General features: G+C 40.5%; 3 protein-coding genes across 5 annotated transcripts; 1 reads left to right on the top strand and 2 right to left on the bottom strand.

The window, feature by feature from the left end:
* Positions 1 to 354: 354 nt before the first annotated feature.
* Positions 355 to 7,147, bottom strand: ORC6 (origin recognition complex subunit 6). 3 transcript variants are annotated; one of them, XM_076349231.1, is made up of 8 exons: positions 7,076 to 7,147; positions 6,214 to 6,343; positions 5,221 to 5,384; positions 4,025 to 4,114; positions 2,804 to 2,916; positions 1,450 to 1,524; positions 938 to 1,051; positions 355 to 419 (listed from the first exon to the last, which is right to left on the bottom strand). In XM_076349231.1, exons 1-8 carry the CDS (start codon positions 7,138 to 7,140, stop codon positions 361 to 363), a joined length of 810 nt encoding a protein of 269 aa, XP_076205346.1. In that variant the 5' UTR covers positions 7,141 to 7,147; the 3' UTR covers positions 355 to 360. The 3 variants fall into 3 exon arrangements, with proteins under 3 accessions (XP_076205346.1, XP_076205345.1, XP_076205344.1); XM_076349230.1 differs by having other exon boundaries at positions 355 to 1,051; XM_076349229.1 differs by lacking the exons at positions 355 to 419; positions 938 to 1,051; positions 1,450 to 1,524 and adding an exon at positions 1,531 to 2,363.
* Positions 7,148 to 7,375: 228 nt separating this feature from the next.
* On the top strand, positions 7,376 to 34,372 carry VPS35 (VPS35 retromer complex component). The gene is made up of 17 exons (XM_076349228.1): positions 7,376 to 7,416; positions 14,207 to 14,305; positions 16,332 to 16,428; positions 17,213 to 17,336; positions 18,808 to 18,990; positions 19,310 to 19,523; positions 20,309 to 20,392; positions 20,876 to 20,985; positions 24,014 to 24,110; positions 24,201 to 24,349; positions 24,873 to 25,080; positions 25,613 to 25,768; positions 28,615 to 28,737; positions 29,706 to 29,885; positions 31,071 to 31,310; positions 32,021 to 32,164; positions 33,475 to 34,372. Exons 1-17 carry the CDS (start codon positions 7,414 to 7,416, stop codon positions 33,652 to 33,654), a joined length of 2,391 nt encoding a protein of 796 aa, XP_076205343.1. The 5' UTR covers positions 7,376 to 7,413; the 3' UTR covers positions 33,655 to 34,372.
* Positions 34,373 to 36,929: 2,557 nt separating this feature from the next.
* Positions 36,930 to 40,679, bottom strand: LOC143165638 (histamine H3 receptor-like). The gene is given in 4 exon segments (XM_076349211.1): positions 36,930 to 37,646; positions 37,648 to 37,818; positions 40,178 to 40,344; positions 40,424 to 40,679. Coding segments are annotated over 4 exon segments (1,311 nt in total).
* Positions 40,680 to 60,948: the final 20,269 nt, after the last annotated feature.

The raw sequence follows: 60,948 nt of genomic DNA, 5'->3' as shown, positions 1-60,948 counted from the left end.
AAGAGAAAGGGACGAAGACTTGGGTTGCTTTTACTATAGTTGCACCAGCCCTGTACTGCTAAAAGTTACGATTTTCCTTCAAACACAAATTGTAGTTCGAGTGGCTGGGATGAAAGTGTAGGATCGCAGAAGTTGCCTCTAAGAACTACAGGGCAGGGCACTCTCTCCTCTTCCCTAAGTTTATGACTGCGAGATGCAAAAAACCTGTATTACCCAGACAAGATCCTTGTCCCCTGGATATCTTCCTCCTTAAAGCACAGACATCTCCTGTATGTCTTTTATTTTGTGTTCTAAGGGTTTTATATATGACAAGTGCCAAGAACCTGATGTCATAATGCAAAGCTTTTCCTTCCAGTATTTTTATTGTTTCTTGGAATATTTGGGACCCCTCACAAGCACAAGAGACTTCAGTCCCATACAGGTCATAAAAATAAGTCAAATTCAGTAACTAAACAATATTTCTTCAACAGTAAAAAAAAAAAAAAAAATTAATAAAGTTATCAGTCTTCATTCCTCTGCTGGTTTTGCAGTTTAACAAGGCACCGTTAGTCCCCTCCCTCTCTTTTCACTGACTACTTCCAGCCAGGGGCCCAAGGGCATATAACTTATAACTTATTTACACTTAACACAGCATTAGAATGTTACCTGCTGCTTGCAGCAAGAGAATGAAGCTATTCTACCACCTAATGCCATAGTTGCTCAGGTACCAGCCTGGCGAGTAGTCAGACAGGCTTCTTGTAAAATCACCTCAATTCTGGTGTCATTTACTAAAAATAACATTCTTAAATACTTAAAAACTAGCTAATAAACAAAATCAGCTGGCTACCAGGCAGCCATCACTCATATGGTACTGGAACTCTTGTTAGAGCAGAGAGTTAAAATTATGAGCAAGCAGCAGTTATATTACTAGGTGGCATTACAGAGACAGTACTCCTACTTGTCTCTTGTGCCTTAGCAGCATTTTCCAGGATTTTCTTTTTCCATTCTTCATAGTCTTGCTTTGTTTCAGTCTTTGTCCGTTTACATGGCATCTCCTCATCATCTTCAGATCCTATGAGAGAAGGAAAGTCCATGACAGGCCATCGTGGACAATATGTTGCTGGGAATAACCATGGCAGTGAGCAAATGTACAGACACAAGCACAGGGTCTGTCACTGTGTTATCTAATCCTGTGGTTTGCTGCTCCCCTCACCTGCCGAACAGTCACCTCTTCACCTTCGTGTCTGAATGGAACAGTTGTCCTGAATTCTACTATGACTAGTCAGTATAAACACCACTGTCCTTCTGCTAGGTTCTCTTTGTCCTTTCATCAGTCAGTGGTTTGCAGAATGGAGTAAGCTGCTGTGAACTGAATATTATGGCATACTACACAACTAAAATATTAAGCAGCAATAAAGCTCAGAACTGCTCTGGTGAGGCGATTTTAGTTCATAGCTAAACACAACTTACCATCTTCCTTCTCACAGTGCTCCAGGTTGGTCTGCAAGCTTTCAGGTGTGTCTGCAGCCAGTGGAACATCTTCTTCTAAAAAAATAAGTAAGTTGCTTTACTTCTGAATGGTGTTTGGGGGCCCAAGGGCGGTGTTCTACATGCAATTCTTTGACAGCAGTGCCACCTTCCAAAAGTATTGTCTCCCAGTCAGAGCAGTTCCCTGGTCCAGACTGATGCTCGAGCTGTACATGCAGAGGTGCCAGCACACTTCAAGGGTTGCACGGACTGGTTGGCCGCTTTAACTAGCGCTGCTGCATTTGTAACCACAATGATCCACCATGTTCATAGCCCAAAAACACACTGCTACCCTTCTGGGTTACTCAGGCAGGATTATCAGTTATTTCTTCCCTTCTATCCCATTTCCACACTTTGTATTATAGGTGCCCACAACATGCAGGGGGCTGTCCCTGTATACAGATGCACACTCTTCCCAGAACTGATCCAGAAACTCCCAGCTGCCTTTAGCTGCTTTAGTGGTGTTTTTTTTGGGTTTTTTATAGGGCACTGCACTATGGTAAGGTCCACGCCTAGGGAGAGAGCAGCAGCTTTTGGTTTGGGTTCTGGCAGCATATTCCAGAAAACTTCACGATACGAAGCATGAAGACAGGGTGAAGCAGGGGTACTGTCAGTGGGAGAGTAAGAATGAGAGCCTGGGAAAGGAAAAAGGAGGTAAGTAGGAAGGAGCAGAGATATAAGGACAGGAAGGCACGTATTGTATTTCAATTTTCCTCCTCCACAAAAAGGAGTGGAGAGAGCTGCAGGTTCAACAACGGATGAGAAAAATTCCTCATGTCTGCCCACTGTATGTGGAGGGATGGTCTCAGGTGATGGCTGAATTACTACCACAAGAGCAAGGCTGAGGCTTGTTAATCCTGCAGCGGGGGAAAGGAAAACACAGAAGTGGGTCAGTCAAAGTAAGAGAGGTAGCAAGATGTTTAGGTTAATTTGTGTCATGTTACCATGTTAACAGGATGCAGAAAGCAAGCAAGAAGGAGGAATCTAAGATAGGTCAGGTAGTATGGGAGAAGCAGGGAATAAATTGCAGCAGCAGAGAATGTAAGGAGCAGTGAGCATTTGAGAAGAGAGGAAAATACTTATTTTTGGCCTTGCCACACGCTAAGCTGTTGCGACTTCCCCAGAAGCAATGACTGTGACTGGGAACTGGGCTGCAGGAAACATGTCGGAATGGATGGGCAGGTTTGGCTGGGACAGCTGAAAGTGATCAGAATGAAACCACTACTGGAAAAGGATGGGGCACTGTGAGGCCAGGTGATGGATATGCTGTCTTACAGGGATAAAGCCAAAAACTTACTGCTGAGTTGCTGGCTCATCTTCTCCAGCTGATTGCACAGCCGGTCAAATATTGCTTTTTTCACCCCAGATGTAGCCAACATTTTAGTTTTGTCCACTTTTAGCTTCAAACACCTACAAGAGAAAGTTGTTATCTCTGTACAAAGCAACGCTCCAGCAACTGTCATTCAGCTGAGGTGACATTTACTGTACCAACACTGCCTGTGAGAATGAGGAAGGCAGGCCCAAGTTTTTGTCCTATCTATCCAATCCTTGTTTCACTCAGAAACAAATTTGCTTAAAAAATAGACCCCTATGCTACTCAGTCAATACAGCTCAGGAATTGAAACTCAGGGTTAGTTCAAGTTACATAAGGAAATTCTATTAGGAAAAGGTACTTTTCAGATTTTCAGTGGGACCCCTGTGTCAAGAGAACATTTGTCAGGAGCTGTGCAACTACACAGCACCTGAATTGCTTCACAAGATTGTTACAAGGCGTAATACTGACAAGGAAGATATTTGCATGCAAGCAGATTTCTTACAAAGAGTTGGCTGAGTCAGGTGCTCCTGACATCTATCTTCCAAGCTGATACAGGCCTACAGCTATTAGATCCACCTCCCAAAGGTTAGAGCACCCTCAGGATGTGATTGTGTAGGGCTTTTCCTTCTTCAGAATGGCTGCTTCTTGGTGCTTAGAAGTAAGCTAGCAGCCATTCTTGCACCTTGAGCAGTATCTCACCAAAAGCCATGCAACTTTTTGCTTTGTGCCCAGCTCAAATCTATCCTGACAATGGAAAAAAAATCTGAAAATGTTACTAAGGGATCATGTTATGCTGGTTAGGCTGGGAGGAAGAAGGGTGAAGTGCAAAACACTAACAGAAGTTTTTCAGCCACTGCCGTGGATACGTCCTAATGGAATTACCCACAGCATCCGATTACACACCAGGGAAGACAGGTTTCATTTATTTTAGGATAAGTAACTCAGGATCCTTTTCTGTATATTTGATACAATACTTCTGCTTTCTCCTGAAGGCAAACGCAGTGTAGGTTTAGAGACTTCACTGTAAGGAAAGGCCTGGTTTGCTACAGCTGTCTCCATTTCCAGGAGTAGGGCAGCAGGATGTGCTAAGCGAGACCCTTCAGACATACTGAACGAATCACCTGCTTACATTGTAAGCGCTATTTCTGTTTGGTGTCTCACTAGGCATTTAAGCCCAAAAAAGGTCCCTCAAGCTATACTCACCTGCATGCAGTGAACAGTGCAGCTGTTATAAAAAGTGGTTTTGAGAAATCAAGGTCCATTTGCTGTGCTTCAGAGAGGCTGGATTCATACCTAAAGAACAACAGTAAGAGTGATAATTGTATAGTGCATTTGCCTCAAATGAAGCTATTGAAATTAATTTGTCACATGGTACTTAGCATTTGAACAGGTCTCCTGTTGGATCATTTGGTCCTTTGCAACCCAGTCAAGCAGAAACAGCTGCTACTGGCTGAGAAGAGCAAAAGAGGCTAGGGAAAAGAAGGGGACTGGAATCATCACCTCTTCTTGAATTAAATGTATTTTAAATTAGGGATCTGGATCAAGGTATGCCAGTAAAATCTATTTCTTGTGCTCCCCATCCACACAGCACTTCTACCTCTACACTACATCTAAAAGTTACAATGAGATGCTTTGCATAAATCCATCCTGTAATAGAGGGTAGAATTACAGTTTCTTCGATTCCTCTAATATGTATATGACACAGATGAAGGCTTAAATATGGAAAATGACATGGGGGATGTGCAGCACTGAAGAATTTAATTTTTTTATTGTCTACCTGTTCCCAGCCTATTTTTTTTTTTTTAGTTTGTATTAAGCACTGACAATACAGCCTTTGTTCACTGACCTAACAGCATTTAAACATGCGCTATCAGGGCGGCAGCACTCCAGAACAGAGCTCTTCAGTGATTGCTCTTGTTAAAGTAGATGTTACAGAGTGCAAAATTTTAGTTAAATCTGTTGAATCTCCATTGAAGTGTTCTACCTATTGTTTTTACAGGTAGAGTAATGCACATTTTAAGAGATCTGCTTCTCCAGAAGGGAGGATTTGTTTTGACTGAGCATTACTTCTGAACTGTGACATGATCAGCAGTTAAATGGAAGACAGTGTGATGCTATGGACAAATACAGGGACTAGGAGTCCTATATTTTTCGCACTATTCCCTGTTGAAGAATTGGGACTTGGACAATGACTTACTGAGCTTCACAGACTAAGTCTTTCTAACATGTATTCTAAAAAGTGGCCTAGATAAATGGCTGGATTGTCAGTGCTAAGAACTCACCTCACCACTCCAGTCAGTGGGAGATACCTGGCCCTTCCAACCATCAAGCTCTTTATATATCTAATGAACAAAGAATCTTGCTAGTGGTTACCACTGTGCTCACAAGAGCTTCCTCACCTCTGTAGTATTTTTGAAGCGGTGTTCACTGCCTCTGTGCAGCAGAATTGCACAGCAAAGTCTCGCATTCCCAGTCTGGGGTTCACCTCTAGCAAACATTCCAAAGACTTCATGGAGCTCTGGTAGGTAGTCTTGTTCAAACCGGAGAGTTTAACAAAATAGCTCTTTCAAGAGGACAAAGACAAACCCCAAGAATTAGCAAGATTCCTTCGCAACATCTTATTCAGGCAACCAAAACAGATTAGGGAGAAACTACACAATACCATAAAATAAAGTTCAATTGCTATATTAAAGAAATTTGGGCAATGAATGATCTAAGTTTTGACTGCACACAGGAAGATTAACCACGTAGGAATGCCACATCTTTTAATGCAGTGTTATTTTTAGACCATTTCATTGGAAGTGAGGTTTGTCTTTTCCATATAATATGACATGGCCCTTTTATCACAAGGTGGTTAAAAACAAAGGTAACCAAGATCTGGGCAACTTGAAGAGATGAGCAATACTTTCATGCTACTCCTCATGGGGTCAGGTCCAATTCTCTTCTGTCTGTGAATGGACAATCATGAACATCTTGTACCAGATGTTATTGTGGCAGCTCAGTGCCATTTAGCTGGCAGGTCTGCAGATGGAAGTTTACAGGTACCACTACAGAGAGGGATTCCTTGGAGCCACTGCTTCCCTCCCACAGTAAAAGGCACAGATCTTAAATTTAACATCCTTGCTGGTAGTTTGTTTGTTACTAAAAGAGCTGAAATTATAGCAAAGCAAGCTCAACTTGTGAAGTGACTATGACACTGATCTCAATTTGCCCTGTTTCAAACTCTGAGTAGCGAAAGCTCCAACACCGTGTCTAGCAGCACACTACTGGGTCTAGGGTAATGTCAGTTATTACTATCCCTTTCCTGCTCCCAACATACACTACACAGAACAACGATTTTAGTGGACTTATGGAAAACGCACCAGCCAGCCAAGTCATATACTGTATCTTACTTTGTCAACCGGTTGTTTCATGAAACTAGCTGCTAGGTCCAGGCACATCACAGCACTGCTTGTCGCTGTCATTTGAGCCATTAATCCCGTGCATTTCACCTGGGATAGCCGCAGATACTCTTCAGCTTTTCTGCAAAACACCCAGCGTACAAAGCCCTCGTTAACAAAACCACAGTTACAAGACAGTAAGAACGGCAGGACAGGAACTGATCCAAGGTTTACCTAGTCCAGCTCCCTGGCTGCAGCAGTGGCTGCAGCACATGCTTAGGGAAAGGGGTGCTACAGCAAACACAGGATTATACTGCCCTTTCTCTAATAAGTTGCAGCAGCAGCTTTGCATTTCATAGCCTGCGATGGCCGTTTCATTAACCGCGTATACCTTAAGGTCTGTGACTTTTTTCACATCGACCAGAACCAAAGAAGGAAACCGATGGCCGGCTGGCATTGCAAGGAGGTGAGGCAGACCTCGGCTGCCGCTGCTGTGCCGGGAGAGCCGACAGGGCCGGTCAGCACCCCCAGGGAGGAGCCTAGGCAGGTCCGGCGGCAAAGCACGGTCAGGCGGCTGGACGGGAGCGGGCCAGGCCGGCACCGCACGGCCGGACCCGCTTATCCGGACGGGAATGACGCTCCCGAGAGCGGGGGCGGCCGGCTAGAGCTGGTGTGCAGTAACCAGGAGTGCTGCATGTCCCGCAGCCTCTTCTACAGCGCGATGGGACGGCACCGACTCCCGGCAGCTACGCCCCCCGCCCCGCGATGACGGCCGCCGGAGGAAGACACCGCTCTCGGGGCTCTACCGGAGCCGGGCCGCCCGAGGGGAAGCTGCCCCGCGTTACCGTACGCCCCCCCGGGCGGCCCGCGGTACCTGATGACGCCGGGCTCGGTGAGGCCCAGCCGGGCAGCGAGGCGCCGCACCGCGCCGCGCTCCATGCGGCCGCCCAACAGCCGCCGCTCCCGCCCGCTCTCCCTGCAGCGCGCGGCCCCGCGACGCGCAGCCAGGTTCGGCAGCGGACTGGCCGGCCCCGCCGCCAATCATCGCCCTCTACGCCAATCGGCCTGGAGCGGACCACTTCCTCGGAACGGACCAATGGGAAGGCCGAGACGCGGTGGCGGGGCGGGGCGACGCGGGCGGCGCAGTCACATGACGGTGCGCGGCGCTGCGGGGCGTTGCTGGTGGGGGCGGCTTGTGGCGGCGGCGCGACCATGGTGAGGGGCTGCGGGCGGCGAGGGCCAGGCGGCCGGCCGGGCCGGGCCGGGCCGCGGCGGGTGGGGCCGATCGGGCCGATGGGGTGCGGCCCGCGGGAGCCGCTGCCGTGTGTGCAGGTGGGAGGGGTCCGGCCCGCGCCCGCCGGTGGCCGAGGGGCAGGCCCGGCCGGCCTGGGCCTGGGGGCTCCGGCTCGCAGCCGCTCGGGAGCGCCGTCAGCGGCTGCGCTCAGCCGACGGTGGGGGCGGGCCTGGCGGGGCGGGGGGCTGGAGCCGGGCCCGGGGGCCGCCGCCCGGCTCGGGCGGGGCTGAGGTGAGGGCTGGGCCCGTTGTGTCCGCGGTAACGGCTCGCGCTGTGGTGGACGCTGCCCGCGGTCCGCCGCTGCGGCGGGTCAGCGCAAGTCACTGCTTTACTGGGTTCAACCGAGTTTGCTTGCAGGGGAGGTAGGTGTTTTTATTGGGGAACTGCTGCTGCGCTTGCGGTCAGAGTTTAAGTGTATTTTAGTGTGCTGCTCCTGTCATAAACCCCAGGTTATGTCACTTCGAGTGCTATGCATACGTGCTCTCGTTGTCCACATTGCAGTCTGCTGTTCAGTTATTCCTGACCCTCCAGGACTGCTGTTTCAGAGTTTCCTAGTGAACCTCCTTTCTCTTCCTGCAGAAAAGGCGGTTTTGCACTGGTGGGCCCAGCTCGATAGAGCTGTTTTGGAACACGTGTTGGTGTTTATGAGAGAGGCAAACCTGAAACTTCAGCGCAGAAATAACTCTTAGTGAGAAATGCTTTTCAATTTTCAATAAAAACAAGGGGATAATCAAGTTTCCTAGTAAAACTGAAAAGTCTACCTGTTTTAGTGTGTCTTCTGTGGTATTTAATATTCAATAAAATTTTAAGCAGCAGTTGCTATAGCCATTACAGTGGAGTATAAACACTATTAACACTATCTAGACAGTGATGCAAAAACGAACTGAGTGCTTTATAAAGCAGGGATTGCACAGTTCCTAGGCTTTTGGGACAGACTTTGTTTTTAAAGTTATGTGTATGTTGGTATAAGCTTAATACTACTTCCTCTAGAGGTGGGGGGGGGGAGAAGGGGGCAAAACCTGTAATGTTACTTGAAAGTTGAATGGAAAATACTTGATTGGGTGATGAGAAATGCTAAATCTACGTAGATAGCAGTCTCTGTCCCCCACATAAATACTTTGTGGTAGTCACTAATTCAACAATGACACAACTTTCCTCTGCCTGTCACTTCCATAGGAACCGATATTAGGTGATTCAGAAAAAATAAACTTACAGGTGTTAAACATGGGATAATCCCCTCTACCAAATTAGGCTCCACTGTCATTTCCTATGACCAAGCTTGGTTTAAACCTTGAAGCTGAATGTTGAAGTACCTTTAACAAGACTGATTTTAAGAGGACTCTCACTGTTCTTGATCATCCCCTGAATAAAAAGTCCAGCCCCTTAATTCTTGTTAATGTCTTGTGGCTTCCTGTGGCAGTAAGTACCAGTTTAAACATGTGAAAAATGTTTTCTTCTCTCTGGTTCATCTTTGAGCTCCTATACTGTGAGATATAATAGAAGTTCTGGAGTTGCCTTCAGTATTGCAGAGTAATGCTTCCTATATGGTGCAAAATGCTTATGCATTTTTTGTTAATTCCAAGCAGCTCAATGACTTTTGCAGCAATGCATTGTGTGCACCCAGGCTTCATCTGTAGGCTAGCAGTTGTCTCGATCCACTTCTGTAGCTAACCCATCTTCTGTCTTGGGTAGCGTTCATTTTAAATGTTTCAGTGGTGAATGATTGGTAGGTAGTCCTAATAAAATCCAACTAGGAAGAGGCAGAAAAACCTTGGGTAGATCTCATTCATTGTGGTACTAAAGACAAGCACGTGAGCAAACAGAAGGAAAAATCATGTCTGGAATAGGCTGTAAGCACACCAGTTATCTAAAGAAAAGTACTTAATCATTTGGAGATTAGAAGAAACTGCACTTTACAATGGAACAGAAGTATAAATGGAACACTTATACTCTGCATCCAGCTTAAGATACCTTTATCACCAGAATGCAAGCTATTTGGTAGGCTCCACAAGCTTGTCTTGAATTCTGCTGTATTTCAATACTACATAATTCTTTCTCTCGAGTACTGCAATTTACTAAATTTTTAAGTGGAATGAGCATCTTAACTAGTCAACACATTTACCCAAAATAATAACCATCTCCAGAGTGCAGCTAAGTCTCCAGGATGAAACTAAGTATGAGTCTTATGAGGTTTCCCCATGGAGATGAGTGTTGGAAAATAAGTAAATCATACACAATAGGTGTAATGTTCACTTTGTATGTTCAAGGATAGTTGCTATTATGAGGATAGGTGTGTTCCAGAACAATGTTTGCTGCTGTGGTAATACACTTTTCTGATTGTTATCTACAGGATAACTTGTATTACCCACTCTGATCAGCCAGGCAGTAGAATTCTTCCAAGCTAGTTCGGGGTTTAAGAAAATTCTTGTTTTCCAAGGCAACTTAGTTCACTAGCCTTTATTTAAAAAACCAAAGAAACAAAACCTGAAACAAAGAAAGAAAAAAACACACCAAAAAACCCACACCAAAAGCCAGCTTTCCTCACCACCCTGCCGAATTCAGATGCTGTGTGTTGTGACTTCCATAACTTGCATGTGGTAACTTATGATAGTCCTTTTTTCAAAGCTAGAAAAAGGCTATGGTCTCTTGTACAGAAACTGATAGTGCAGCTGAAAGAGGCAGTTCTCTGTCCCTTCTCCACTGCTCACTTGGTTCCTTGTGGCTTCAGAGGAAAAAAGGTTACGGAACCAGTAAAGCAGAAAACTCTGTTCACATCAACTCTCCTTTTTTTTCTTCAACATTTGCAGCATATCTAATGGGGGTAAGGCTCAGGCATTTCTAAAGTCTAAATGGCTGCATAATTGCTATAAATTGCTTACCTTGTGTTCATGCAGGAGTTTATACCTTATTGTACGTGCTGTTGACAAGGCAGGACATTCTGTGCATTGATTACAGAGTACTGCTGTTTTTCTCCAGTGTCAAAGTATCTTCCACTTCAACAGCTTATGTCCAAGATTCTTTCTTGTAGATTGGCATAGGACTTCACAGTGCAGTTGCAATTTTTGATAAAATAACACTTGAAAATACCATCTTGTGTTATTAGGTTTCAAATTTGAAGTGGAAGATACAGAAAATTAACAGCTTTATTCCACATTGTATCTGACAGCAGAACTGGTTTCTGGTTTGGTGTGTGCCCTGCTAACTGTCATTGGTAGGCTTTTGCTGTATGTTCTCTTCAGTTGCTTTTTGCTACAACATCCTCAGACTTCAGGGATGTGTATCAGGATGTGTGTATCTTGATGGGATCTTGTGTATCACTTGATAACCAGGTTATGTGCAGAAATGCTCTACAGTTCTGAAGCTGAAAGTAGCTTGCTTTCTGAAGTAGAAAGAAAAGGGTAAGCTGATAAACATTCAGACTTTGAAAGCTGAAAAGTAAGAAAGAGTTGGAACTTGTTCAGTGGTGCTGCTGTTGAGATGTTTTCTCTTCATGTAGAAGTAAAGCTGCTACAAACACCACCTCAGACTGCTTTGATTGTATGCTTGTTACAATCAGTGGTAGGTTATCTCACTGCCTGTGCAACTGTAAAATGCTGAGATTGTCTTTGTTTAGACCAATCACCTTCTCAGTCTTCAAATGAGAACAGATATGAATGTAATTTTACTCTTAATCTTGAAGAGATATAGAAGAAAAAACTGAGTATCTTGTGGTAACATGGAAATGCTTCTGTCAGTGAATTCAGTCATGTACTTATTACAGTCCTAATGTTGAATACAGTGTGCGGCCTTGCTGCTCAAATTTGGAGCAGAAATGGAAATACTGTCTGCATCAACAGAAGACATTGACAGAATTTGATGTAAAGCCGAGTCTAGTTCATTATAAATGGGAAAGCTAGCTCCGACAGAGCAAGGCTCTGAAATTCCATCATTTCCCCAACTGTTGCGAAAAGACAGTGGTTAAAGTTGCATAAGGAAGTGTATACCTTCAATTAGATATTTCCGATGAGACTGGTATTCGTATCATCTAAAGTGTAGTCAAACTTGTGGTAGCCATTACGCTTTAACCAGTGGTTTTCACACCAAAAGTAAGGAAACAGATGCATGTGCACTCTGCCAACCACTTCTTGGGGCGGCAGCAAATATTATGTTTCAATAAATGCTTTAACTTGGTGTTGCTGTCAAAGGCCTTCTTTTCACACCCCTACTTGCAAAGTTTTATCTGGTTGTAGGGTGAACTAGGTGAACGGTAAACTATTAATCAGCTGGGCTAGTCTTCTAGCTTATTTGATGCTTTACAGCCTAAACAGCTCTCCCAGCACTACATGGCCCCATGAACACTGGGGTTGGAAGAGCAGGACTGGTAGCTGTGTAAGCTTAATGCCCATTAGAAGGGGGCTTAGGAAGTTGTTGTTAGTGTTAATGTTACTCCACTGTTTCTAGCTGTGCTTTAATATAGAGATATCTGGTGTGGTTAGAGCATATGGCATTCAGCTCAGTAGCTGTGTATCTTCTCTAAATCACTAATATGGGTTCAGGGGACTGTAGGGTGTGACAAATGTGCTGGCACAGACATAATTCAGCAAGTCTGTTACACAATGTTTTGATATTGATTGTTGCACGCTAGTCCCAGCACTGTCATTTTCTGTTCCTTGAAAGTCTGATCTGTCATGGAATAAATAAAGCTTAGCAATTACAGCAATGTTCTGTTGGCAGAATGTACTTGCTTCACAGCTGAACATTTTCTAGAGTTTATAGCTATTGAATTGCCTGGGAAATAGGGTTGTCTAGCCATGGATACCACTTCTGCCTTACGCTTAAATTGTTTTTTGGAAGACCTGCACTTTATGTGATTAATTATAGAGAAAGCTTTGTAAGAGGTGCAGTTACTCTAATTAGAAGAGGTAGTTTTTCTGTTGACAAAATAAACTTGTTAATTATTGTGCATGGTTTGAATATTACTGAGGCACACTGATTCATAGAAGTGTTGGTTGGAAGGAACCTTTATTTCATATAACCTCCTGCTTGAAGCAGGACTGTCACCAATGTTAGATCAGATCAGCCTTGGTTTTGTCTAGCTGGGTGATTGAAAACCTTCAAGGACAGAGATTCACTGCTTATTTGGGCATGATCAAGGCAAGAACAGTATTGCATGGCGCTGTCTGTTTTCTGTGTGTGGAAAAAGATAGTGGGGAGAACAAGGGGGAGATACTGCCTGAGACTCTTGTTAGGGAGATTCCAATTGCAGAACAAGAACCTAATTAAATATGGGAGAAAACAGGGGTGTGCCAAGGCTGCAATGCTCTATAACCACTAAGTTGCTGTTAAACTAAAACCTCTCTATTTTAATGAAGACCTCAATTTTAATCTGTCCTCAAAAGACACTTATGGGGACTCCAAGCATGGGGTGTGTGGGAGGAGTTGGTACTAAAGATACCGTTTTTAAGAACGTTAGGATGATGTAATTCATGGTCTGCTCGCTTGTTGCTGAGATTTAGTTAAAAAGAGACCAGGAACTTTCTGAACACAGTGGATGAAGGGAACAAATATAAATAGTTGAGAAATTACTGAAGCTGCAGACTTGGAGAACATGCTGTGCGAATCACTGTGTACATGGTATTTGTCAAGACTGGAGAAGATGTAACTGGGACACAACATCAGTGCTTTTATCTCTGTCAATATTTCAGAGGGGCCATCTGAAAACAAACTGCAAGATTAGGAGAGGCTGGGAGGCTCTAATGAGATATTGAAGACTGGGCCTAAACAATGGGTGGTGGGTGTTTCCTTTTAAGGTGTTAGGAGGAAGGCTGGTTGCAGGTGGGGAGAGCATTAGGGGTTCTGATCTAAGTAAATTTGGGCATCTTGGAGGATAACTTAAAGATGCTCATAGAAACTGATCTCATCAATCTGAGGGCAGGGAGCAGCTGCAGTAGAAGAAGGCCTATTATAGCTGGGTTGGGCAGAAATCTAAGGCTGTAAGCAATGGATTTAATCAATATTATAAGAAAATGCAGTATGATCCTTGGAAGGGCAAAAGATGTTGAAAGTTTAAGTTGAAAGCCTGGAATGTGCCTCTTTGAGAGGTAAGAAGAGGAGGGTCACTGGGACAAGTAGGGGACAGGAAGAGTTGTTGCTTCTCTTCAGTTTTCTATTGCCTTCTGCAAGTCGCTTCTACCTTCCGGAAAGCACTAACGTACTTTTATCCTTTGCTTATCTGAAACTTGTCCTTAGAGTTGTGTGGCTCAGGTAGCAGTTAATTGAGAACTTGTGAGTACAGGAAGGCATCTGTACAGTTGCAGCGTGTGTGGTCTGGGCATTGCTTTGAAGCTCTGTGGAAAGAAGTAACAATGCTTCCTCTCAGCGTAGTGGTATCTTTGCATTCTCTTGAAGCTTTTTCTTGCCAGATACTTGCACTGGATTCTTGACCTCTACATGTTAGAAGGGAAAAGTTGACCCTGTGCTGTCCCCGTGGCTTTGCACTCCAAGAAGCAATGGTGCTCACAGGCTACCCATAACCTATCTCTTCCCTGCCCTCAGGTTTTTGCAGAGTATTGGGAACTTTCTCCCTTATATATCACACAGCTATTTCTGACAACTCTTGAGTGGTCACACTGCAGTGTCACTTGCACTGTGTTCTAAACTACGGGAACCCAGTTTGAATCAAGTCATAAACAGCTTCATAAAAATAATTGAGTTCTGTGTTTTTTCTTCCAGCCAACAACACAGCAGTCTCCTCAGGACGAACAGGAAAAACTCCTGGATGAAGCCATTCAGGCTGTGAAGGTGCAGTCTTTCCAGATGAAGAGATGCTTGGTAAGAATGTGGCTTTAAAATGCAATGAAGCTTCTTGTCTGCTAGGAGTAAACCAGTAAATCAATACTAATCTCTAGTGCTGTGCGGAAAATTTGCCCTTTATGCATCTTTCTGGCAGAGGCTTTGCAAATAAATGAGGCAGCTACTCAATGGGAGTAAGCCTTGAGTATTCTTTGAATGTGTCTTCCTGATTTTGGTCCGGTATTTGACAAGACAAATAGTAAAGATGCACCTTTATAATTTATGTGCTTGCATTTAAGTAAACCTAAATAAACTGAGAATAAGCCTGCCATTTGACATCAGAAGGTCATTGCTCAAATTAATTTTATATGGAACTATATGATGAGAAACTATTCTTGTTTAAGTTCAACATAATGTTGTTTTTTCCTTCTAGTCTTTTCTTGGCATGAACCACAGACTGTGAGGCTAATAATGAATTACCTGCTGCATAGGATAAATTTTGTAGTGATTAATTGTAGACTGATGCATTAATTCTTCTGTGACTGGAAAACACCATTGGCTAGGACTGTACTGAGATCTTTATCTTGAAATTGTAGCCAATGCAGGCAGATGATGTCGTCATGCGTAGCTTTCTTGGGTTTGAGAAGCCTATTTTTATTTGGAGAAACTGCTTAAAGTTGCAGTGAAAACTTAAATATTCTCATATATTTTCATGTGGTTAGCCAAGCTAACTTTGTTTGCAGCCAAATGACAGTAGCAAGAAAGGTAACACCTCTTCCAGTTTTACATTCTGCGGAATGCTTTTGAAATCTTTGAAGTAGCTGCAGCTGAGCTTTTCGCTGCTGTCTGTGACTGAGTGACAATATACTAAGTGGGTCACACCAGCAATTCCTTCCATCCTCTCCCAAAACTTAATGCTGCTTCTTATAATGGGTTGAACAAGTATGTATAGGTGGTAGATTAGAAGTTTGTCTTGTATCCTTTGATGCCAGGTGACATCATAAGTGTAAGTTATATGCAGCCTAATAAACTGTGGCTTTCCGTAAGGTGTCATTCTTGGGTGAGAAGTAGGGGAAGAAGAATCTAATTCTAACAGTGGTATGCTGGCAGTGCATATCCTCTGTCTGCTAGAGGTGTCTTCATGAGCAAAACAGCAGACCAGATGTGGGGGGGAGGAATCTCTTCTATTTTACTTGCTGGATAGAATCTGTGTGGTGGGTGGAGATTTCTGCATAAACAAAATTTTCTTAGTTTTTCGTACTGTTAGTATTACAACTTATTACTGTAGCTCTGTCTTCAGATATGTCTTCTTACCACCTTGTGGTTTAACCCGGCAGGCAGCTAAACACCACACAGCTGTTCGCTCACTCCCCGCCCCTACTGGGATGGGGGACAGAATCAGAAAAAAAAAAGTAAAATTTGTGGGTTGAGATAAAGACAGTTTAATAGGACAGAAAAGGAAGGGAAAATAATAATAATAATATAATGATAAAAGAATATACAAAATAAATGATGCACAATGCAGTTGCTCACCACCTGCTGACTGATGCCCAGCCAGTTCCTGAGCAGCAGTCGCCACCCCCTGGCCAACTCCCCCCAGTTTATGTACTGAGCATGATGTCGTATGGTATGGAGTATCCCTTTGCCCAGTTTGGGTCAGCTGTCCTGGCTGTGCCCCCTCCCAGCTTCTCGCTGGCAGGGCATGAGAAGCTGAAAAGTCCTTGACTAGTGTAAGCACTATTTAGCAGCAACTAAAACATCATTGTGTTATCAAGATTATTCTCACCCTAAAATTAAAACACAGCACTATACCAGCTACTAGGAAGAAAATTAACTCTGTCCCAGCCAAAACCAGGACACACCTTTAGGTATAATGTTCCACTTAATTAGGATGGGCAACGTAGTACAAGCTAGATACTAAATAAGTTGATTTAATTAGAATTATCGCTTTCCTGATGTTTACTTAGTCTGAGTGCTTTTTTAAAAAGCTAAAAGTGTAGCTTTTGAAAATACTGCAGTTGCCTAGTATTATTTCTTACAGACTATTCTCTCTCTTCCTCTAAAGGACAAAAACAAGCTCATGGATGCTCTGAAACATGCTTCCAACATGCTTGGTGAGCTGCGGACTTCTATGTTGTCTCCAAAGAGCTATTATGAGCTCTGTATCCTTTGAAGAGGAAACGAATAGTTGAAATGCTGAATTTGGAATAAAATGTTCATCTGCTTTTTTTGGTACAACGGCATCTCGTCAGTCTCAGATATTTACTAGCACTTTTCTCCTCAGTATTTAGTTATCTGGATATATTGTAGAAGAATATACACTTATTTGCTCACTGTGTAAGTTAATCTTTTCCCTTTGGTATAAAGCAGGTCTTTAATGTCTTTCACGTCTTCCTTTGGGAGGTTTCAGGAGTCTAGTTCTATAGAAATACCAGCTCTGTAAAACAACTCTGCTTGCAGTATACTACCCCAAAATCTGTAAAACCAACTTATTTTTTGCCCTTCGTTATTATCTTAGCTTCTAACTATGTCAGAGCCTCGATGTATTTACTTGTGCATACTGTGGTATCTGAAGAAGGGGAGCCTTTTAATGAGATTTGGGAATAGAATGTGAATATATTCAAATACTACTTTCTCCATGTGTGGATGATATTCTTCTATGACGCATAGTATGCCTTTACTTTACAGACTCTGTTCAATCACATTCATTTGCTTGTTATTTTGATTTAGGGTTTTTCCCTTTTCTAATATGCTAAAAATGACAATTGAAGGCTTGGGGTTAATTTTGCGCATTTATCCCAATAGTGATTATTGTTTCAGAAGTACTACCTACTTGGGCATGATTGTATTTGATACAGCATCTTTCCTCCTTGGTGTGAATGAGCAAATTACTATGTAAATCTGTTGTAGACATTCTAACTTAAAATCCTTAACTATGAGAAAAAGATATGGCAATTTCTGATGAGCTACACTACTTGGAAGTCTACCTGACCGATGAATTCGCCAAAGGAAGGAAAGTGGCAGACCTTTATGAGCTAGTACAGTACGCTGGAAATATTATTCCAAGACTGTAAGTGTGTATATGTTAGTGTTTGTGTTTTTTTTAACTGGTGAATAACTGGTCAGACTCTGGGTTCAGATAATGGTTGACTCTGCATTCTTGCTTGACAGCAAGAATTCAGTTTGCAATGGTGAATAGTATTTCTGCATATCTTGAGTGGATTGCTATGAGACTTCTGAGATTTAGGCCAAGAGTGCAGCTGCAGAAAGTCAGTTCCTCCTGCCAATGTGTTGGTTTTGCACGTGACCAAGATGGAAGCACTTAGATCTTGGAATAAAGTTGGCTTTTGGGTAAAGAGCTGGTCAGTGGAAAGTTAATTATTACCACATTCTGATCAGTGAGATTGACTAAATGTTTGTTAACTCTTTCTGTTATCTGTTAATGAACTTGTACCTGAGGATCTAGGTCTTAGATGCTCACACACAGTAGATGCTTCATAACCATCTGTGTCTTTGGAGAGTAAGAAGTGTGGGAAGGAAGCTGAAAATTTCTGTAACTTAATTCTTAAAAGCTTTGTGTTTCTGAGTGTGTTTTTGGCTATGTGTTAGCATGCTAGAGCTGATACTGGGAGGCTTATCTTTAAATATGTGAACGTTGGGCTGGAGTAGATCTTCTGGATATTCAGACTTAGGACTCAGATTTTGCTTGGTACTGCAGTTTTTAATTCCTGACCTTATGTTCATGCCAGGAAGAGGCTTTGGAGATGCCAGGCTGCATTCTCATGCAGTTTCTGGAGTTTGGCTAATGACTACCACAATGTCTTTACCCCTGTGCATAATCATTTGGGTTGTCTTCCTGCCTGCTTGATGTAGACTCTAGTTCTCCCTGATGAACACTTCTGGTGCTTTCACGGAGGTTCGGTGTACATCCATGCATGAGGCAGAGAAGCGTGCAGAGAGGGTTGAGGCCTCTAAACAGAATACATGAAGGTTCTGAGCATTATATATTTTTTTTCTCTTAAGCTGAAGGGGAGTCCAAGTATACTGGAGCACCAGTCCTTTGCATCTTGCATGTTCCTTCTACCTGTTGCTTAATATAGAGATGCTGAAGGAATATATACAGGCCCAGGGATTTCCAAAGAGTGTAACACCTATCCTGCTAGACTATGGTGTGAAAGAGGCTTAACTGCTTCACCGTAATAGATTACTTACCTATATGTGCCAGAGCTGTTTTCTAGCTTAGTGGGGTGCTGGAAGTATAGACAAGCTAGTCTGAGAGCATTCAGAACTTTATGCATGCTAAGCATTTACACATTCAATGTATAAAGTATTGTAATGTGGCTGTTCAGACTTGCTGTGCTCTGTAGCAGAGGAGAATAGGATTTGAAAGCTGACTAAACATCAGAATTTATGGGACCTAGATGATACTTTATTGCTTTCTGTGCTTTGGTAATACTGCCAGGATGAAAGAAAGGAACTGTTGCCTTTAAGTGTGATATTGTTACTTTACAATTTATTGTTTGATTCTGTGCCTTTTGCAGGTATCTCCTGATAACAGTAGGTGTTGTCTATGTCAAATCATTTCCACAGTCCAGGAAAGATATTTTGAAAGACCTGGTGGAGATGTGCCGTGGAGTACAGCATCCTCTTAGAGGCCTCTTTCTTAGAAACTATCTCCTGCAGTGTACCAGGAATATCTTACCAGATGAAGGCGAGCAAGCAGAGTAAGAAAGATGGGCTATAACTTTAAAAAAATTATTGTTTTTAACAGAACATATTTAAATTTTCTGTATGAATTTCTTCAGGTTTGAGAAGTAGATATGTTAGAACTCCATAGACTTGGCAGGTGTTTTGTCTGTTTAGAATTCCCTTCCAGAACTAAGGTTTCTCAAGTGAGGATATGAACCTTTCTTATGAACCCAGATATCCCAGCACACACTTCCTCACCCTCCTACCTTCTTAAAAATTGGATGTTCACCAGTGGATGGAAGGGTGAATACCTCTGACAAGCTTTTCCTGTTCCTAACCTGTTCTCAATTGCAGTGAAGAAACTACTGGAGACATCAGTGATTCGATGGATTTTGTGCTGCTGAACTTTGCTGAGATGAACAAACTTTGGGTGCGAATGCAACACCAGGGCCATAGCCGGGACAGAGAGAAAAGGGAGCGAGAAAGGCAGGAGCTGAGAATCCTAGTAGGAACAAACCTGGTTCGCCTCAGTCAGTTAGAAGGTGTTAACGTGGAGCGATATAAGCAGGTGGGATGTCTGTCCATCCTTTCTGACTTCTGTTACTTTTTCCAAATGAAACCAGTTTGGACTTTCAGATGAGCAGCTTGAAGTGCTACAGCTATGCTGAAAGTTCAGTAATCCTGGTGCTTCTCGAACTCTTCACCTGAGGAAAAGTTCTGAATGCTGATGAAGCTGTATAATGTGTTGTGAGGCTAAGGACATGACTCATGCGTTTTTTCCTATAAGCTTGTCTAATGTTGACAAGAAATTTTAAAACTTTCCTTACTGATTCCCATCTTACTTACAGAAAAATGAGTTGGTTTAAGGGATGTGTACATATACAGCGTTCTGTGATAGACTTTACAAGTTAAATGAAGCTATGCTTCCCAGAGCATTCAAGAGAACTGTTATTTGCTTGACTATCATTTCATGCAATATATTATTTAGAAGTCTGTCCCTTGTAAGTTCTACCATATAGCTGCTGAAAACTATTTTGAGCGGTATTGCTGAGACCCTGAGTAGTGGTATGTGCCAGCAAAGCTAGTAGCACTGACTTACTAAATCAAAGCTTGCAGGTTGTATAATGTGTGAAAGGGACAGATGTCTGAGACCAGTAGATTCTTTTTTTTTCTCTGAAGGATGGAACTGCTGAAAACTGGGATTCTTTATCAGAAAGCCTTTATGTAAAGAATAAGCTGAGAAATGTTAGAAATACTGCTCTGTTTGGATTAAATGCATATGTGTGAATACAAACTTAGAAAGTAATTGTAAAATCACTGCAAGACTCTTCTTTTTTTTTTTTCCAATTCCAGATTGTTCTGCCTGGAATATTGGAGCAAGTTGTAAACTGTAGAGATGCTTTAGCTCAGGAGTACCTCATGGAGTGCATCATACAGGTGAGCTGCTTAAATTCATTTGCAGTGATGGGACACAGGGACACTTACTCCTATACTTTTAGTCAGATTCGGGCTACTTTCACCTCTTCCTCGTGAACTGGAAAACTTCATCACTGGGACTCTTACATAGTGGCTTGTCCCATATTTTTTTGTCAGATGGACAGAGTGGAGATGAATCCATTCTGTGCTCCTTCTGTTGCAGAAGCTTGTAAGCATCTGAGCAGCAGTGCCTGCAGTATGAATTGTAATAAATAAGTGGGCCCTCACGTTACCCATTTGTCTTGCATCTCTTGCTTCATGCATTTACCCAGTCAAGGTCAGCTTGGGGAACCCTAAAGCATTTGTAGGCCAGACTATTTACTATGTGGCTATCTACTTTAGAATTACTCTGTTGCATTTTACTGCTGTGTAACAATGGGCAAATTCAGTTTTGCCCATTCATGACTATTTGCCAAATTCATGACTATTGATCTAAAACTTCAGGTTTTTCCAGATGAATTTCATCTCCAAACCCTGAACCCATTTCTCAGAGCCTGTGCTGAGCTGCACCAAAATGTGAATGTGAAAAATATAATCATTGCTTTAATTGACAGGTGAGTGACCAAGGGGGTGGAAACTGGCTCAAAATTTAGTTTGTGTTTGTGTACAAGCAGATGATAATTCTTCTAGCATTTGAAAGCTTTCAATTTTTGATATCACTGAACTTCACTGTTTCCATGTCTTTCTATCAGTTGTAATTAAGGCTGTGAAGAATATTATTTCTATAGCTTCTGCTCTCTGGACTTTGCTTTTACAGCTTCCAATAAAACGTGCCTTAAGGACTGATTAAAACTTGTAAATGTGTAAACAGATTAAACCAGGAAACAACCCATGTAGTATCGACCAATGTTATGTTTCTGAACTAAAGTGGCAGCAGTGTTCTGCTTTGACAGCCATATCAGTCATAGGTACCTCTTGAAAACTTGAAGATCCTAATGGCTAAATCATATATCAAGGATACTTTACCTTGCAATTTTGATCAGAGAACATAACGTATGCCTCTTCAGGAAAGAGCTAGTAGGAGATGGAACTACCTTCTTAATTCTTAGTTTACCACTAGCTTCCTGCCTGTTCTCCCAAAAGTGTGTTGCTCCTGTGGAGGTACTGCTTAAAACTGCTTGCACTGAATTCAAATAAGGGGGAGAAATCAGAACTGAAATTTTGATTTGTATCCTGAAAGGAAACAACACAGATTATCAGTGTGTACCTGTACTTTCTTACTGCAGAAAAGTGCACTTACATGGCTTTCTGAAGCCTCAAAAAAGCCTTGTCCTTGCATTTGCACACAAACATATGTACCTTTGTATATCTGGTCCGTGTACCAATGTACGGACTTCAGTTACCATATGGCTCTTGAGTCCCACTGGCATTCAGCAATGAGTAAGGTGGTTGTGGCTCTGTTTCTTTATCTTCTCTAATGCCTGGAGATGGAGCATGTATATTATTTATGACTGGTATAACTTAGGATCTTGAATTTTTTACTTAACAAATCTGTAGTTTGTTTTCTCCAGGTTACATCAGATCTATTTGTTCAGGACTTTGGTCTTACTGGAGTATCTTTCAGTATTTGTGCATGTGGCAGAGAAGCAGCTCTGCCTTCATTCAGAGATGTTCACAGAATTCATTGGTTTCCTACACTTTGCCGCGGCTGAGATTTTTCATAATTTTGTTAGCTTTAAAAAAAACCAAGCCACATAATCCACAAAAACCCAAGATCCCAAGCATTGCCTATAACAATCTAATTTCTGAGACTGTTTATCTTGAGACTACTTTCAACAGAAGTCGCAGGATCTTTTGCTAGCTTCTCACATTAATGTGTAGCAATGTAATTCTTGCAAGAAGGCTTTCCTCATGTAGCTTTTGCTGTGATGTCTGCTTAGAGGACTTAAACAGCTTTGGTATTACCTCCACAGTAAGTTTTCTATTCTTACTGTTACAAACAACAGTAAGCAACTAACTAGCAGTGAATCTGCTGCTCTCCTAGACTTACCGCTACTGTGTTTTGTTGAGCCACTAATAGCATCTTCCAGAGCCTTCTCATTTGGCTATAGGACAAAGGTAGAAAGGTGGCCGTGTGATGATTGTCGTCTTTGTAGTATGGCAACTTGTGCTTTTGACTGTAATGTTACTGCAAGTGTTGGAGGATATGAGTGGATCTTTTCTTGGAATCCATGCATGTAGGGAAAATGTCGCTCTTGTGTTTGGATTGGAGTTGTTAGGAGCAATTGTTATGTGTTTCAGTATTGCATAGTTAAGATATGAATCTGCCCCGTACAGGTAGTGCCTGTTGGCATTTCTCATCTTTATTTCAGCTGGCATGGGATAGTTGAAACTGAACATCAGTGATTGCTGAGGAAGCTTGTGAAGCTTTAGTCCCTATTGCCATGGGGCTTTCCTATTAAAGGAATCTTTCTGCAAATAGTCTTGCTGCTTTGGGATTTTTCTTGCCTTACTAAACCATTCATAGCTTTTAATTATGCTGCCATCTGCCTGCAACTTGATCATCCTTTGTAGCATGCTGGCCTTACCCTCTGAGCTGTTGCCAAGAAAAGCTGCCTTGTCCCTTTGAGAAAAGGCAGTGATTGTTCCTGGCTTTAGAAAGTCTGTTTGTTACCACCTTAATGAAATATAAGAGTAGTTCAATGTCTAATTTTCCTGGCAGTGAAGTTTTTTGGCACCTCAACCTTTTCGTACCTGCCTTTTTGTTTCAGACCCAAAGTTCATTCAGAATCAAAGTTTAGAAACCCTGTAAGAAATAACTTAAAAAGATTTAATTGGGTGCCTTTTCCTAAATATTTTTGTAGGTCTTTCTCTAATTCAGAATAGAATAATCCCTTAATGATTAGAAAGCAAAGACAGCAATGCTGAGCTTCTTAAGCTGCAGCTTTGGTAAGGTGCTAGCCTTCCTATAGTGATTCTTCTTATCCTGTATCTGATTTCTGCGGAAATGGTGGTTGGCATGACTTTCTCCTGTTACAGATAGAGAGCTCTACAACATCTTTTGGATGCTTGCTGGATAGCAATCTCTTGCTTTGTTTTTTTCTGAAAAAAGTACTGTGCTGCACTTCAAATTTACTTGTATTTTGCTCTTTGCAAACAGTGGAAGTCCCCAACATGTTGGTCTGTCTTTGGAGACAAAGCATAGTTAAGTCAGCATATTTCTTCTGTCTTTTTTTTTCTTGTGGAGACTGTTTTGCAGAGAATGCTGCTGGATGTCTAACTTCAGTAATATCACTGAATGGATGCAGAATATTTGCTCTTCCATCAGCCTACTCTATACCTCTTTTTCTGCTGGAAAGAACAGAACACTTGCTGCTAGCTGAAGAACACGGGTTATGAAACATCCTTCTTGCTCTTTCTTCATCTTGCCATCTCTGTCAGCACTCTTTTCCAGGACTGATATTTACCAGGCTCAGTTGCTCTCTTAAGGCTTCTGACTTCCTTCAATTTCCTTTTTGCTTGTAATAGAGCTTGCACATATACCTAAAGGACTTGCTTTTTCTGCCAGTATCTTGTTCTGGCCTGTATCTGAGGAGCAGAAAAACTATGCTGACCAAGCTGCTTTCTTTTATCTGTAACCAGGTTAGCTTTATTTGCACATCGTGAAGATGGACCTGGTATCCCAGCAGATATCAAACTGTTTGACATCTTTTCACAGCAGGTTGCTACTGTTATACAGGTATGCTGGGTATTCTTGCATGCAGTTTTGGGGGTTTTTTTGCAAAGTTATGTGCTTTTTTAATCAACTCAGTGCTGTCTTAAATTTCAGTCTCGCCAGGACATGCCCTCAGAGGATGTGGTATCTTTGCAAGTTTCTCTCATTAACTTGGCTATGAAATGCTACCCAGACCGTGTTGATTATGTTGATAAGGTGTTGGAGACAACCGTGGAAATATTCAATAAACTTAATCTGGAACAGTAAGTAAATATCTCTTGCGTTCTTTCTGGAGTGGCAATTAATACTCTAAAGTCTTGACTTCTTACATTTCACCACATTTGGCAAGATAGTAGAGAGATGTGCTTTGGATGTGTAAGATTACTGCTTTTGGGCCAAGCTATAGAGGATCATGATAAACTACTGACTAACCAGGACTTGCTCATCTGTGCATAAATCCTACTGCGCAGCTGTATAGCTACACAATGTGTATGCCAAGCTGTGTGTAGTCGTTATTCATCCCTTACAGAACTCTAGAGTTCTCCTCTTGCTGAATTTGCAGCCACAGTCTCTGCCTCTGCTATCGGCAACTTAAAATGTGCAGTTTCCACCGTACATCCTAAAGAGCAAGATATGACTTGTTTTGATACTTTATTTCCATTGTTCCTAGCAGCAAGTTACTTAGACGTTGTGGTATACATCAGAATTGGTATTGAGGCAGACTTTAAATCTGCCTACATGTGTGAACTATTGATTAATTGTTTTTTTGCATATATTTTCTTTTAGTATTGCAACAAGCAGTGCTGTTTCAAAGGAGCTGACTAGACTTTTGAAAATCCCTGTTGATACTTACAACAATATCCTGACAGTTCTGAAACTAAAACATTTTCACCCACTCTTTGAATACTTTGATTACGAGTCCAGGAAGAGCATGAGTTGTTACGTGCTTAGCAATGTATTGGATTATAACACAGAAATTGTGTCCCAAGAACAGGTATGACATAAGTTACCTTGAAATTCTAGGTATTTAAACTACTGTTTGAAGACTTGAAAACACATACTAAGTGACTTCATGCAGGGCATGCTTTGTTTCCTAGCCTTTATGCCCCTGCATGCCCCAGCCTCCCCATCTTAGTAGCACAGGCTTTAGCCCACTTGATGATTCTTCCACCCATGTTCTTAAATATATTGTCTTTGTACATCTTACCTAACCTAATCCTAGAGACTATTTTTGTTAGCTTTGAACAAAGACCCTGAATCCCCTTAAAACTAGGCCTATTACCTAAAGAAGGCTGGATAGTACTTTTGGAATCTGAGTTTCCTCTGTACTGCTGTGCTGTCCCACTTGTGCTAAGAGGGACCCTTCTTCAAGGACTAAGGCAACTATGTCCTAAAGCATCACCGGCTAATACACTTTCCTAGTGCTTTGTCAGTGCTATGAATAGCTGTAAAGATGTTCCCAGTTGCTGTCAACTTATGCTTATAGACTACTCCGGTTTAAACAGAGCTTATATTGCCTTTAACAGGTTGATGCTATCATGAATTTGGTATCCACGCTGATCCAGGATCAACCGGATCAGCCTGCTGAAGATCCTGACCCTGAGGACTTTGCTGATGAGCAGAGTCTTGTGGGAAGATTTATTCATCTTTTGCGTTCAGATGACCCTGACCAACAGTATCTGGTATGGCGGTTGGTGCTTCTGAATGCTTGTGCTCTCTGAACTGTCAGTTCTTGCATTATTCACTACACAAGAATTTACCGTAGCTGGGAACTGGGGCATCGCACTCTGACATTACAAATGCAGTAGAAAACATTATGTATGACACTTTAATGGTAGCATGAAATGTTGTTTATTTGGAAAAAGCAGGCAAGGACTTAAAAGCATTTGTGGATTTAAACTTTTTGTCCCATGAGGTGGCAGTTTGGATGCAACTACATTAGTTTGTGGTAACTCTTAATTAACATTCTGAACAACTTCATATAACCATCTATCTAAAAAGCAGCAAGCGAAATTTGGAGCATTGTGCCATTTGCATTCTCTTGGTATCAAAATATACAACAAAGCTCAGAAAATACAGGTAATATGTTTGGCCTCAGGGATTTTAACTGGTGGAAGTATATAGTCTTCATATAGCATATAGTATACTGCTGCTTAGTGGTTTCAAATGTTTTTCCTCTCTGCTTGGTCCATTCTTAATAGCAGATTTTATATGGCCTTGAAACTTACGCATTATGTTACTTGTAACAGTTTGAGTTGATCCATCAAAGCTTTATGTAGCTCTCTGATGTTAATCTGCTATTTCTGGCTTTAGTTTATTTCAAGTTTAAATGATCTCCCTATATTGAGAAGTGTCTGTTGGGGCAGATGGATGAGGATATTCTGTCTAGGCAAAAGCCATTGGAGAAGCTGGCAGAAGATGTGCTGAGTTGGATGCTGTTACAGGTTGCAGCAGCTAGAGTTAGCTCTAGTCAGAGCTCAGGCCTGAGTAGAGACTGCTGTGAAGTTAGTGTGCCTGAAATACAATTGGCTGACTCTGTGTTGAGGTTGCAGCAACATCATACTGTATAAATAGTGAGAATAGACCAATGTAATCCAGTAGAAGCTATGCATAACATTACTGGCATTCATTTAGCTTGGGTTTAAAATATTGTATAAAAATTTCTTGCTTGAAATGTAGAGCTCTGCTACAACTTCTGTAATGGGGAGAAGCATAGCTTTAAGGCCTGTACAAAGATTGCAGATATTGTGTTTCAGGACCTGCTCTTCATTGACTGCATTATTTCTGAATATTGCTGGAGTAAGGCAGGAAGGTCAACCAGGTCCTCATTCATTTCAAGAACTATATGGGTTGATTACAGCTAGCAAGTACCATATTCATATAGGAAAAGCCAAGTTAACTACTCTTTTTTGTTAACAGAGAACAAAGCTTCCCTCAAAGGGATGCTGGCACTAAGGGAGTTGATGTATTTTTACCCCAAGAGACTTTGCATAGCTAGAGATGTTGAAGCTGGTTTTGCAAAGCTTCTGAACGTCAGGCTGTCTTGTTTTTCATCTAGCAATGCGTAGCTTTAATCAGATTGACCACCTTTAAATGCCATCATAGGAGTTGTCAAATTACCTTTTGGACAGAATTCTGTAAGCTACTTAACACTTTTTAGTAAAAATGCTTAATAGCTTCTTGATGAGCATCATGAATGCGTGTATCAAATTCTCCTACATTACAGGAACAGTAGGAAAAAATCTGAGACTATGGGATTTTCACAGCTCTTTCACAGTATCTCACTTTAAATTATGCATTCTGTATGGATGAGATCTGAAATGCAAATTCAAACACCTTAGTGCATTACAAGCCAAAGTGGCTAATAGAGTGTATAATGGGTGGCGACAGATTTCATTTACATGAATTCCAGATGTAATCTAAAAATGTATGTAGGGTTGGACACTGAGCTTCACTTTTAGTGCTTGTTTCAAAGTGGTAATGGGACTGCTATGACCAGAAAGCAAGGTAGTACCTGGCTGTAGTAACTAGACGTCTTTGTTCTGACACTTAAACAAAAAACCCTCACTTTTTAACTCTGATCTCTAGTAGAAATTTTCTGAAATTTGGTTTCAGAAGTTTTAGTGTAAAATATGGCATGTCTGAGTTTTGTCCCCTTTGAAAGGGAGTCAGGTTATTACAAACAAGTAATGTAATGTTTAGCTTGCTTGGAACAGATTGATTAATTTCTCCTCTGATACCTCTTGCTGTTCCTGACAATTCTGGTTATGAGAATACGTGACTGTATCAATAGATAGAAATAATCCCAAAATAAGGGGAAGGGGAGAAGCTAACAGTACAAACAAGTAGAGCTCCTTAGTCCCTCTCCACAGGTTTAGAACAAGGGTGATAGACAGAAAAGTATCCCGTTCATGTTGTGTGTGCAGCTTGTGCTCAAAACTGAGAAAGGCAATAAAAGAAGCTGTCATTAATGAGCATAATGGAAAACTAAAACCAGGGAAAAATGGCAAAAGTTGCAGGTGTGGCTACCAGAATGTAGCACTAAAGTCTTTCTCTCGGAGTATGAGAAGCCTTATTGACTTATGTGTTTAGTTTCCTGAAACTTGGTTTCTTTCTTTTACTTTCTTACAGTCTACTGTAAGAAAGATTAGTCCTTTTTGTAGCTTCCATTGAGTTGAGGACAGAATGTGTCAGATGTCATTATTAAATGCAAGCTCAGGCAACTTCCATCTCTCTGCACAATCCAAAATATATCTGCAGTTAATATAGTACAACAAGTGTTGCCTAACACTTATTAAGCAGCTGTAGGAAAAGTTTGGGCAGATACCACATAAAAAGCTACAGAGACTGCACAAATTGAATTCCAGTAAAGCAACTTTTATGTAGTCCCCCCGAAATACTGTGATTTATCTGATGCTAACACCGTGTCTTTCTGATACTCTTATTCCATAGAGTGCAGATTAAGTTATAGACGCAAATAACACACCTCTTTCAAGAATTCTCTAAGCTTAGAGTGCTTCTGTTCTAGATCCTAAACACTGCCCGGAAACACTTTGGTGCAGGTGGGAACCAACGTATTCGTTTTACACTGCCACCATTGGTTTTTGCTGCATACCAGCTTGCTTTTCGCTACAAAGAGAACTCCAAAGTGGTAAGTTGACCTCTAGGTAACTCTTGTATACTTGCTTCTTTTTGGCTTCCTTAAAAAGGCATTTTGTCTGGCTACTGTATGCTAAGACTTGATACAGAAAGCTAGTAGGTTTTTTTTTTTGCTAGAGGCAGATTTTTACTTGAGGTGTGAATGCTTTCTAATTTAAGGAGGACTTTTATCAATTCATACTAAATTACCTCAGCACTTGAGGAATGGTGAAGCAGAAGTTGGCTAGTTGTGTTTATTCACAAAGGTGACTGATTATGTGTTTTTACATGGAGACCAGAGAACTAGACACACTGCAAGTGATGGCATGAAACTGATTTAAATCTGGATATTGAAATTCACCAACTTCTAAATCTGTAGCTACACTATTTTAATGTTTCTAAAAGCAAGTGCTTCTTTTTGGCTAACTTATACAGTAGTTGCAAAAGTGCACACTAAACCAATCATTGATCCATTTTGGCCCTTTAATGCTTTCTGACAGATAGTTAGCTTAAATATGTATTTTCCCTTATTGTGTGGGATATATTGTGGGGAAATAGGTTAAAATGCTGTTTGTTAAAACATTCGTCAAAATGAATGTTTTAAAATTCTCTTCCACTTCTGATTGATGCTCCAGACTGAATAGAATTTTTCTCCACTTAACTGAGCAAAAGCCTAATTAGCTATATTTTCAGCAGAGCTGTGGTAACTGCAATTCAGTGTAGACTTCTGAGGAAGGTTTCTATGAGCTGGTAGGAAAAATGGGTGTGAACTTTTTGTAAATGGAAGAAATACTTTGTGAAGACCCACTGCAGTCAACACAGTACTGCTAGGGCACTCACTACTACTTCAGTAAATAAGTGCCTGGAGTGGCATGCAGAAGACAACAGATGGGAGCACTTAACGGATCTTATTATAATTTAGATTCTCTTCTCCTGATAGCAATAGTCTTGTTCAAGCTTTGACTTGTTTCACTTCTCTAGGATGACAAATGGGAAAAGAAGTGCCAGAAGATCTTCTCATTTGCTCATCAGACCATCAGTGCTCTGATCAAAGCAGAACTGGCAGAGCTGCCTCTCCGTCTCTTCCTACAAGGAGCACTGGCTGCAGGAGAGATTGGCTTTGAGAATCATGAAACTGTGGCCTATGAATTCATGTCCCAGGTGAGTGTCCAACTATTACAGTCACTGTCCTGTGCTACCTTAAATTTGGCCTGGTTAGGTTTCCTGAATGTTGAACCATCCAGTGTGATTAAAACATCTGAAATGATTGACAGCTAATGCTACTAGGTAGAAACACCTCATCTTCATTCTTGCTTCCCAGGCTGCTGTGGAATTAAGCTCCATTGCTACTGATTTGAATACTCAGTCTGACAGCATGTGGTATGTTGCAATGCTGCCTCCTACTCACATAGTTGGTTCACTGGAGGAGTGTAGCTTTCTCAACATAAAACGATCCTTCAGTGCTTCTAAGACTGTCTCCCAGCTCCTGTTATTTAACTGGTATTGCCCTAACCACAAGCACTCTTTGGAAGTTCTCTAAAATCTGCAGTGTTCACAACTGACATGCTGGGTTCTGCTAATTAAAATCCTTGTATCAAAACCTATTATAAGCTACTCTGAAAATTCACTTAAACCTGTTACTTGGTCTTAAGTCTTATTGCAAAAACCTTCCCATCCTCCCCATCAGATAAAGAACCAATGTATTTAATGTTATCCATGTTGCAAGCTTTGTCCTAATCTTTCCTCTAATACTGCTACTAATGCACGTTCCTAAACTGATAACCTCAGCCTTTCCTCACTGTCTTGTATCAGTTGCCATTGTAGCACACTTCTGAAGATGAGAGCAGCATGACAATTATGTACCTTCTATTAGAGAGATGGTTCAAGATTTTGTCTGGTGTGTTCTCTCAAAGCTCTTCATCCATGTAGCAGCAGTGCAAACGCTCTTCTTACTACTGTCGTCACTGACCTACCACTCAACTTCTGCTCTGTTTTGTGTGTTTCAAAGAACCAAGCCGTCTTTAGGGACTATTTCTGCTACTGAAGTTCCATATTTGAACAGATGCTTGAAATGAGGAAAAACTCAATCTTCAGAGTATATGTGGGATCACATTTATTTACTATGGCCACTTAAGTAAGAAGTATTTCTTGCAAGACTTATTTCCAGTCTGTGGATTTAGCTTGATTTTGACACTCTCAATGAAAGATCTTTTTTTCTGCCTGAAGCTTTTAACAAATGTAAAACTGGACACTTTCCTGCCATGTCACTATAGCAAGTGTGATTTGGTTTTTTTTCTGATGTGTTCTAAAGCAGTGATTGAGAGTCTTGCTTTCTCCCTTGACTAGGCCTTCTCTCTCTATGAAGATGAAATTAGTGATTCAAAAGCACAGCTGGCTGCAATCACCTTGATAATTGGGACATTTGAGAGGATGAAGTGCTTCAGTGAGGAGAACCATGAGCCTTTGAGGACTCAGTGTGCGCTGGCAGCCTCTAAGCTCCTTAAGAAGCCAGACCAATGCCGGGCTGTGAGCACTTGTGCCCATCTGTTTTGGTCTGGCCGAAATACTGACAAGAATGGAGAGGAGGTAAGAATAAAGCAACAGCAGTGTAACACATCCTACCTTAGCAACATAGTTCTGCCTTTCTTCTGAAGGCACTTACTTCTAAAGTAGCTACATCGCTTAGTGATACAGATTTCACGGGAATGTATTCTAATATATGAAGTTTTTAAATCTCACTGCAGCGTAAGCTGCATAAATACAAAAATGGAGAAAACTCAAATTTAAGGGTGGAAGTACCATGCAAGCTTTTGAGTGTCAATGAGTTTAAGACTGGCTGTCAAAGTACAGTCTGCGTTTTGCATGTGTTTATTATAGTAGCTGTGTTTGCACGTGAACTACTAAACTTCCAAATCAAAGATACAAGTTGTTGAACTTAAAGGTAAAAAAAAATTGTGTTCTTTAGGGCTTGTCACATAAGCTGTTGTAATTATAAAGAGCAGTGTCTGAAATCTGTTTCTCAAAGCATGCATTGGTGTACGTATTACAAAATTGAGTTCATTGATCTCATAATTGAAGGCTTTCAACAACTATTCATGTTATTGCCTGATTTAGCAAAACTTAAAATTGGTCGCTGTCAGGCAAGGTAAGCTTTCAATGACTGCTATTTCTGCACAGTTGTGTAGTTTTGTGTTTCTGTGGTAGACCACCAGGAAATGCCATATATGTGCCAAGGGAAGAGATACTGGAGCTCCCTAAGGTTCTTTTATTTCTTGTAATTGTTTTTTTCCTTCTAGCTTCATGGAGGAAAAAGAGTGATGGAATGCCTAAAGAAGGCTCTGAAGATAGCAAATCAGTGCATGGACCCTTCTCTGCAAGTCCAACTTTTCATAGAAATTCTGAATAGATATATCTATTTTTATGAAAAGGAAAATGAGGCGGTGAGTGGAAATGCATTCTCTGTATTGCATCTTTTTTAAAGAGCATTTCTTTAAGCTCATCATTCATACTTATACCCCAAATAATGTCTCCTCAACTTGCTCTGTAGTCTCTCCCGAGAGGCACAAGTTCTGGTAATAACAATAGAGTAGTCAATTCTTGATATGCTAGTAAAATTGTGGATAAAACTTCATTCTTACATGGGGGAAAACACCAAACATTTGCAGTTTAGTTATGAACTAAAATATTGTGAGACTTGGATACCTGAAATATTTATTAGATCAAAACTTACTAGGACTTAGAATCTTACTACTTTCTCATCTAACTTTGGAGGTACCTAACTTAATATGTACATAAGGGAAAGAAAATTCTTACAGCTGTTCAAGGTCACTGCTGAGTGCACCACAAATGGTTGGTGTAAACTTTAATTTCAAGAAATACATAATCACCTCATGTACCAGCTTAAATTCTGCATCTGAAATCTGAGATAGTTACCTCATACATTTTCTGTTAGCAGATAACTAGTAAACTTACCCGGTTTGAAAAAGCTGCTTGGTCAAGTAGAGATCAACATCCTGATGTCATCATTTGATCAAGAGCAGATGTTAATGAATACCCTGTAGTTCTGAGGGAATGTCTAAAGAGATTTTAGGGATTTGCTGACTTTCCAGCAACTGAACTGGCTTCCCGCTATAGTAGTGCTCTAGTATAGGAGATGCTGTATCTGATGGAGATGAAAATAAGACTTTTAATTTCAAAGCACTTGGCAGATGTAAAAATAGTCTCTGGATACAGTGGTGGTCTGCAGTGCATTTTGTGCTGTGGTGTTCTGTGTAGTGCTGGACTTAACACCATAGGCAGCCGTATTTTGCTAGGTAATGACTTGGTCACCAAGAATAACTTTAAATCTGATATTACCATGCTGACTGACTTCTACAAGAAACAGATTATGTTAGAGTGATTATGTGCTTTATTTGTTTAAAGCTTTTAAAATTTGTATTGAATAAACTGGAGAGAAATGCTGTGGTAAAAGTTACAAAGCTATCAGGTTAATGGCTTAAGAAGTTCTTCACGTTTGCTGGGATGGGGGGAATTTCCACAAAACTCTGAAATCAGAATGGTCCTATGAGGAGCAAGAGAAGGCAGCCTCCAACAGTCTGTCTGCGTGCAGTCTTATCAATACTTACCAATCTTATCAATCAAGAACTGTCCAAAAACCAATAGTTTAGAGACAAGTCTGTTAAAACTAATGTCTGTACACTTATACACAGGTCTGGTTGATGACTTCTGTCCTGTTTACGTTCTCCTGTAGGTGACAATTCAGGTTTTGAATCAGCTTATACAGAAGATAAGAGAAGATCTCCCAAACCTTGAGTCTACTGAAGAAACAGAACAAATTAACAAACACTTTCACAACACACTGGAGCACTTGCGTCTGAGGAGGGAATCACCAGAATCTGAGGGGCCAATTTATGAAGGTCTTGTTCTTTAGGAAGATACACACTGTACTTACTTCTTTTCATTTACATACCATATGTTTTTTTAAGATAGATTCATAGGTTGTGCCTTTCAGAAACATCAAGTTAACATTTATGTGTTCAGTCTGGCACTTCAAACACTTGTGTTGAATGCTCTAACAAATTTGAAAGGTTGGACCAGCAACTACAGGTTTCATCAGTTAGCATGGCTGAAACTGTCTTTGAAATCCATGTGACATGGTAGGGCTCTTCCGGTTCTGACTTCTCTTCTGTCTGTTCACTGTTGCTTCTGTAGCACTAGAGTTCTAAACTGGCAGTGGCTGTCATCTGAAACTGTGTCTGATCCTTACAGAGCATCAGATTTTTGGGATTATTGTATGTCAGATTCTGCTTGTGCTTTTCTTTTAATGCAAGTTAAGACTAAGTGTAATATTTTTCCCTGAAAACTAGAATATATTAATGCATGTTTGGAGAGTTTTAAAGTGCCATGTTCAAAAACAGAAGTTCTATTTTGCATATTAAGGCTCTGTGACATTCAGTGAGGGCCAGTACTGTGCACAGGGCATATTTATCAAGATAATTTTGTTCCAAATAGTATAAAAAAATAGAGAAATTGCAATCTATATAGATATGTATAACCTTCATTACTGTAAATTTAGGGGAAAATGCATTACACGAGTTTATTCAGCATCATGATTTTGCACCAGTGAAACAATAAAGTTGCTATTAACATCCGTTGTTTCATGTCTCTTCAGAGCCCACTGTTGAACCCAATGCTAATGTTGAACCTTCTGATAAAAGCAAAGGAACTTCTGTTTTGTAGGGATAGAAGAATCAAGGCATAGTTAACCTGGACAAGCTGGGAGGCTGCTAGCATTTCTAACGTAGAATTTTATCATTCAAAACCACTAGTTTTTTCCAAATGATGCTGAGACGATGTGTGTTCACATGTCAAAATGCTTTTGTGACATATCTTCAGAGTGGTGGAGAATCCTACTGGATTCCAGGTCTGTGCTAGAGATGAGTGGCAATTAAATGACAAAGCTGTAGGAAATTGAGCAGTAGAGCAATTGCCAATGGCAACTCCTGTGAAGACTGGTCTAGTCTGTAGGTTAATGCCAGTGGCTGAAAACTTTGAAATGTCTGTTTTACCTTAACTGAATGTAATGTTCTAAAGCTAACTGATTGAACTTCCTTACTCCTTGAGTTGACCACTGTTGTGAAAATTGTCCTGGCTTAAATGGATAGTGCATGAGACCTTGGTGGGAGTGTCCAATAATGTAGTGCTGCCTGTTTTCTGAAAAAGGCAAATACGATCCTAGGAAACAAGAATTATGGAGTAGACAACAACTAGATCATTGATCTACTGATGTATAAGTCTGGCTTGGAGGGGAGGAGGAATGGGGAGATAATTTAATGGCTTTACTTGCCCAGTGGTATAATTAATGCTATTCAAAAATCTTAATGTTGCTCTGTATCTGTTGATGCTGTTCCTCTTAAGAGAACTGTTAAGCTGATTGTTTTGTTATAAAACATCCATAGCAGAACATGATGTTCATGTAGATACATTCATCTAGTAGGGATATGCCCTCCTAGTTTACAATATTTGCTAACCATGTTTGTGTAATCCTCAAGGTCAGTCCTTGTAACTTAGGAATTGTCTTTGAATAATGGTTTTGCGGTTTCAACTGCAGTTACCCAAATGTTGTAGGCCAGTGTATTTTCCTGTGTACCACTTGTTAAGGCTACAGAGTTATTCTTCCACAGTTCTTAATTACTTTTATTGAAATTTTACAAAGTAAATAATTTCAAAATACTGTCTGTAAACTTTAAGATCAACTGTACTAACATGCATCTTGGCTGTGGCAATGGACAACTACGGCTGTTCAATAGCTATCACTTGTCAGCAAAGGAAAGCATCTGTTAAGCTACATAGAAAATGCTTATGATGGTGGAAACAAACTTGTATCACTAGTGATGTTCAAATTGATACTGCTTGTGGGACAAATCTAGTCAAAACTCAGGATCTAGCTGTGTGAGCTTCTCTTGTGGCAGAGGCAGAATGGCAGAAATGGTATGTAGTTGTTTATGTTCTTGTTTTTCACACTCATGGTCAATAGCAAGGCTGTGAATTTTAAGACTTCTTTGAGTCATGCTATTCCCGATGCATGACTTGGAAAACGTCTCAACACTTCAAGTAATACTTTTTTGACCACTGACTTGATGGATGGATAGATTCAATGCGTGGGGTAGGGGAATACAGTATTTTTTTTTCCTTTCAGAACTAGCCAGAACTAGTAAAAGTCTAATGGGAAATGTTTTAAAAATTACTCCAAGGGAAAGTTTACCTAAAGCTCTGTCTATAGCAAGATCTGTCTGTCACAGACCTCATAGACTAATTATGCTACTCTATACTTACAGTAGAAGATAGAGTAATACCTGTCAGTCCTGTACGGAATAGAGGTTTGACTTGAGTAGATTCCTGCCCATGCAGGATCCTGGCAGGGGGCAGGAAGTCATAGCTGAGGGAGGAACTCATGGTGAAATTATTCCAGTGTATCAATTCTCATATTTCCTGTTACAAAGCTCAAACCCCTTTTACATTCCTGTCCCTGAACTTAGTTCTACTAAAAAGTCTACTCTTATTTCTCAATCACCTTTTCCACTCAGATCAGTGCTCCCTTACCTGCTAAAATTGCTCAGCTTCTCTGGTAACCTTCTCTGGTTTTGGTGCCTCTGGTGACCAGGAAAGAAAAGCATGAGACAAGTATTTAGTTGTTTTGCATTGGTCATGATCTTGTCTGGCTTGCCACTAAGTGGGTGAAAAAGCATACTACACTTAACAGGTGAGACCCTTGGTGTCTTAGAGTGGGTTTGGGGGTAAAATATAACAGGTCCAAGGTTAACACTTCATGAAATTCCTTACCAGCAATATTTACAGTTAGTTACTAAAAGTGAGAGCGCCTGAACTCTAATTATTGGCCATGAATGTTGTATTCCCTTTTCAGCACTTTAACACCAGTGCACCATTACCAGAAAATGTACTGTTGGCATAATTTCCTAAAGAGCTCTGAGAAATTACCTTTCTTTTCATTGCTGTGACTTCTCTAGCTACATGGATGACTGTATTTCTATACATTCATAAATACGTACACTTGTACCTACTTACCAGTATTCCATAAACTATCCAGTGCACATTGCACTTAATACTTGCAGGTGAGTATTAACCAGTTTATGCTCCCACTGAAAGCAAGATGTACTAATTGTCAGCCTTCACACTTCCTTTTTTTCACATTAAAATATGAGGATGAATTTTGGCTTTTCCTGGACACAGGAGTTTTATAAAGGCTTTCCTAAAGCTCATGTGACACAATGGGTATAGAACAGGGTTAATGGCTGAATTCACCCACAGAAGCCAAAATGAAGTCTCATAGAGTGAATACTGCACACAGTGCCCATGGCAAGCTGCTCTGATGATCATCAAAAGTGTATATGGAGCCCAACACAAACCAAACACACAGACAATAATTGCTAAAGACTTTGCTACTCTTTTATCCCGGGAAAGCCTAAATCTATTTGCCATAGTGTTAGCAATGTCCACTCTGCTGGTGGCATTGCATACACTTTCTGTAGTTTTGTAGAAACCATTCCTATGAGACTTGGTCTCGACTTCCACTTGCAGTGGTGGAAGGTCTTGATTGGCATTCAAATTTAATGACTGATTGTCAAGCTTATGTAGGCTGAGCCTTGAAGCCTTTTTGGGGGGAGAAAGGCTGCTTGCTCTCTTCTTTTCATGTTTGTGTCTATTAGCAGGTTTTAAAAAAAATACAGTGTATTCCCTTTTTTTCCCCTGGAAACTCATTTCACAGTCCTCTTGACCAGGTGATAGGTTTTCATTTCTGAGGGATGTGCGTTTCCTGATGTTGAGGTAAATACTTAAGTTAAAGTATGTAACAGTGATGAAAGGTGTAAAGAATTCAATAGTAGAGGCAATCATCAGGAAATAACCAGTTGTAGAAGAATTCTGCATGACATTCTCCTTCAGGGAGGATGCTCTTTTGGGCAATGTGCTCCCAACTGAGAATGGCTGGACCATAGAGAAGAAAAGCAGCAATCCATACAGTGATAGTCTTCAGCACTGCATTTCTGGTCATCCCTTTCTGAGCCCTGTAACTGACCTGAGAGAGAGAGAAGTTAGGTCACATACATTACTAGTATCTCAAACAGTTACATGGCTACCTCGGGATATGACCCTCTCTGTCAGTTGTGAAGGTTGATAATATATTGGTTTAGGGATGAGGATTATATCAAGCTTACTGGTACCACAGAAAAGCTATTTCTGAAATAGCCATTCCAACAAACATTATCAAGGTGACTGGATATGTTCTGAGAACGTGCATCAGCTCTTAAAAGCTAGAAAACCAAGGCTTTTCCAAGGCAAATAACCACTCCTATTACTAGAATTGGTTGTCACCAGTTGCTTACATACGCAGTTGCATTAGCTGTGACACCAGTTTACAGAATGTCTAAAAACACAGCCCTTCAAAATTAACTTCTTTAGAATTTTTGTATCATTTAATTTAAAATACATAAAAGGATCTGAATTCATAGAACACCCATGCAAGTTCTTTTCTTTCTGGTTTGTAGAGGGAAAGCCTTTTTTTTTTTTCTTAATATGAAAATCACACAAAAAAATTTTATGGATAACAGCTTTTACTTCTGTTTGATACACTTAATTTCATTCTTTTATGAAGTACTTGCAGAACTTCTATCTGCAATTAAGATGTATAGATGGAGTGTTGTGGTCTGCAAAGTGCTTTACAAGAGGAGTAACTAATTTCCCTTATTTAGAAAATAGAGCAGCTAAGGTGCAAAAAAAAAAAAAGTATGTCAGTAATACTGAGTCAGTAAACTGTACCAGCAATAGAATTCAATAGAATCTTAAAAATCAAGATCTAATTAATATTCTAATTCTCTGGTGTACTGGACAATACTCATATAGAGGATTGGAATTCAATCTTCGCATCTCTACAGTGGCCACACAGTGTTTTGGAATATGAAGTCCTCAAGCTTGAGTTCTGTATAGGATTCATGTTTACTGCCCCAATTTGTTGATCTCCAAAGCCAATGCTATTCTGGTGGAATACCCACGCAGCTGAGGAATCCTGAGTTTCCCTGAATCGGGTCTGATTTTGCAATCCTTGACAAAGCTACTAATGATTTCAGGAGCAGTCTTGTAGAAAGATTACCATTTTTATTGAGATAGAGAATAATTTAGAACTTCATATATTCCTGTTCATATGTTCTTATACTGCCCTAACCCAACAGGCAACTTCTGTACTCTTGCTTGGGGAAGAATTTTTATATGGAGGATTAATTTGAAGTATTTTAAAGTGGCTGATTTTTTTCACTTATTATGACCAGTATCCCTTTCTGTTTCTGAAACCATCCAGTCTATATATTTATACTATGTGAATAGTTGTGAGAGTTTGGTTTATGAAAGCAGAATTCATGGCTAATTCAGAACCTAGAAAATAAAGGAATTGTAAGTGTTGACTGTTTGAGAATTAATCTGTTCATTTCTCCCTCTTCAAAAAGAAGTTGGTAAAACACTAAGTTGCATTTAAACTGTTAAAGTGATCTCGCAGCCTCTTTGTACTGTTTGCCAAAAAAGTATCATTGCCTCTTAGTGTGATTTAGAATGAGCTATGATGCGAAATTAACGTTTTAAGGAAATGTGGGTGGAACAGGGGGCTGAAGAAAAATCAAGAAGTGTGTGTAAAAGAGTGAAACCTATTAGCAGGTAAAATGTGTTATTTCGGCACCATCCAAAATACTTCGAGGCAGTATGGTCTAGGTGAAAATGAAGTTACCTTTTGATTTTGCAAAGTCTAGTCTACTCCTTTTTCAATAACTGACATGACTGAGGCAAGGCTCTAGTTATTTCTGTGGCTGTTACATGGAAATGGCATTTGCATCCTTTGAAAGACGTTAATGTTAATTTATATTTTGCCACTTCTGAACCATATACAGCTGTATACATCTAATTCTCTCAATAGTTTGGTACCACTGCGAGGAGATCTCTCTGCCTTGTGCTGCAGCTGGGATGCAGCTAGGCTGGCTTGGGCTATCAGTTGTCAACAAGTGCATTGCCATGTTCTGAGGGAGATGGTCTGTTTCAGCTGGGTAGTACTTTTTAAGTTTATCCAAGGTATGGCTGGGAAGGAAGGAAGTACACCTTGTTCCCTCTGACCTTCTAGCCCAAACAGCAGCATATAGAAACTGTGTCTGTTTCTGAAACAGAGTACCTCTTCCACTGTAAAAGTGAGAAGCAAATGTCTTTTCTACCAAACCTGATCACTCCCAGAACTATTTCCAAGACCGAGGGGAACTGCCTAGCTACCCCCCGCCTCCTATGGTGTTTGAGTGAGGTGCAATGGGGTTGAGAGCCAGGTGACCTAAGCAAACCATCCTGCTTGAAAGGGCAGCCTTGGAGCCCCTGCAGACCACCCTCAGGACCGCTTGCCCAGCCCTTACCGCTTTGGTGACAGAGATGAACCTGTCGAAGCTGATAAGGACAATGTTGAAGACGGAGGCGGTGCACACCAGGTAGTCTACCACCAGCCACAGCTTACACAAGCCCCTGCCCAGTCTCCACTTGCCCGTCAGCACGTAGGGGATGTAGAGGGGGATGCAGAAGCCGCCTGCGGACAGAGCTTGGCGGTGACGCGTGCAGTGCCACGGACCGCAACCCTCCGCCCCTCCCGGCGCCCCGGAACTCACCCACCAGGAGGTCGGCGATGGCCAAGTTGAGGAAGAATAAGTTGCCCTGCGTGCGGAGGCTCCGGTCCACCACGAATGCCAGAATGACCAGGGCATTGCCCAACACCGTGGCCAGCACCAGCAGCCCCATGAGCGCCGCCAGCAGCGCGGCGGTGGCGGCGGCGAAGGGCCCGCCGCGCTGCCCCTCCGCCGCACAGGCGTTGCCCGTCGCCCGCGGGCTGCCGGTGTGGTTGAGCCACGGCAAGTCCTGGCCCATGGCTCCCGGCGGAGAGCCCGCGGCGCTCCGCCGCTGCCCGGCTCTGGCGCTAGCCCCGCTCTGCTGTTGGCACCGCCCCTGCCCCGTTACAGCCCCCGCCGGGCGGGGGGAGGGGGCGGCTGACGTGCGGCTCGGCGCTGCCCGCAGCCCGCTCGGCTCCGACCCGTTGCTGGGACGGCGCCGGTGTGGCAAAACTTTCCGGAGTCCTACCGCGGCGCTGTCAGGACTGTGGGCGGGAGAGACCCGTTCCCGCTGCCCGCAGGCTGGCTCCCTCACGAACCCGTTCTGTGAAGCGCCGTGAAGTAACGCTTCCAACGGCCGCCCGCCCTCCTAACGGCTCTCCAACGGCTCCCCAACGGCTGCCCGCCCACTCTCTCAACAGATCTCCCAGTTGCCTCCTCGTTACGCTGTGGCTGGTGGGGTAGTCTCAGTTGCCTGCCTTGTTTCTATGGCTCATGCCCTGCACCATATCTGCAGCTCTTTCCTATGGCCCATAGAGTCCTCAAATGATCTTTGCTTTCTGCTATCTCTAATAGACTTTCTGCCCCCTTTCACCTGAACGTTTGGCTGGCCCAGCAGAGCCAGCAGCATGGCGAAGCGCTGGACGGCCATCTTGTGCCTCCGGGTGAGCTCGCTGCCTGCAGCTTCGTGGGGCGGATGCGGCTGTGGCTGCCTCAGCCTTTCCACGTGTGCGAGCACTAAGAAGGTCTCACTGCCGTGCCTGGCTACTCGTTTTCACAAAACTTTCAGGAAGACAGTATTTCTGAGACCTCTCTTTCCAAAACTGGCAGTGGACTTAGTATTTTAAAGTGCATTGTGACAATGATGTTGGAGAGCCAGTTTTATCACAGAAGGCAGATCTACTCCAGAAACCAAACATGTGAGCAGCCAGGTAAAGGGCTAAGACTTCTTTTAGCTTCTGGCAAGATGGCTGACCCAGCGCAAGGGAGGAGGAGTGGGACACAGTGACCCCTGAATGAGCTGCAGAGGCTGCTGAAGTCTGTCAAAACTGAAGGGTAATTTAAGAGGGGAAATGTGGCCTACCTCTACTCTCATGATTTGGCCTACTGGATCATCATCTGCCTTAAAATACGTGGCCATTGATGGGCTTTGCCTGCCTTTCCCTGAGAGTTTCCTAGAGACTGTAAGCAGTTTGGGACTTGCTGCCTTTGGTATGGCCTCTGTCATTAAAAGAAAACAGAACTTGCTCAAAAACAATCATTGGATATGCATAATCTTCACTTAATTCAGCCAATGTTTCACATGTGGTAAACTCTTTTATAAAAGATTTGTATAAATCTCCAGTTTGAAATAAATTTAGAAGCAGTTACAGCAGCTTTCTAAAGAGAGAGCTATTCAAATGGACATCAGGTAAGACAAGCAAGAACAGCTTAATAACTTGTCTGTTACTGGTCTGAGGTTGAGCATGTATTCTCAGGGTAACGGTGGACTGGCCTTTTCCCCAGAGGGAAGCATCAAGCCTTTGTTGATGTTGGAAGTACAAATTCCAGGCCGGGTAATCCCTACAAATCAGTAGCTCCACAGAGGAGATTTTGCAATTTACACTGCTTATGATACGGCCTCTCTATTTATGTCAGTCCAGAGACAGAAATGGCAGCTGTATGTCCAATGTGTATGAGCAAAATACTCTTTTTACATGCCCCCATATCATTATCTCCCTAAAGCAAATAAGTAAAGGCACACAAAGCAAAAGCGACAGGAACACTGAAGCCTTAGCTTATCACCACAGTGATTATTATTATTCCGTAATTTGGGGACTCATTTTCACTTCCCTTTGAGCCCAGTTGGCAGTTTTCCATTAACTTCAGTTTGGGCAGGATTAAGCTTGTTGATAATTACTGCTATCTGATTGTGCTGTGCAATATAAAAGATCAAAGAGGCAGCCAAGAAAAAGAAGAAAAAATAAATATCTCAATCATCAGGAAAACATGGGAGAATTCATTTATTCTTTCACGAATAATTACTATATTCTTTAACTCCTCTAATGTAAGGTAATTTTACAGCAGCTCAGAGAGTTTGCAGCATGTACGCTTATGTACTGTATTTGAAGTAGCTTTTGTAGTGTATTACCCCCTGGCAGATTTTGAGATTCTCAGTAAGTCCCATAAGAACCACCTTTACTGTCTTCTGATGCTCCTTTATTACTGCTGCTTTGGCAAGGCATGACAACTGCAACTCTTAACAAAATTCTGTTCCTAAAAGCATGAACTATCGGTCTATAATTCTGCACTTTGGGGACTTACTGTTTAAGACTCTACTAGTGCTGTCCGGAGACCCTTGCAGACAGCAAATCGAAGTGTGCACTAGGTGGCCAGTACTCAGAACAGCAGGTTTTACAAATCCAGACTTCAAACATTTTTTCCCTGAAAAAGGATTTGTTCATGGGACATGAACTACTGTCATTTTACTGAGCTATGTTGATTTTCTTTTAAGAACATTAATTCTTGGGAAAAGAGCTTCACTTCAAAATATATGTTATGGTGGTGTAAATATATGCACAGACTGGGAAAAAAAAAAATCTTAAAATGAGCACAGGAAAGAGAAGAGAGCTATACCTCATCGGCTCCATTGTCCAAGCAGTCCATCCTGGAGGGAGAACACTGTGATTAATGGATCCTGCGGGATGAAGTTAAAGTAGATGAAGAACTCTTTATAAAATGTCTTTGTGTAAGACTGAATTGTAGACTTCTGAAAACATATTTTATTCCTGATCTTTATCTAACCCTTGGAGCAAGAGACATAATTGATTAGAATTGGTAAAGATGAGTGACAGTAGCCCAAGAAAATAATGAAATATGCAATGTTTTCCAAGGCATATCAATACTGACGTGATCTGAAATTTTGATGTTTGTTTCCTGTGATTTCTTTAGTGATAATTGTTTTCATTTCCATAAGACTTCATTCAGTGATTTTTGAAATAGAGAGCTGTCTGAATCATGCAGTTTCCCATGACTGTAGTATATGTGGGTGAGTATATCTACAGAAATGATAGAAAAACAGAATGTTTTTCCTACACCGCAGACAGATGACACTTTTCCCAGAACAGCCCAAATTCAGCTTCCAGATAGACTTGGGCAACCACATTGAGAGGGGGTAGACTCCAGCTGGCTGTATAGCCTATTGGTTCAGAAGATGCAGAAGACCTTCTCAGCTAATATCTTCTTTGAAGTACAATTAGGTAAGGTGGTAAGCACAGTTACATTGGATCTTTGCCTGAATCTGAACTCAAAGCTAAATCATTGTGTCTTTTACCAAATAACATACTGTACATAATGTTTCTTCCTCTGCTTGTTCCTTTTAAAGATACTTTGTTTTAGTCCTAGGATTTCACATACAGGATAACTCTTGGTATGCCACAAGCTGTCTGGTACCAAAGCTTTACTTAAGCTTTGCTCCCTAGTGAACTGAAGAGCAATTGTTGCACATTTCAGTGAAGTATATGAAAGCATACCATAGCTGGAACCTTCACTTACATGAAGGAAAGTATTCACTAGTAGTTTTGCAAATTCCTGACAAAATACTTACTTGCTAATAGTCCCATTTATTATTTATAGGTTGTTGTCAACTATTCTCTTGCTATGAGTGATTGGTATTTGACAGAAAAAGCTTCCTTGGCCAGGAAAAAAGGAATGATTTTTAGATTGTCTGAGAGAATGTATACATGGCTTTATCAACCAGTAAATCAAATTCAGCTGTCAGACAGAGCTGATCCTAGTTGAATGGGGAAAACTAAATTCTGCTATAATAATTTCCTATTAACCTTATACCGTTTGCCAGTCAGGGTTTTGCTTGCATACTGATTCCCTTTGTTTTGTTTAATGTTCTGTAGATGTCTCCATGCATATGGTGCAATTCATATTTTAAAATAATTATTCTTGTTCCTGCCCATGTAGAGAAAAAACACCTGTTTGATCTGTGCCAGTGGAAAGGCATCTGCTTCAGAGTACAGTGTTACCTACCATTTACTGATGATGCATTTTTTTTCTTCACTAGAGAAAAATTCAGTAGAATTCAGTCCTATGCATAATGAGGCTTGTGGGATAGGAAGGTTTGGTGTAGGCATCAGTACCAACAGCTGGCTATAGTTATCCCAGCCTGGTTTTAAGGCACTTGTAAAGGCATGGCTAGAGCTTAAGGGTGATGTACTACTTCCTTAATAGCACAAAGAAAGCAGACTGCTAACCCCTCAGTTCTTGATGAGCTGCATTGTCACCTGTTCAGACATCAATAAACTGGTTTCCATCCCCTTCAAGTGTGATTTGCTGCTTAATGAATCCTGTTGCGCTTACAAGAATGCAGTATCAGGGAGGTAATAGGGGCCAGGCCAGGATGATTTGGTTCTGCACCGTGTTCTGTGCTTCAGGTGATGTCACGATTGCCATGTCACACTCTATATGAATTCATCCAAATACCATGAGCCTGAGATCTCCTCTATGTTTGGCTTTATTGTTTTAATAACCATTTGTCAAGAAGTAAGACTTGTGCTTTTGATGAATATAGGTGAGAGATTTGAAATATGATTTAACTAATGGACTTGGATAATTAGACTGCAATAAGGTACCAGAAATAGTTGTCCCATAGGCAATTGCCTCAAAGTTACAGCAAAATTGTATTAGCATTGAGAAGCATCATAATGAAATATATTATAGACACTACAAATAGTTTTATTTCCTTTTGCTTCTTCTGGATATGTTCAGCAGTTTCACCTATTATTACTAGTACCCTGTATTACCACTTCAGCAATGCAACATATTTGGCATTAGTATCCTTCCCATCCTGGCTACTTGATGCATCAGTATTTCACTTAGGCAGTTTCACTTATGTTGCCAGCATCAAAGGATGTCATCACAATTTTGTCTCTTGGCTGCAAGTACGTTACAGAGGACTGAATGTTTTTTGGTTGCACTCAGTGAGAGCTGGACAGACTCCCAAAAAATAGCTTTTAACAATGTATTGGTGATGAGGACATTGCAAAAATCAGAGGTTCCCAGACTGTGGCTTATTTCTCATTCTTAGTTCCTTCTTCCTTAATCCTTGGAAAAGTTCCTTTTCCCCCTGGCCTGTCACCTTTTTCATTTGCACTGATAACGTCCATATATATACAATCTTGCTAACCTGCAACGATATTTCTAGCCAGAGTGATACTGAAATCCTAGGAAAACAGTGTTTCTGGCATTTGGATGCATTTGCTCAATACCTTCTTTTCATCCAGTAGATGGCATTCCCCAGGAATAAGCTGGGAGCATATCTGCTTTCTGCATCTCCCTCTGACCCAAGCCAGGAAGGCATTTCCATGGCAAGCTGATAATAAGCACAGATTCAGAATATTCTCCCCAGCATCTCTAAACCTGCATTTTATCCGTATCAGTAGTAGTTGAAGCTGTGTCAGTATCTGTTGTAGTTTTTACAGCTTTGAGAACGAGTTAGGGTTTTTTCTTCAGGGCTGTCCATTTTTCATTTTTAGCTGGACTAGCAGTCCCCAACACTGTGACTTAATGCCCATGCCTCTTTGAGAAGTTAATGCCTATTTGCTTCAATGGCAGGATGTGAAATTTCGAGCAAATACGAATGTGTTGCCAGCAGAAGATGAATTTAGTGGTGTTAGGGAGCATGGCTTATCATTGTTACTAATCAGTGACCCAGCTATTGTCACGTAAGCTTTGTAATAAGACAGATTCAGATTGTTCTGATGCTAGCAGATACCTTTTGTTTCCTCATGTGATTAGTGGGGTATAAATTCTTACAGAGGAAAAAGGGAGGAACTCAAATTTCCTTTATTTCAAACTTCACTTTTATGCATTCTCCAATACCTATTTTCTCACTTTATGCAGAAACTCAGCAAATGTCTGCTGTACTATATTTAGGCTTATTTGTCTTCTTCCTACCTTTGAATATTACAGAGTTTCTTTATCAGGATATATCTGTTAGGTTCTTACTGTAGTTGTGTCATGGTTAGCGTTATATTGAAAATTTACAGTACAGCAGAGTTGACATGCATGCAAAGTGTAGCTCGTCATTCTGTTATGCATTTAGATGGTCAAGGGAATAGTTATGCATAATTTTTGGACTTGCATGGGGATTTTATTATTTAGGATTGTGTTTTTGCTACACTACACTTAATAGGGGTAGGTAGGAACTTGAATGTCCATTTGGAATGAAATTTTGTGTTTTCAAGATTTATTTTCATTTTGGATTGGAGAAAAGTTGGAACACTGTAGAATTTTGTCAAAGCCTTTCTCAGTTTAGTAAAGTATATGAGTCTGTATGACTCGTTTTGTATTTTGACATCTCCAACTTTATTGGTCAAAGATATACTTAGTAGTCTTTAAATAAAAAGTGGTTCCTGGGAAGAAGAAGAGATGACTGTTCTTCATGTCCATATTTTACAGGACAGAAATAGTAGTCTTAAATATTAGCAGAGGAAATTAAGAAAACAATAATCTAATGGTAGTGAAACATTGAAATAGGCTGCCTGAAACTACTGTGGAATCTCAATCATTAGAGATCCAAAAGAATAGTTTCAGCAGAAATCTGTTAAGAATGATGTAGAAATGACTGAACATGCCTTGGAGAGGGAAGTGGGTTAAATAGTCTCCCAGACTCCCTTCCAGCCTTATTTTCTATAATTCCACAGCTCTGCAGTGGTCCTGCATCTTGTCTGTTAGAGGCACATAGAGGTGTTTAGAGTCTGAATGACAAAAACCTAAGAGCAAAGTCTCCTACTGATATATCAATATCAGTTAGACTGTTGGTAGAGAATTTGGTGTGTAATACAGTTTTGCTGTCACTAGTTTTCTCAGTGTCACCTGTGATGCTGCAACATTTATGTACCCATATAAAAAAGTAGTTGGTCACTAGATTTGTAAATGCAGTTTGACTTAAAGGGATATAGCAGCATGACATTTCTAGTTAATTTTTTAAACTTTTAGCTTGCAGACAGGAGGCAATCAGTTGGTTATTTGGGCTTTAGTTTTCACAAGTTTTAAAAGAAGCTACTGAAGGGATCCAGAACTTTTCCTGGATTGGTGAAGTTTATGTGCTTCTTTACAGAACTGACAGGGATGTATTTAGCCCATTGCTGAGGGACCCAAACATTATAGCACATTGAAAAACTCAGAAAATTGAAGACAAACAATATCACAGAATTATTTATGTTGGAAGAGACCTCTGGAGGTCATCTGGTCTATGGACCACAAAACAGGGTCAATTTTGGAGTTAGATCAAGTTGCTATGGGTCCTGTCCAGCTGAGTTTTGAATGGCTCCAAGGATGAAGATTCTGCAGTCTGTCTGGGCTCATTCCAGTGCTTGACCACCTCTGCAGTAAAAAAAAGTCCCTTATATCTAATGCAAATTTTCCTTGCTGCAGCTAGTGTGTACAACTGGATTATAAAATAAACTTGCCTCTTGTCCTTTTGCAGTACAACCCCGAGAACAACGTGACTCTGTAATTAGTCCTTAGGTAGCAGAAGAATGTCATTAGATACCCCTTAGCATCTTCCTTTTCATATTGCTGTACTTTGGTGAACCCTCACCAGGATTAGCTTGTTTGCACTTTGTCTTTGAAACAATGAGTTAGAATTTCAGAGGATCACAAAAGATGAATTTGGATAAGGAAAAGAAAGACGCTGCCTGCTATTGACTTCATGAGCAGGAAGCACAGAATATAACAGACTGCTGAGAAGAAGACATCCAACAGCAGAAACAAGGTAACACAAATGAAAACAGTCTTTCAGTGCCCACTTTGACAGCAGACCATCCCACACTGATTCCCAAGGATGTTTCATGATGGCGAGGTAGGTGTATTTCTGACAAAATGAAGAAGCTGTGTTTCTGTCTGCAAGTATGTGAATTCATTACACCAACTCACTTTCAACAGCACGGGGTTGAGGACTGTACAGACCTAATCCTGTCAGAATCAACTTATGACTGGGCTTCCCCATTTAATTTGCTCCTGAGGCTTCTCCTCAATAAGAAGAAAAGGTGAAATGAAGAAGTGTATTTGTGTAAGAAAAAACAACACATTTAATGAAACTATATAATTGCCATGACTTATTACATGATAATTGACAAATTAACTTGGAAAAAAGAAAAAAATAAAAAACCACAACTAGACAGGACACTTTAAAGATTCTTTCATGTTAGGTCAGACATATCTCAAATATAACAGATCAAAACCAAGAAAAAGCCAATTGGGGAAAAGGTAAAATAATTAAATAAAAAGAACCAAAATTAGAAAAAAGGAACTGAGATCTTTAAAGAGGCAGAAGTAGATAAGCATATGGAGAATGGGTCATTGTGAAAATGCTTGTGTTAGAGGTGTGAATTGTGAATATTTTATCTGAGATACAGCATCTTTGTGATACTACCCCTTTATACGCCCATTCTATTGTGAATTGAGTTGGGACAGTGATTTATCCTCAATATTATGTTTGCCAGGAGATTATTGCTAGTCTGTAGAACTTCAGTTAAGGGTTTAACCTTTTGTATCATTAGTTTAAGACATGGTTGTTATGGTATACTTATTTTTCAGTGGAAAAAATCATTTAAGGCAGAAATAAGTTAAAGCATAAGCAATAGTTTGGCAACACAGCAAGAAATAGAAACCTGTGGCAGAGATTTCTAGGACTGCACAAGCAATTTGAGCAGATCATATTATCTCTATGATCACTGGAAAAGCTTAAGTGAAAGTCCTTGATGCAAAATGGTGGTCAAAGTCTTTGCAAGAAATGACACTGTAAATCAGGTTACTAGTTGTACAACTTGTACAACATTTGCAGGGAAATGAAGTAGGTTACTAGTTCAAATTATCGACACCAAACCCCAAGATTTCCTATTGTTACATTTTGTGAGATGAGAAAGAGAGAAACAGCAGAGTTCTTTCTGGATCTCCATAAGAAAGACCCAACAACAATTGGCTTAATAAAACAGTTGTTTTAATAAGCTAGAATAAAAAGAGGAATATAGATAATAAATCTTAAGAGATGCTGGAAACCCCATGTTTGTACAGCATCGGACAGACCCTGGATGGATTTTCCCACGGCACGCTGTGCAGATCCCGTCCACGAAGAGAAGCTCCTCTGTTTGGATCATCAGAGCTATTATATGATTTTCTTACAAGAAAAGGATTCTATTCATAATTTCTACTGTCAAACAAAAAGGAAGTTCACATAAGAAGTTCTTGCTGCACTTTTAGATGAAGATGAGGCACACAGGTAGCGTAATTGCCAGTGCCAAGCGGGAGCTGCCTGCGGGCTCCTCTGTCAGAATGAGCCGGCTGAGGTTATCCTGTGACCAAGGAAATTGTGCGGCCCAACGCAGGCCTGAAGGTGAAGCTGTTCCCACAGCACAGCTCAGGTTTGGGCCTGCTCAGGGTAACTCTATCGTGGATCACTAACTCCTCAATATATAATGGTCTCCTGGTTAGGATCACTACAAAGAGAAATAAAACGCTCAGCAGTATGCACACAGTATGTCTCCCCCAATGGCATGTATGTAGGCAGTCTTTGTAGCTGTGAATCAACAATTTATGAAAGAGACGTAGCTACATGCAATACATACGAAGTGGTCCAAAAGCCACTGAACTAAATAGAATTCCATTGACTTCAGCGTACTTGAGTCAGCCCCCAATTGTGCATTTTGCTGAAAAACGCAGGATCAGTTTTAACTAATTGCAGAGGGAACATTGCAGCACAGAAGTAGGAGGCAGAAACCTGTGTTCTGTTCTTGGTTCTGCCATAAACTTGTAAACTTGGGGTCATAGAAAATCACTCAGATTTTGTGTGTCTCAATAGTCTTGCATGGGACAGGGTACTTAAAAGTCTTCTTTTGAAAATATATTCTAGAAACAAAAGCTTTAAAAATTCACATTGTTCGATTCGTAGAACAATGTCAGCAGAACAATAGATTTCGTATCCTTTTTCTGTTTATAGTTAAACTCCATAGGCAAGGCAGCTTCCACCCACCACATGTTCAGATATATTCATCTTTGCATGCAGTGATTAAGCAGGCTGTTCCCATTAGTGTCAGTGGGATTTAAATAACCAATTATGGAACATTAAGAGGAAATGATAGCCTTTAATAATTTTTTACAAAAAGCAGCCCAAAACCCAACAAACATTTATTTCTTTTTAAATAAGTCATTGACAGTCCTCATATGCTTGAAGTTTTGTGCTCATTTATGTGCTAGCAAAATATCACATTCCTATCTAAAGCTCAACGTAGCAGACATTAAAACCATTGGTTCTGTGTGTTATAGTTAAAAAGATGAGCAAATCTGAATCTGTTTTTTCAGTGATTCCCCGTACCAGGAAATCTGTGTGTTGGGCACAGTTGGCTGAATTTATTTTGGTAAATGTGAATTTCATTAAAAATTCAGTTGGGATAAGGGCAGAATTTACTTGTCCAGACAGAGTCTTGTCAATATTTGACATACGGTTTTGACCAGAAAAGTAGGGAAATGTTTTCTATGTTGGAATGTTGTGTTTAGAGAGCATTATTTTTTAATGAAATGTTTAAGTTTTTCAATTTGAAAGGGAGTTTTCATTTCAAAATTGTTGTAAGTTGTGGTGGGTTGACCCTGGCTGGATGCCAGGTGTCCACCAAGCCGCCCTATTACTCCCCTTCCTCAGCTGGACAGGGGAGAGAAAAAAATAATGAAAAGCTCATGGGTCAAGATAAGGACAGGGAGGGATCATTCACCAATTACTGTCATGGGCAAAACAGACTTGACTTGGGGAAAAAAAATTAATTTATTACCAATCAAATCAGAGTAGGATAATGAGAAATAAAACAAAATCTTGCATCACTTGCTTTGTATATTCTTCTTCTTTCTTCTTTCTTCTTTCTTCTTTCTTCTTTCTTCTTTCTTCTTTCTTCTTTCTTCTTTCTTCTTTCTTCTTTCTTCTTTCTTCTTTCTTCTTTCTTCTTCTCTTTTTTCTTCTATTATTATTATTATTATGGAAATATTAATGGAATCAGGCATTCAGTTCATACTTTCAGCTTTGGAAAACAATGTCATTCTTAACCACTAAAAAGAGAAGCAGCTTTGCTTATCAGAGTGGCTAATAGCTCTGTAGAAGACAGTGCGGGGAAGAGAGCAGCGAGCAAGTATCCTGTGACATCACTAGAGAAGTGCTCTAATGACAGCTACTGCAGGAAGAGTGGGGGAAGAGGGGAATGTGCATTGCAACCCGCTTATTTGGACATGTGCTTTGTTTTTTGAAGTATAACCCCTGCCCATTTTTTTTTCCAAAGAGAATGCTATAGTTGTAGAATTCCAGCATATACATGACTCCGTGTAAACAAGAATTTGCTGTCTAAAATTGAGAAAAGAAGTAATTAAAATATGTTTCTTTCAGTGTTTCCTTTTGGCTAGCTTCTGTGGCTTCCCTCTTAGTGTGCTGAATGTTCGTGAATCTTTTCTTAAAATGCCACACACAGAATATAACAACCGAAGCACCTAACTTAAGTGGTGTGAATATCACACAGGGACCCTAGCATCTAAGAGGCATTACAGTGCATAAGCGGCATTACAACACAGAAATGTAGTTGTACAGGTTTCTAGGTATAAGCAGTCTCTTCTTGAGGGAATAAATATCATATAATTTTCTGAAGGGGAAAAAATAAACAGAACTACACAGCTGGTATCTATGGAATCTTAAAAACTACACTTGAGAGAGAGTTGAGGAATGGCAGGATAATTAGCATTAAAGACCTCTTAATGCCAAATGTTAGAGTTGACATGTCTGTCACAGGAAACTTGCAAACTTCAGGATTATAAACCAAAGAAATGCTTGATCATAAGGATACTCTTCCATTGTCAAAAGAACACAGAGTGTAATTTATCACTCCACAAAGCATTCTCTGAAGCCATGTGCTGGCTGTGTAGGAGAATGTCATTTAGAAAGATAAAGATCATATCAAAGGTGAAAGCTTGGAAAACTCAGTACATAATATGTATAATATATGAAAACTCAGCTCACAATGTGGCTGTGAACTAGAGGCTAGCATGGGGTGACAATTAAAGAACAAGTTGTCAAATCATGAAGACTTCCTTAACAGAGGGTAACTGACAGCAGAATAATAGGAGACTTTAATGAGTAGTAACATTTCTGCTACACGCATCTGTAATAATAAAAATGTCCTTTTCTTCCTAATACCAGGACCTGGTAATTATTGTCGGGGGGGATTATCTTGTTCTTAGATTTGCACTGAATTTTATAATCATTGAACCAGTCTTCAGTGCCAATTCAAAAATGGGAATTCCATTACCTTTTATCTTCCTTCAGCTGTTAATATTAACATTTTGTTTTAACTCTTGATTTCATTTATACTTCCTTCCATGCGCCAAGTGACCTCATCCTGTTTATAAAAAAAACCCTAAAATTCTTTTTTTTCCCTAAGCCTTTCACAAAAGTTTTGACCTTTCAACCAAGAAATTCAGGATTGACCTTTCAATGTGCATGCATTTATTATGTCTGACTCATAAAAAACAGCTTGTGACATTGCTCTGCATATTCATAGCCTTCAAATCATCATCACAACAACCTGTGTATGCAGCTTGTGAGAGTCAAAATCCAGATTTGAGTGGAATATTTGTCTGGTGCTGATCGTTAAATATTTAAGAGATGGTCAGAAGAAGAAAGTGATCTAGGATTTATAGAAATCTATGAGAATCTTCTGTTTTCTTCACACAGCTTCATATCCCAGTCCAAATTGTAAGCGAATTACATTTGTCTTTTCATTTGTTGCTCTGCAGGGTCATTGCTGTAAATTACTAAATTCTGCTGACTGAGTTTATAAATTAGGTGCCTCCCAAGGTTAATCAAGACACCAACGTTTGGGGTCTGTGCTTCCCAAAGGCCTATACAGTGACCTAGGCTTTGAACACTGGAATTTCAATTAGATGCCTGAAGTTACTGTGAATACTCATTCATCCATGTCTAGCTGATGGGACTATTGACATGGTGTAGATTCATCAAATTTAATTTTTAATCTTGCTTGTAAGAAGGATGATGAGAAATCTGCTGTACTAAATTTTGGAGCTTAACTCCTCTAGAACAGGATACAAATAATCCTTAATAACTCTTAGTGTAAGAAACAGCTCCCTGACAATGCACTAAAATCTTTACCTACTAGATTGTAGTAGGTTAATAACATAATTCCAGTGTAATAAAATGGAAAAGCATGCTTATGGGAAACAGAGTAAATTCTTTGGAATGAACACATATATTATTTACCTGTCCATACATTTAGTAAGTTTTTATCTTTTAAAAATAAGATTAAAAATAAGATTTTTTTTTTTTAATTTAGGTACTGTGTGCACTTAAGCAACTTCTGCAGAATGAGGTCTTGAGTATTAATAGAATGAATGTCTCATTGGCAATGTAGTCCTATATTTCCTGTTTCCTGGACAATTTACATAATTATGCCAACGTAGTGGACATCTGCTTTAATATCCTCAGACAAAATTACGTGGTTGAAATAGCACTGCTTCCATTTTGCCTATTGAGATAAGCTTCTGAAGTTGAATGGATAACTAAAAGCTGAGCGCATGTTCTTGGGAAAATAAAAGCCATAAAACTAAGATACGAACATATCCTTTGGGTTCTTATCTCCTTAAACTCCATCCTTTTCAGTCACATCTGAGCCAAACAAAGTTCAAGTGTTGCCTTGCTAATTAGGCACAGTGGGGATGCAACATTTCTTCAGGCTGCCCCTCAGTGATGTACAATCCAGGCAACACAAATTACTTGGCAATGAAAATTCAAAACTGGGAATTTAGCAACCAGAGTTTGAAAGTGTTGCTTCCTCTCCTGGCAGCTTGTGTGTAGCTAAAAGAGCAAATTTCATAGGGTATTATGCACAGTCATTGTTCTGGCATATACATTATGGTTACCTATGAAATCTGGAGGGACTATTCCATGACCTGAGCCCTTTGCAGTACTGTTTTCCTAGGCCAACCCCTGGGGCATGCCATTCCATTGATGGTTCTTCCAAGATACTGGGGAGTGCAGTTAGACAATGGCACTTAGAGTGGTCAGGTAATATCCCAGATGGGTCAGGATATGGCATACCAGAGTGGAGAAGAGAAAGAATGTAATTTAGAAGTGGATACATCTAGCTGGAGGAAAAAAGTGCTCGGATTTTAAGTCTTCTCTCTGGTTCTATGTTCAAGTCTTTAGAAAACCACAGTCTGACTTTCAGATGGACCAAGATGCCTGATGATCAGAGATTTACACTGTGTTTTTTGTTGCCTATATTGTATTGTCATCTGCTGTAATTTGTTAAGAACTTGAAGTGACTGGTGCATGGCCATGGTGGTAATTAGAAGCTTAACGACCTCCTGTCTTAACAGGGGACAACAAATTAATCTGTGGTTTGCAGCAGTCATCTGTGAGTTTCATATCTCGGTGCAGTGCAGATTTGTGGTCTTTAAACTTGATAGGCATCTTCTCAGCTATTTGTACTGTAAGGTATATATTCCTGGGAGATAATATGGCCTTCAGTCAAAGCAGGATAGGCCCTGACTGTTGCCATCACTAGTGCTCTTTACCAGGAAGAGGGGCGCTGCCAGTCTCTCTGGTAGCTGGAAGGAATCTGAAGAGCAGAGGAGAAGGTGAAAACGCACTAGGCCTAAGTATAACTGGGGGAACGAGGAAATGCCTTTCAGGAGACTGGGGGATAATGTCCCACAGATTTCGTGCTATTATGTTGGACAGATAGTCCCCCTGATGTAGCAGGCTCTGAGTAGGAACGGGAACTTGTCTGTGCACATCCAAATGTAGGCTTGAAGTCCTAGTCTGCAAATGAGGAGCAAGGATTTTGATTTGCCTGGGTATATAATCTCAGGGTCCTGGTTGTTGCAAGGCTGGTTTTCTTTTGGCTGTTTTTGTATCCAGAGCTATATAAAAGTCAAATCTATATTGATTTTTCTTTTCAAAGCGTGACCTGTCTTGATAAGGTTCACGATGACTAGGAACAAGAAGTGCGATAGCTCACTGGTATTACTAGGTATATTAAATAATGGGAAACTCATTTGCATCTAATTTAGTCATAGATCAAACTCCTGCACTTAGCTTTCTCTGCTGCGTGTTATAAGGTCTCTTAAGATACCATTCACACTTAGTCCAGTATTCAACCTCATTTTAAGTTAAGGGCAAAATAAATAGAAATCAAGCAGGTAAGGTATTTTATTGTTCTGTTTACATTTCTGTAGCTATATAAATATTTCCTAGACAAAACAAACCACCAGAAAAATGATGGGACACTTGAAATGTGCAATTTATAGTAGCAGAGAAATGGAGACATATCTGCCTTATAGTTTTTCCTAAATTACCCTACCACAGTTAAACCATTGTTTGAAATTACATAGAAAAAACTTACCAAAATTCTGAACAAATCTTACCAGTTCAGTATGATTAGAAACTACTGAATTCTTCATTATGAAGAAGGTTAAAATCCACAGTTGTTCACATTAGGTGGCCAGTGCACTGATATGACAAGTTCTGGAGCTTGCTGTGACACAAATAATGGGCACATCCACATAAATGCAGCATCTGGTAACGCAAGCATGAAAGATGAAGTGTTGGCCACATACAGGGATAGCACAATTGTACACTCTGAAGAAGAGTACATTTTGTTGGTAAAGATGTGAATGTTGCTCATGACACTAATAAAAACGTAGCAAGCCCTTTTTCCTCTTGCTCTCCATTCTTTTCCCAGTTTTTAAATTTTTTTCCCTGTGTTCCACATTCAGGATGACCTCACCTGCACTTCTGTTCAAAAAAACCTGAATTAATTCCTGACATTATAAACTTTTTTTATTTGCAGAGACATCCCTTGAGTAATAGGATGACATTTTTTATACCTTGTTTCTCTTCAAAATCTAGGTGATCTCATATTGAAATATTTAGGGTGGAAGCCTATCTGGACTTCCTGTAGTCATACTCAGGTCCCACTTCAATAAATTGTTTAGAGCCTCTTTGACAAAATACTTTAGGTATACATTGATTTACATGGGATAATGGAGTTAAATAACAATCAGCCATGCACCCATGCTGTGCTGAATTTATACTTAAATACAGTCTAGGTCTGGAGGGATAATTTAACGCTGAAGATAATGTGAATCTTGATTTTTTTCAGGTATCTGCCTTGTTTTCTCTGCTTCTATAATTTTTTCTTATAGCAATGTAAGAAAACTAGCTTTTATGGTAGATTGAAGAAAGTATTACTACTCTCCTTTGATGATAAGTTCAGCTTTTATTATTTGTACAAAGAATAAAATTGAAATGGAGTGGAAATACAGGTGCTGCACTTCTAGCAATGTGATGAACTTGTCATGTCATCATAGAGATTAATGGGTTTTCTTCCATCAGATATCCCTTCAGAAGCATTTGTCTGACACAGCAATAGCCTTATTTATTCCATGGACAGGGTGAACAATTTTTTGGAAAATTTCAAGGTGAAAAGGTTATAACAATTCTCTCTCTACTTAAAATGTTCTCCTTTTCTCTCCCCAGTTGTCTATTAGAATATGCTATTTTTAAGTATTCCACCACCAATTTCCAGTTGCCCTTGTCTGTTCTATTTTACTAGTGACCTTTTCACCAGTGAATTCAGTGAGGACCTAACCTGAGAAAAAATACTCAAAGATTTTTGCCCCTACACTGATCATGATTAAGATCATGCTGGTTTTTTTGAGAGGTGACACTATGGTAAATGACGAATGATATTGCAATTGTTAATAATAGTTATTATTGGCAATTTTTCCTGTGTTAGATTCTCTTCATCATCTGGGTAGGTTTTCAAGGGCTCCTTACAGTTACAGTCAAGCTCTGATGAATCTGTTCAGGCTGTGGACCACCTTTCTGAGTTCAGCCTTAAGAGGAATGCTTAAACAGTAAGAGATTATAAGATAAGCAGAATCAACTGCATAAGAAAAAGCTCTCATCGCCTTCCTATGAAATACATCAACATCTGTGGAAGCTGTCTGTGTGGCTGTTCGGCACCTTTTGTTTTGCTTTGTTTTTTTCTCCTAGGATTCTCTTCTTTAGTCATCATGCAAAGGTTGTGTCTGCATGAGAATTTTTCATAGAAGCAGAGATGCACAATGGCTGGGATTCTTGGCAATCAGGAGGTCAGTGGTAATAAAACCAACCAGAGGGTGTCATCTTAAAATATTTTTCCACTTAGTCAGCTGTGACATGAAACTAAGAAAAATAAGGGTTGTTTTGTTCCCTATGGCCATAGGCTTTGCTTTTAATTTGCTCTCGTCATTTGATATGTTAATAGCAGCTTCATTTTCTTATTAAAAATCTTGCACAAACTTTGCTCCTAAGCTAGTGTGAGGAGAGATGCTCCCTGAACAGCCTGTGCTCTTCTCAGCTGCAGAGGCAGCAGAATAGCACATTCATCACCAAACCCTGAGCAGTCTCCATTCCAGTTCCAGTTTGCTAACAAGACTCCCTAAAAACAAGCAGAGCTGTTGCCTACTTTAAATGAACCAGCTGCCTTTTCCAGCTGCTACTTCAGTAGTCTGTGTGTCTCCCATCTGTTTTGGTTCCAGCAAAACATTCATGTTTTGAAGGATCTGCTTCTATCCCCAGATAAGCCAATGAGATCAGTATCCCACTTAAAAAACAAGTGTTGCTTCTGGTGCTGCTTGTTTCTAACCTGCATGGAACACTCAATAATAAAGGATCTGATCTGGGGAAAAGAAGAGAAGAAAAAAAAAAGGTGACTGTGTGCATGTCTGTACCGCAAGCACATAAGGTGAAAAGCAGTCTAGGTATGGTGATGGACTTCTTTAGCTATAGAGCTCCATTCTTTCACTTCTACGCAGCTTCCAGTAATCAACTACCAACCTGCATTGGGTGTCTCAGCAATGCAGTGTCACGTGCAGCACAGACATAGCCTCCATCTCATAGCTGAAGAAGCTGTGTGTGACATAGTGTATGACTTATTAGTGAATTTCTGTCCTGGCTACTCTTTTTCCTCACATTGAGTGACTTGGAGGACAACGCCTGTTAGTATTTATTTATATGTGGCCACAATTTCTTTATTATTTTAAGTATAAATTTGAAAAACATGTCTCATTTCTCAGTCAATGGCTGTTTCCTGCTGAGGTTATCTCTTCCAGGCTGGCTTCTTAATCTGCTTCACTCCAGGAATAGTCACACTGCTGGACACAGTTGGATTCACTGCACAATATATTTTGCACCATTACCCAGGAGTATCTTGTACAAAGGAAACTGCAGGCCAGAAACAGCAGCCCAAAGTTGCATTGCCAAAGTCAGAAAGATTAAGACATCTGCCAGCTAGACGGTGCCAAGAACTCCAGGGCCAATCACCTAAAACCCAATCACAGTCACTTCCAAAAAAGCTGGACAACAATTAGCAATACAAATAAAACAAGAAATCATACAGTGTTTTTTTCAGGACTTTACGTATCAAGTGGACTAGTCAAAAGAACTGAATAGAAGAAGGCCAGGCAAGTGTAAAATGCAGTAAATGTTAAATGTAGTGCTCAGGTGTGCTGCTTTCTGCACAGGCCACAAGCAAAGGTACAGTACCAGCTGGCATTTTATATATATATATATATATATATATATATATATATATATATATAAAGAGTATTTGAACATCATGGGCAAGAGGACATTCAGTTGTCACTAAAGTAAAGGGCAAGGTCTAGGTATTAACTGAAACTTTCTCCTGCTGTGACTGATAATATAAGTAATGAGGTTTGGGATAAAGAACTTAGGTTGTATTAGAAGCATAACCTCTTAGTGTTCTTCTGTAGTACGCTGCATTCATTGTGTCTTTCATTAAATTCTGTTTCTTAGTGTTCTTGTGATTAATTATGTATCATCATAAAATAGTGCTGAAGAACTTGTGGTATGTTCTAACAGTTGTTGAATTGTTGTTTACTGTGTAATTTGTGGAGCTGTTGGCTACTTTAGCTCATTGGATAGAAATTGGTTAAGTTGTGTAGTTACACAGGCAATATGAAGTCAAGTTTAGGTAGTAATAACATCTCAGATGTGAACTGATGCAGTGCATTTGCACCTGACATTAATTAGTAAGTTAATATGGTTTTAAAATGTTATGACACATCACTGCAGATGAAGCTAGTGAGTTACCACACAGGGTGTGTTAGACTGACTTTAAAAATTTGAATCATGAGGTACCTGTTGATTATAACTAAATGAGATGACCAAACTATGCAAAGCAATAATTTGGGCATGGTTTCCTGTTTCTGAGCAGGTATTTGTACTTTTAAGTTCTCAGTTATATGCAAAGTTCATGGCTCTGAAATAACTGTTAAGCTTGTTGTTACGCTTACAACAAGGAACCATGCTAACTAGCTATTTTGAAGGGAGACACTTTAGAAGAGAGAAGTGGTGCCAGACTGAGCCTTCTTACTTTGTAAGTTATTTGTGGAGAAGTCCAGGGCCTCAGAAAGATTAGATGGGTAACATCATGAGTACAGCATAAGAAAATATCATGCATCTACAGTATTTAGGCTAACCTGACTTCCCCAGAAGCCGCCTCTTCTATTCACAGGTATAGTATTTGCTGTACCTTTCTTTCTAGTACCTAAGAAAGAAGTGGTTTTGTACCAGTTGTGCTTTTTTGGGTGCAGCTATAGTCTGTACTATTACTGATTTCATGTTGTCTTTTCCTAGATTAAGTAAGGTCTCTCCATGCATATTTATATGCATACACATACACACAAAACACACACACAAAACACAGTCTGTCCCTTAAAAATCACTGCTTGTGCTTGGATTTGTGCTACTGTTTTGGTCTTTCAGCCCCGACTTGTATGCTTTATCCTTGAGTTTGTCCTGGATATGCAAGTTTCTGCAGGACTTTTTGGTTCCCATGCAGTACAACAGCTCAATATAAGTGGCATTGCAGTGTGATTAACATTGAAAACAACTAGATTCAGTCTTGGCCTTTTATTAAAAGCTACTGGTTTTTTATCGTTACTTATCATTGATAAGTATATATCAATTCTGGCAAGGGGTTGTGACAAGTTGTTTTTACCAGGCTAATTGGCAAGTGATGAGTACAGTATCTTATTTCAATCTTACCAGTGGAATATTTGGGACATTACATTTTATTCTATTATATATTTTGAAAAGCCTGGCTGTATGTTGGTATTATGCAGAGTTCCATACAGAATAATGTTTGATAGACTCAAGGAAATAGCTAAAGATAGGATGGATGAGGCATAAAGCA

The sequence above is a fragment of the Aptenodytes patagonicus genome, chromosome 11 (genome assembly GCF_965638725.1).
Source record: "Aptenodytes patagonicus chromosome 11, bAptPat1.pri.cur, whole genome shotgun sequence".
Taxonomy (NCBI): Eukaryota; Metazoa; Chordata; class Aves; order Sphenisciformes; family Spheniscidae; genus Aptenodytes; species Aptenodytes patagonicus.
This window is presented reverse-complemented; position numbering and strand designations above follow the sequence as displayed.

What these genes read in the sequence shown, in the direction of transcription:
- ORC6 (XM_076349229.1), bottom strand. Translation starts at nt 7,140, where the DNA reads ATGGAGCGCGGCGCGGTGCGGCGCCTCGCTGCCCGGCTGGGCCTCACC. An exon ending in TGAAACAACCGGTTGACAAA is followed by an intron (nt 5,385 to 6,213) that starts GTAAGATACAGT and finishes TCCTCTTGAAAG; the next exon opens with AGCTATTTTGTTAAACTCTC. An exon ending in GCACTGTTCACTGCATGCAG is followed by an intron (nt 2,917 to 4,024) that starts GTGAGTATAGCT and finishes TTTCTCTTGTAG; the next exon opens with GTGTTTGAAGCTAAAAGTGG.
- VPS35 (XM_076349228.1), top strand. An exon ending in TCCAGATGAAGAGATGCTTG is followed by an intron (nt 14,306 to 16,331) that starts GTAAGAATGTGG and finishes CTTCCTCTAAAG; the next exon opens with GACAAAAACAAGCTCATGGA. An exon ending in AAAGAGCTATTATGAGCTCT is followed by an intron (nt 16,429 to 17,212) that starts GTATCCTTTGAA and finishes TATGAGAAAAAG; the next exon opens with ATATGGCAATTTCTGATGAG.